Genomic DNA, 72,089 nt, shown 5'->3' on the forward strand with positions numbered 1-72,089 from the left:
GTTGGAACCTGTTGCTTCATTTGACTGTGATAATTCAAAGGACTTGCAATTTGACATGCCAATTACCAGAAAGGCATTCACATTCCACTGTTTTGATTCAATTGCTGAGGTTCCTTTTCCTCATCCGAAGGTTGACAGAGAGCTGATCGACTTCTATTTGAAGTATGGGCAACCGCAGTACTTGACTTGGAGTGCACAGAAGATCATTACAGTCAAGGTACTCAAACCTTCACCTGCTGGGAGATTTATCAATGTCAATTTCAAGATCACTCGTGGTTCAGCAAACACAGTGTCGACTATCTCTCTAGCAGACCTTCCTAATCTCAATCCCCATGATTGGATTTTGCTGTTCAACATTTTGCTCACTAATCCGAAGGAATATGAGCCAATTCTAGAACATCTGAAGAGAATGTTGGCCTCCTACATCCATGAAGTTGCTACTATGGATCAGGAGATAGCAAAGGTTATGAACAAGAAGCCTACAGTCAAGACTACACCGAAACCAGGGGATGTGAACAAGATGAAAATGGGCCAAATCGATTCAACAAATCTCACTGTGATGTTTACCAAAGGTGAAGCTCACAGGTTTTTGTTTTCTCTGGTTGACAACCACTTATTTTCAACAGACTGCTTGGAGCACATCATCAACATAATACATCGGTGCAAGCAGAATTCAGAGGCTGATAAGAAGAATTTTACAGACATGCTTCGGTGGTACATCACATTTCGCTATCATCTTTTGACCATCATACCAAAGGTGTTTAAGACTGTGAAGAAGACTTCTGTTGTTAAACAGAATTGAGGTTTCGGCTCCAAAGACGCAAAGGGGGAGATTGTTGAGTCCATTTGTGTTGCGTCTTGGGCCTTACGTTTTACATCCGGATTGGGCATGTCCATCCGTGATTATCTAGATTAGCTTGTAGGGTTATACTATAAATATGCATGCATGTATGCATAATACGTTGTTGATTATTGCGTTTATTATTGTAACTCTAAACACCTCTACAGTCGAAGTTCTTTATCGAGCTCTTCTGAGGTGTTGAAGTATTAATCATACGACATATTCAAAGCCATACTCGTGTTCTTTATTACAATCTTAATTATTAGCTTGCTTAGAATCTATCGATCCTGACAGAACATAGTTCTAACAGAAAGTTTGCATCACAAGAAGTACATACTTGTGATTGTTCATGATTACACCAGATTTACTTGGGTTTTTTTTGAGGTTGAAATCGGAAACAAAATCAATTTTATCAAGGGAATCGAAGTTCTAACAAAGCTACCCGTCCGAAGAGTTTGTAGTGATAATGGAATTGAGTTCACAAATGAAACTCTTGAAGCACTCCTGGTTGACCAAGGCATTGAACATAACTTTTTTGCTCCCTACACTCCACAACAAAATGGTGTCGTTGAACGGACAAACCGAACTCTTGTTGAAGGCGCTCGGTCAATGTTGAACTTTGCAAATCTACCTCTTTATCTCTGGGCTAAATCAGTCTCCACAACCTGCTTTACCCAAAACCAAATCATAATCAATCGACGACTCAACATGACACCGTATGAATAAATGACTGGTCAGAAGCCTAGTATCTCATTTCTACACATCTTTGGATGCAGATGTTTCATCAAGAACGATCGTGATTAAATCAACAAGTTTCAACCTAAGTCTGATGAAGCTATCTTTTTCGGATACTCTGCTAAATCGAAAACTTAACGGGTTCTTAATCGTCGTACCCATGTAATTGAAGAAAGTTTGTTATACCTTTTGATGACAACTTCATTTGGAATTCAGAACCAACTCATGTTACAAACCACATCATGGATTCCGACGCTCCACCTCCTGGTTCTCTGAATCCTCATGTCATTTATGAAGTTGACTTTGAAAGTTTGTTCGGACCCATAGAAACAACTCATGATTCGGAAACTCGATCTTTAAAATCTGTCTGGTCCGACACCCACTTTTCCTCCAGTTGATTCCAAAGTATTTGTAACGCCCGTGTTTCTAGGCTAGGCATTAATATTGACATAATGGTCTAGGTTAACCTTTGTAACTCTTTTAGAAGAAATGAAAATGAATTATGTGAATGTTATGTGAATTATGTGTTTTATGCTTAATTATTAGGGTTTAATTAATTAAGTATAAAAATGAGCGTCGAAAATAAATATTAGATAAAGCCGATATCTATTAAGAAACTTGTAGTGGGCGTGACAAGGATTACGGATATATAAAGAATGCCGAAATCCGAGTTATAACGAAGAAGTTATGCCCTGTCGAAGTTTCGCGACAAAACCGACACGGGGCCGAATGTCGTAAAAAGTGAGTTTTTGATAAACTACATTTTAGCCTTAGTGATCTAAACGAAACTCATAGTGTTCGTTAAACCGAGAGTAGGTATAAAAAGAACACCCAAATCTGACTTCGTATGAGGAAGTTATGATTTTTCGAAGTTTCAGCTTAGAAGTAGACAGCTAAAAACTCGAATTTTAGATCGAGGGATTTTTAGCCGACACGACCTAAACGAGAATCGAAGGTCTCGTCATTAGTAGCACAACGGTAAAAAGTCTGACGAAAACGGACGTCGGATGAAGAAGTTATGAATTTTTAACGGATTTCCTGTCCCGGTCTGTTAAAAATAATAATTTAAAAATTAAAATCAAAATTAGCCAACGAATTCTAAATGAAAGTTGTAGAGTGTAATTTTACCTACGCGTGCATATAAAGAACGTCAAAAACGGAGCTCGTATGCGAAAGTTATGGATTTTAGAAGTTTTGGCGCGAAAATCGAGAAATTTCGCATAGGTGGCTTCGGCCACGTCACCCTCGCTTAGAATGTGCCACGTGTCCGAAAAAGTGCTGAGTCATCCGAGCTTCTGAGCTGATCCGAAGTGGTCCAATGCCTGTCCGACGCATGTCCTCTTTCACGTGACCGAGCCCTCGCAGCGAGCCACGAACCCTTTACCTCGGACCACCAGGCCTCGGTCCAATCAGGAGCTGCCAGCAGCCACTTCGCACGCGCAGCCCATGTGCGAACACCTGCGCACCCTCGCCTGCGGACCCCACCTTCCCTAGCCGACTATTTTAGATAGTCCAGTGGAACGTTAGTAGACTTGTAATCGGTACGTATGTTTGAACTATATGTTCATAAAGTGTTCTTGAACTATATGTTCATTAGGTGTTTTTGAACTATGTATTCATCCGTTAGTTCATCTTTTTGACACTATTACGTGTCGGGGTACGGGAGCGTACGGGAGTACTTTATCAGTATTTTCCCTATAATTTTATTTGGAAGAGCTTTGGAGTCTTTGTTCTTTTATGAAGTGATCGGACGAGCTTCATGAGTTAGTGATATAGATCATGAGTTAAGTAGTGGGTGTATGATGAAAGGTGAGTTGGATAGATGAGATGATCAGTGATATGGATCATGAGTTGAGAGTGAGGGGTGAAATATGAGAAAAGCCCTTACCCAAACGTTGGCGTGAGTGGTGCAATATGAGAAAAGCCCTTACCCAAACGTTGACCCCCGTCATTCAGCAGAGTATGGAAGTCAACCATGGACTGTTCTAGACGGTCTGTGGAACACTAGCAGGCTCGCAACCTGTAGGTGTTAATGGACTTGAGTGTTCATTCGTTGTACTCTATTCCCCTTATGAGTGCCTTTAGGGCATGTATGGCTGGGGAAACCCCTTAGTATGTTCATCAGCTGTATGGAAAACCCATTGACATGTATTGCGGGGGGGGGGGGGGGGGGAGGGGGAACTCCCGTGGGAAATATCGTCGATGAATAAGAGCTATGGACTTAGCATATGGAAAACCCATTGACATGTATTGCGGGGGGGGGGGGGGGGGGGGGGAGGGAACTCCCGTGGGAAATACCATCGATGAATAAGAGCTATGGACTTAGCATATGGAAAACCCATTGACATGTATTGCGGGGGGGGGGGGGGGAACTCCCGTGGGAAATACTGTCGATAAATAAGAGCTATGGACTTAGCACATGGTGACGATGTGACTTCGTGCATATTTGACATAAATTGCTGAAGGAAAGCAATGTTGTCACCCCGATGTTTATCTTATTTGACATATATTGCAGAGGGAAACAATGTTGTCACTTTATAGGTTGTTTTATGTTAAGATGTCTTGTTTAACATAAATTGCCGAGGAAAGCAATGCTGTTACCCCTTGTGAAAATCCTTAGGCTAGGTCCCTTGTGATAGTTGTTTTAGGGACGTAAAGTGAGGATAATGGGAATGGGTAATTAGGGTTATTTTGGTTGATGAAATTAATAAATTTATTGTTGATTGAGAACTTAATAAGTTTATTATTTATTGTGGGTTGAAAACCCTATATGATCACCAGGCTTCCAAGCCTGACCCACTCAGTTTAATTGTATCACAGGTATCGATACGAAGTTGCTTTACACTGAGAGATTAAAAGAGAAGTAGATCACTAGTGTAAATGAATGTAAGTTTTGTTTATGCTTATGTTTTTATATTGACAATGACATCCCAATGGTTTAAGTGAATAAAATACATTTCTTGGGAAATGATTTGATAACATATTTATCATGTTTTTCTGGGAACAAATTCCGCAACACTTTTAATCAAATGATTACTCTGAAATTATTTTAAAAGCATAAATTAAATCGGTCATTTCTGGCCGTGAAATTGGGGATGTCACAGTTGGTATCAGAGTATTAGTTTAAGCGAACTAGGAATTTGTAGGATTTGTAGACTTAAACTTAGAATGCTAAGTGATGATTGTGAGATGAGTGTCTACTATATTTTAGGCATGAGCACAAGTTTATTTTAGGAAAGATGCCTAAAATGTTTTATGTGTTAAATATTTTATGTTATAGCTATAAGGATGCCTTATATGCTATTATTTATTCGGATCTATGGTCTGTTGCCGACCGGATCTGGAAACTTTATGTGTTTAGTATTGTAAGCGTATGACTACGATATTAGAACTAGCATATAAATGTTTCGAAGTGATAAGGAGATTTATACGTCTACCGTAAATAAAGCTTTCCTATCTTAAATTCTCGCCCGGTACACCGAACGTCTGCTTGGGTGTACAAAACGTTATGGTGAAGACTCGTAGAGAATTGAGTAGATGGAGGAAATGAAAAGCTTATGATAGTGAATGATACCTATCGGAAGATATCGTAAGAGTGGTATCTTGCCTTTAGAATATGTCTAATAAAATAATGAAACGTTTAGAGAGGTACGGTACGTCTGAAGTACACCTTCGATTGGCAGAATGATGGAACGGTTGATGTAATACTTGAAGTTGTCCCATCGTCTGGAATTTCCATCACCAACCAAATTGAAGTAGAATTGATGATTGAAGATACGCATGGAAGAAGTCCTAGTAGAGTCTAGGAAAATTCTATGATTAATTGGACACATTCGTATGTGTTAAATTGTTTTGTGATTTTAGGACTTGGGGACTGTGAGACAGTACTTGGGATGAGTATGAGTAGGTGTGAATAGTAGTAGAGATCTATACTACTGGAAGCACAGGACTTACACTTGGATCAGGGAAAGTCACAAGGTTACCAAGGAACTCGTAATTGATTCTGTCTTATTCTAGTCTGTCGTTACCATCGTTTCGGTAATGACTAAGAAGATGATTGTTATTCCGACCCTAGTGGTCATATCAAATTGAGTCCGACTACGATGAGTTTGTTATGTGGTTCAGAGAACCAAGTTCGATGTAGCAGTTGACTTAAGCCAAATTGAAGTAAAGGCTGATCAAAGCGATCAATAGAAGTATGGCGTTCGTTGTTAAAGAAGTTGGGTTAGGTTGTGTTCTGACCCAAAGGGATAAAGTGATAGCGTATTCATTGAGGCAACTGAAGGAGCATGAAAAGAACTACCCCACTCATGATCGGAGTTGGCAGTGGTAGTATTCGCCTTAAAGATAGGGAGGCACTATCTTTATGGTACTAAATGCAAACTTTTCACTGATTATAAGAGTCTTCAATATCTCTTTAATCAGAAGGAATTGAACATGAGGCAACAGCGCTGGCTAGAGTTACTCAAGGACTACGACTGTGAGATACTTTACCACCCTGGTAAAGCAAATGTTGTTGCTAATGCTCTCAGTCGGAAGGTGAATCTTGAAAAGAAAAGGCCAAGAGCGTTGAGAATTGAAGTTGTCTCGACAATTGTGGAGGTATAAAGAAAGCTCAGCAGGAAGCTTTAGAGAAAAATGACCGAAAGGAGGAACGTTTGGGATAAAACATTGGTGTTTGATACAAATGGTCAAAGACTGAAGGTATTCAAAGGTAGGATTTGGGTACCTAAGATGGGAGGAGTAAGAGATCTTCTGATCGAAGAAGCTCACAAGACCATGTACTCGATTCATCCCGGCAGTATAAAAATATATAGCGATCTAAAACCCCATTACTGATGGCCGACGATGAAGCTCAATGTTGCTAAGTATATGGTCGAGTGTGTAACTTGTGCTAGGGTTAAGGCACAACATCAGAAACCGTATGGGAGCTTAGAACCTTTACCTGTACCCATGGGTAAATGGGAAGGTATCACTATGGATTTTGTGACTAAACTGCCCAGAACAAGGAACGGTCATGACATGATTTGGGTGGTCGTTGATCGCTTCACTAAGAGTGCGCAATTCATAGCAGCCAACGAGAAAGGGTCTATGGATAAACTTGTGAATTCTTATGTGAAGGAAATTGTGAGGCTTCACGGTGTTTTATTAACGATTGCATCCGATCGTGACAGCCGTTTTACCTCAAGGTTTTGGAGGAGTCTATAAGCGGAATTGGGTACAAAGTTGTGTTTGAATACAGCTTACCATCCATAAACCGATGGTAAGAGCGAATGAACAATTCAAACATTGGAGGATATGCTGAGAGGATGTACCCTAGAATTCCAAGGTAACTGGGGTAAACACTTACCTCTAGTAGAATTTTCCTATAGTAATAGTTTCCACTCAAGCATCAAGATGGCACCTTATCACGCTTTGTATGGGGAAAAGTGTCGAATGTTGTCATGTTGGCTGGAAGCTGGGGAAAAGCAGTTTATGGAACTTTAAATAGTCCATCAGACTGCTGAAAAGTTGAAAGTGATTAGGGAAAGGAGGTTAGCTGCTCAAAAGAGCTATGCTAACAAGAAAAGACAACCGATATCATTCGAAGTTGGAGATTCGGTTTTACTTAAAGTCTCGCCGTGGAAGGGACTTATAAGATTTGGTAAGTGGGGAAAATTGAGTCCAAGGTTTATTGGACCATTTAAAGTTCTTCAGAGGATCGGGAATCAAGCTTACAAGCCAGAACTACCGGAAGAACTGGAGGGTATTCATAATACCTTTCATGTGTGTTATTTGAGAAAGTTCACGGGAGATGTGCCCGACATAATTCCCAATTCTGAATTAAGGTTGGATGAAAACAAGAGGTTGATTGAAGAACCTGAGGCAATCGTTGACCGTAAGACTAAGAAGTTGTGACACAAAGTGGTCGATTTAGTGCTTGTGCATTGGAAACATACGAATGGGCCAAATCTCACCTGGGAAACGGAGAGTGACATGATGAGTCGCTACCCGTATTTGTTTGCTGATGTGTGATTCCGTGGACGGAATCATTCTAAGGGGGAGAGAATTGTAACGCCCGTGTTTCTAGGCTAGGCATTAATATTGACATAATGGTCTAGGTTAACCTTTGTAACTCATTTAGAAGAAATGAAAAGGAATTATGTGAATTTTATGTGAATTATGTGTTTTATGCTTAATTATTAGGGTTTAATTAATTAAGGATAAAAATGAGCGTCGAAAATAAATATTAGATAAAGCCGATATCTATTAAGAAACTTGTAGTGGGGGTGACAAGGATTACAGATATATAAAGAATGCCGAAATCCGAGTTATAACGAAGAAGTTATGACCTGTCGAAGTTTCGCGACAAAAACGGCACACGTCCGAATGTCGTAAAAAGTGAGTTTTTGATAAACTACTTTTTAGCCTTAGTGATCTAAACGAAACTCGTAGTGTTCGTTAAACCGAGAGTAGGTATAAAAAGAACACCCAAATCTGACTTCGTATGAGGAAGTTATGATTTTTCGAAGTTTCAGCTTAGCAGTAGACAGCTAAAACCTCGAATTTTAGATCGAGGGATTTTTAGCCGACACGACCTAAACGAGAATCGAAGGTCTCGTCATTAGTAGCACAACGGTAAAAAGTCTGACGAAAACGGACGTCGGATGAAGAAGTTATGAATTTTTAACGGATTTCCTGTCCCGGTCTGTTAAAAATAATAATTTAAAAATTAAATTAAAAATTAGCCGACGAAGTCTAAACGAAAGTTGTAGAGCATAATTCTACCTACGCGTGCATATAAAGAACGTCAAAGCATAGTTGGCTTCGGCCACGTCACCCTCGCTTAGAATGTGCCACGTGTCCGAAAAAGTGCTGAGTCATCTGATCTTCTGAGCTGATCCGAAGTGGTCCAATGCCTGTCCGACGCGTGTCCTCTTTCACGTGACCGAGCCCTCGCAGCGAGCCACAAACCCTCTACCTCGGACCACCAGGCCTCGGTCCAATCAGGAGCTGCCAGCAGCCACTTCGCACGCGCAGCCCATGTGCGAGCACCTGCGCACCCTCGCCTGCGGACCCCACCTTCCCTAGCCGACTTCGGACCTTATAAATAGAAGGGGTATGCGAGCCTTCTCGGGTAGTTTTGGAGTTTTGCCACTTTTAACCCCTTTTTTCATATTTTCTTCATCTTAACATTCCCCAAAGCCCCGGTATCGATTATAACCCCCGGAATACGCCACGAAGTGCCTGAGAAGCCCGAAAAATTTATCTTTTCGGTTTCGAAGCCCGACCCTCGCAGAGCCTTGTTTCTCAATAAAACTCCCGGTTTTATTAGAAACGATCGTTTTAGGAAACGAATTGCTGCCCGATTATCGTTAAATCAAGTGAGTGTATAGTCACTTTCACCTTACACATATATATGAAGTATTTTCCTTAAAATACGTGCTATGCGTAATTATATTGATTGTTTAATTAAGGTGACTGTTGAATAGATGTTTTTTACAAGTTTTAAACTGTATATATATTTTTATCTACAAATATGTTGGGTAAAACATGGGTAGATGAATTAGATGATGTGTGATGAAATAAAAGTGATGAGAGGTATCGATGTTTAAGATGATCTAGTCATCTAGCAGAGTATAGACAACGGCCACAAACTATTTTAGATAGTCAAGTGGAACGTTAGTAGACTTGTAATCGGTACGTATGTTTGAACTATATGTTCATAGAGTGTTCTTGAACTATATGTTCATTAGGTGTTTTTGAACTATGTGTTCATCCGTTAGTTCATCTTTTTGACACTATTACGTGTCGGGGTACGGGAGCGTACGGGAGTACTTTATCAGTATTTTCCCTATACTTTTATTTGGAAGAGCTTTGGATTCTTTGTTCTTTTATGAAGTGATCGGACGAGCTTCATGAGTTAGTGATATAGATCATGAGTTAAATAGTGGGTGTGTGATGAAAGGTGAGTTGGATAGATGAGATGATCAGTGATATAGATCATGAGTTGAGAGTGAGGGGTGAAATATGAGAAAAGCCCTTACCCAAACGTTGGCGTGAGTGGTGCAATATGAGAAAAGCCCTTACCCAAACGTTGACCCCCGTCATTCAGCAGAGTATGGATGACAACCATGGACTGTTCTAGACGGTCTGTGGAACACTAGCAGGCTCGCAACCTGTAGGTGTTAATGGACTTGAGTGTTCATTCGCTGTACTCTATTCCCCTCATGAGTGCCTTTAGGGCATGTATGGCTGGGGAAACCCCTTAGTATGTTCATCAGTTGTATGGAAAACCCATTGACATGTATTGCGGGGGGGAACTCCCGTGGGAAATACCGTCGATGAATAAGAGCTATGGACTTAGCATATGGAAAACCCATTGACATGTATTGTAGGGGGGGAACTACCGTGGGAAATACCATCGATGAATAAGAGCTATGGACTTAGCATATGGAAAACCCATTGACATGTATTGCGCGGGGGGGGGGGGGGGAACTCCCGTGGGAAATACTGTCGATAAATAAGAGCTACGGACTTAGCACATGGCGACGATGTGACTTCGTGCCTATTTGACATAAATTGCTGAAGGAAAGCAATGTTGTCACCCCGATGTTTATCTTATTTGACATATATTGCAGAGGGAAGCAATGTTGTCACTTTATAGGTTGTTTTATGTTAAGATGTCTTGTTTAACATAAATTGCCGAGGAAAGCAATGCCGTTACCCCTTGTGAAAATCCTTAGGCTAGGTCCCTTGTGATAGTTGTTTTAGGGACGTAAAGTGAGGATAATGGGAATGGGTAATTAGGGTTATTTTGGTTGATGAAATTAATAAATTTATTGTTTATTGAGAACTTAATAAGTTTATTATTTATTGTGGGTTGAAAACCCTATATGCTCACCAGGCTTCCAAGCCTGACCCACTCAGTTTAATTGTATCACAGGTATCGATACGAAGTTGCTTTACACCGAGAGATTAAAAGAGAAGTAGATCACTAGTGTAAATGAATGTAAGTTTTGTTTATGCTTATGTTTTTGTATTGACAATGACATCCCAATGGTTTAAGTGAATAAAATACATTTCTTCGGAAATGATTTGATAACATATTTATCATATTTTTCTAGGAACAAATTCTGCAACACTTTTAATCAAATGATTACTCTGAAATTATTTTAAAATCATAAATTAAATCGGTCTTTTCTGGCCGTGAAATTGGGGATGTCACAGTATTCCCATCTCGGGTTGAGGGGGAGAATACCTATGCTTGCATGCATCAAGGGCAAGAAAGCAATCCAACCCTCAAATCAAATATTGAAGGTTTTTAAGATGCAGCAGATAAATTTTTCGAAGTTGATCCAATTACGAACAATGGCGATGATGCATATTTCTTTAGCTTTTTGAAAGACGACACAAATATATCTCGTTCAGAAGTTTAAGGGGAGCATCATCCTCAAATTCAAACTATTCAGGGGGAGCAAAACAACCCCATCTTTAAGGTCAGATCGTGTGATGCACAAGAACTTCCAAAATTACATATCTAAACAAAGGATCATCCTCCCAATTAAGTTATCAGAAATCTGAACGCTGGAGTTCACACTCGCTCTGATACCAACTATCAAAATGAGTGTCACTTCTTAAAATTTATTTTAATGGTTAAACCCAAATCCATCAAAGATGCTCTAGAACATTCCGACTGGATTACAGCCATGCAAGAAGAGCTAGTTGATTTTGACAAAAATTAACTATGGACTCTTGTCCCTTCTCCTGAGGATCACCAAATTGTTGGAATTCGCTGGGTTTTCCGAAACAAGCTCGATGATGTAGGAGTTATAATATGTAACATAGCAAGATTGGTCGCCAAAGGATTCATACAGATTGAAGGTCTATATTACGACGAGACCTTTTCACCTGTTTCCCGTCTTGAAGCCATTCATATTTTTCTCGCTTATGCTTCTCACAAGGCCTTGAAGGTTAATCAGATGGATGTCAAAAGTACCTTCCTCATTGGTGAAATCGGCAGTAAAGTCTATCTTTAATAACTCATGGTTTTGTTAACTTAGCATATCCGATCTACTGCTACAAACTCTAGAAAGTTGTGTATGGCCTGAAGCAAGGTCCTCACATCTGGTACGAGACTCTTAACTCATTTTAGGAAGTGTTTTGGTTTTCAAAGATGTTTTTTTTATCCTACCCTGTTCCGAGTATCCAATCGGAAACATCTCATGTTAGTCCAAATATATGTCGATGATATCATCTTTAAGTCAACTAATTCGACGATGGTTTCCGACTTTGCTAAGTTGATGGTTGGCCGATTCCAAATGAGCATGAATCACGAGTTAAGTTTCCTCCTTGGATTCCAAGTCAAACAAACCAATTGAGGAATCTTTATTAATCAAGAAAAGTAAATTTCTGAGCTTTTAAATAAATATTCAATGGACACTTGTGCCTCTGCAAAAGTTCCAAGGGGTTTCAGACGCTAGATCTTTTCCGACCCATCTATTGAAGCAGTTGACCAGAAGAAGTATAGGGGAATGATCGGATCGCTGCTATACCTCACTACTAGTCGCCCTGATATCATGTTCTCAACCTGCTTGTGTGCCCAGTTCCAGACTAATCCGCAAATGTCTCACTTATTGGCTGTGAAGCAAATTTTCTCATATACTAAAGGAACATAGAGCCTCAGAGTTTAGTACCCTGCAAACGAAAGCTTTTTGTTGCAAGCTTATTCATACTCTAATTATGGTGAATCTCAACTTGATCGGAAAAGCACATATGATCGATGTCAATTTCTGGGTGGTAGATTGGTAAGCTGGTCGTCCAAGAAGAAGAAGAACATAGCTCTTTCAACAGATGAAACAGAATATATTGCTGGTGCAAGCTGCATATCTTAAGTTCTATGGATGAAATCTCAGCTGTTAGACAATGGTTTCCGGTTTCAGTAGATTCCTATCTACTGTGATTCTTAAAGTGTCATCGCGATTTCTCACAATCCCCTTCATCAATCTATGACTAAGCACATTGATATTCGGTACCATTATATTAAAGATCATGTTCCAAATGGTAACACTGAGCTCATTCTTGTTCCAACTAATGATGAAATCGCTGATGTCTTTACCAAGGCATTGGACGAGACCAAATTCAATAGTTTCTTGAACATAATAGGAATGATGCTGCCTGATCCTCAGTTTTTCCAAGAAGTTTGTACTCTCTGATGGAAACATCGGAATATCAAATAATTCCGAGCTAAATATTTTTCTCTTCGGAAATATTTCTTCTTGGAAAATAAAGGATCACTATATGTCTTTTTGTCTAAGCTTTCATCGAGGTTTAGGCTCTTGAAAGTTATTATGGTCTACTCAAGAAAATTTAGTACGAAATTTCTTTTGTCAGAGATCTAGAGAAACTCTTTATTGAGATCCAAAATTTCACAATTTCAACATCTCCGTGATAAATTATGTTGCATCTATATGTCCAATAATCATTATTGAGTGATATTGCTAATAATATATAACCCTATAGGGCCACACCTTTATCAAGTTGGCACATTTTGTATACTTATTATTAATATGATTATTAACAAATAATATCAATTTCTTGTATTTAATTAGAGAATAATTATTGTTTTGTGAAAATAATAATTAAAAGAGAGTATAACTAGTTATTGTATCATATGATATGATTTAATAAATCATGTACAGAGTGTTGGACTAGTTGAATATTTTTTCTTTTACCTAAAGAAAAAGTTTATATTTTATAAACTTTGAGTTTATAGAATTTAAAAAATACTTCTCCTTTACTAGCTAGACAATTATTGTCTTCTTTGAAGGCATGGCCAAAATTATTATTATAAGAAGAGAGGTTGTTTGTCAACTTTCTTCTTATGTCCCCTATGCTTTTAAATGTCTACCAATACTTTATGTTATTATAATATAAATGTATGTCTTGCATGGGAGTATAAAAGGAAGGCTTTTGCATGAGTTTTTGACTAGTTTTTCACTCTTTCTCTACCATGGACAAAAATTCTTCTCTTCCTACACCTTTCTCTCTTTAGAAGCTAGTTTGGTGAATTAGAAGCTCCCTTGACTTGTCTCCTTTAGTGCTTATTTGAGTTAAATACTTAAAGGCTTAAGACACTGAAGAATAAAAGAAGGAAATAGCATTTCAAGTGACTTAATCTTGATGGTGGAGCCTTTAAACCCACTTGGTTTTGGGGTGTTGATGAAGATAGATTAAGTCACTTGGAATGCTATTTCCTTCTTGTATTCTTGAGTGTCTTTACCGGTTAAAAATCGATTTTTTGTTAAATATAGTATTATTGTAAAACTTATAAATACCCAAGTTTAAAATATTTAAAATTTCTTAAAAGGGATTTAGACATTATATAAACTCCATGTATTTATAATAAATTAGAGGTTTTTTATTAAAAAGACTAAAATCCGTTTATAACGTTATAACGGCAAATAATAAAACTAGTGATTATTTTTTGCGTCGAAACTTAATATAAGATATTATTGTTTTAAACATAACGCGACATGTTGATATGATGTTTTATGCATGACAAATGAGATTTAAAACATAAGTATCATCACCAAAGTTTTGGTTTATCAAAATATGACTTTTATCATAAGATGCATAAAATTGAGTTTATCAAATAAAATGAGTTTATTCTACAAATTTATGAAATCATAAGATTTTGATTGTTAAAAGCAGATTTAAAATTGTGATTTTAGAACTCATCCAAAAGTTAAAGTGTTAAATATAAAATGATGTTTTATTAAGACTATTACCGACTCTTAAAACCGCTCTATAACTAAACTTTAAAATATCATATTTTAGTTTATATATGATTGCGGCTAATGAAAAATAAAATGAAGTTTTATTTGACACCTATAGAACCTCTTAACAAGTGATATAAATTTTACAAAAGGGTAAATGAATTGTTGGATGCATGCAATATTCATGAGACCATGTTTTTATAAACTATAATTGTAAAACATATATAAAACTTTTTCTTAAAAATGCAAGTCAATTCTGTCATTTTAAAGAACACTCGGTATCATTCGTATGGTATTATTGGCATAGGGTCACATGGTCATTAGGATTGTCTTATGATGTTCAGGGTAGTTTTGTAGTTTCTAGTGTCTAAAGGGTCACCTTGTCACTGGTTAGTTGTAATACTACAAGTTGGTTCAAGTAGGATGAATTGATCAGAATCTTGTGTGATAAAGGTCACCTAAGCATGAGAGGTCTGATGCATAGATGGGATAAACATTCCAATATAAGCAATAGTTGCTTAGGATCTCATTATCTAGTAGTTACATATCTTATGCAATTGGTAATCGCTAACTATCGAGTTTGATTAAGTTAATGGGATAAATGTCACCTAACCATTTACTTGTTTCATTACTTCGATCCTAGACATTAGTAAATTAATGTTTTAAGAAACAATAAAAGTTATTAATTTTTAATGACTAAATATTGAAAATACTATATGAAACTTTGTTAAATTCTGTTAATATTCTTTAATACTCTTTTGCCCTGAAAAACCTCTCTCTTGTTGAGTTTCAAGAGATAGTAACATTTGATGGTTATAATTTATATAACTACTATAATGCCTTGAGGTTCTTCCTTAAGGACAAATAGAAATTATTTATTCTGAAAGATCCCATACATGAACAAACTTTGCAAACCAATCAGTCTGATCATGATACTTTGATGGAAATATTATTGTGATGATATTGATGTGTCTCACATCATACTGGAGTAATTAACCTTGACTTGCAGAAAGTCTTGGATAATTATGAAACATACCATATGTCTCATCATGTAAAGCAGATATTCATTATGAACAGTAGAATGAGTTTCAAATATGTTCAAGCATTGAATAATGGAAGTCTAAGAGATTGTGTACTCAAATAGACTTTAATTCGGTTAAGGGAAATACAACATAAACCCAAAAATCAAGAAAGGATCTAAATAATTAATGTTGTTTCTACTATGGAAGAAACTGGACATTGAAAGAGGAACTGTTTCTCTAATTTCATTGAGCTAAAGAAGTCTGATGTGGACAAGACTTCAGATATCTATATGATAGAACTGTTTATTTTTCCATCATTCACTTGAGTATGTTATACTTCAGGTGACACTAATAATTGATATTATGTGTTGATGATTGGAAGAAACAATGAACTAATTACAAACAAATGGTATTTCGTGTTGAAGATATAACAAGTGTTGTTATAGTCTATCTTTGAACAATAGATGTTTTATACCTATTCTTATAGGAACATGTAACAGTTTTATAGTTATGAATTAATCTAGGTTTACTTATCGTTTAATGGATGTTCACATTCATGATCTGAAATGATGTATTATGTGTTAAAGAATATTTTCTCATAATGTCATTTATGAAGCAATTCTATAATCTTTCATTAAATTGATAGTTCTAATGATAACACCTAAATAATAAAATGATATCTGATTGAAACTTATCTATGTCATAATCATCATGACTATATAAATAAGAAATACATATACCAACTTCAAAAGTATGGAATTTTTGAAGGAAAATGAGCTTGATTCATTTGATATATGTGAAACCTATTTACAAGGGAAGATGATTCGCAAGTGTCTTTATCTATTAGTAGTTAAAGAAAAAAGGCTTGACAAATAATTAAATCTTTTCAATCTGTTATTAGATTTGGTGATAAATGCTTAATCAAGTTCACTGATGACTTTTATTCATTATTGTTGAAACCTTTTGATTTGCTTAAATTGTTTCATAGTGAAGATTGAAATACAATTTAATAAGACCATCATTAACCTTTCGTTGTGATAAAGAAAATGAGTTTTGTAAACCAAGTCTTATTGGAACATCTTAGGAGTTGTGGAATCGATTCACAACTCATCCCGTCAAAAACACTCACTCGTCATTAGTATGGTTATTGCGGCATAGGATCACCTCAACACTTGGATCTATCTTTTGATGTTCGAGGTAGCCTTCGTATTTTCTAGTAGGATAGGGTCACCTGGTCACTGGTTGAATATCGATAGTACAAGCTTTTGAATAGGATAAATAAGGCCTTATAGTCTATTATATGATGTTTGAAAGAACTATTTACTTTATAAATTTTTTGTATTACGCTTGCCACAAATATATATTGAATATATGTATATATTTTCCAATGAAACAAGTAGATTAAATACTTTCATTAGACTAAGGGTGTAATGGTTTATCATTATCTAAAAGGTATGGAGTTATGGAGCTTATGTTAGACAATAAGCTTAACCACTCTAGCATCTACCAATTGTATTTGTATGGATTATCCTAAGTGATTGTTTAGGATGAAGTTTCTAATAAACCTACTAATTGTTATTCCAGAAAACAAGTGCTTAGAAAGTTCTTTTTCTAATTGGGAGCAATATGGAACTTTAAGAGCTAAAGAACCATAAGTTAAATGCATCATAGTTTGAAACTAGCAAGTTTTCAACAGTTGTTGAAACTACTCAATAGTTGATCAGAAACTAATAAAACACATAGAGATGTATTCATGTATGATTATCAAGTATGGGCTTGATTAATCTTCCTCGATAGATTACGAATATAAAGAGTAAGTGAGTCCTCAAAGGAGAAAACATACATGAATGAAAATCTTTTCAGATTTAAGCTGACATCTCAAAGTGAAGGGTCCAGTTAATGGTTTGGTCTAGGCTTTCATTGTAATAGGTCATTATGAGTATTTAATGTGTTTTGGGAGTTGTTTAGTGTGTTTACGGTCCAAGGGTGAGTTTACGGCCGTAAACCCAGTTTGCGGCCCAAGTCAAGTATATATAGAGGAGTTGTAGGTCTTTGTCTAGTTGTTGATGCCAGAGTGTTTACGGTTTACTGTATCGAGTTGTACCAGACGTTTTATTGCAATAAACGTGTGCAAGCTTGATTGATCTTTTTCTTCTATTCTTATTCTGATTGTTTGTTTGCTTGATCATTGGTAAAGATCCTTTTCAGGACCTTACTCGTGAGTGTCCAAAACCACGAGCCTGGTCACTTTGGTCGTGAGTGTCCAAAACCAGATCATAGGACGAACAACAACAGGACAATGGTTGCAGTGGGAAACAACCGTGCAGGTGCTGCGGTTAATGGTGAGACTGCTATGGTCGCTCAGTCCTTTGACTGGGAGGACCAGATTCAGGCTTTGAATATTTCAGGGCCAGAAAACGCTCACCTAGCTCAAATTGATGATGATCCCCTGAAGAATGATGCAGCTGATCCTGAAGCAGAAATGATGGAGCTGCAGTTTGCTCTGATGGTGTCTTCTACTTCCGAGCCCAGGAAGAGTGAGATAAATCTACCGTCTTGTTCTCAGGCATGTAATGAATATGTTAAACTTCTTCATGATGAAATTCAATTATTACGTAGAGAAGTAGACGACCTTAGATATGAGGGCTATCAACTCAGGAAAGGACAAAAACCCCTTAAGGCCCAGTTAGAAACAAAAATAAAAGATTTTAAAAGAATTCAAACAGAATACAGTGAAAAATGTGAACTTTATGATTATGTTAAGAGACAAAATGATGAGTTAATTACCGAGCTTGATACATTAAAAAGACAATTTGAAACTGTAAATTTTGATTTTAGAAAATTTGATGGATCAAGCGAGGTAGTTGCCAACATGATTGATCACTGCATGCAGTTGAAACGAAACCAACAAAAGGGTTTAGGATACGATAGTGTACCTCCTCCTTATAATCATACATATCAGTATCAGCCCCTATCCAAAGATGAGATTGCCAACGAACCATTCATGGTTTATGGCAAGCCATCTGGTTTCGTTTCAGGAGGATTTATTAATGTTGAAAGTACTGACGTTTCTACTTCCCCTGCAGATCAACCCTTAGTTCAGGCAAAGCGTGAAGTTGGAGAATCTGTTTCTGTTTCTGTTTCTAATTCTGATATTTCTGTTTTAAATGAAAAAGTTTTTGTTTCTAATATTAAAACTGAGAATGTTTCGTGTGATGCTTCCACATCTGCTACTGTTGAACTAAATTTCTTTGATATGTTTGATGAACTGTTTGGTAATTCTGATGCTTGTGATTCTCATGAAAACCCATCAATTCCACAAGTCACACCATCTGAGGCACCCTCACTTATCTCACAACCTATTTCTCATGCATGTTCTTCTGAGAAGAGTAAGAGTGTCTGTCAGGAAAATAAATCTGAGAAATGCAGTACAAGTTCAAATAATAAACAGATTTGTTTTAATTGTGGTGTTGGTGGTCATATAGCTAGGAATTGTCAAAATAGGATCTTTGTGAACTATATGTCACCAAGAGGAGAGAACGAATCTCGAGGAAGGTCTTTAATTAGAAAATTCTGAAGAACTCGTTCTCGAAATGATGATTGGAAAGATGATCGAAACAGAAAAAGGGCTGTTTTCAAAAGAATAAAAAGTTTTTAATACCAAAGCTCCAAATAGTTTGCCAAAACCGAACAAGGCTCCGCCGAGATTGGTTTCGTCAAAAAGCAATTCTGGATCTTCAACCACTTCTAGTAGAACATCCAGAGGCTCAGTGCAAACTAATAAGAAACCTATTTCAAAACCACCTGAGAATGTTATAAAACCTAAATATCATTGGATGCCCAAATCAATCTCCAATTCATCATCATCATCCTCTGAAGTGATTAGAGATGAGGTCCTAAATTGAAAACATTAAAAGATAAATAAGAGAAAGCGAAAAGGAAACCCATGACAGTGATGACATGGGTTCCCAAATCTAATTGATCCCGCTCATTTTGCAGGGACAGTTGTGGAGGAATATCGTCCGTCCTTGGTACGTCGACAGCGGCTGCTCCCAGCATATGGCAGGAGATATCTCCCAATTGAGCGACATTCAATCTTTTAATGGGGGGTATGTTTCCTTCGCGGGCGGAGATGGTGGCAAGATCACTCAGAGAGGAACCGTTACAAATGGAGTGCTAAGTTTTGAAAATGTCAACTTTGCTCCCGAGTTAAAGCATAGCTTGTTGAGTGTTTCCCAAATTTGCGACAAAGGCTATTCTACCCATTTTACCGATAAAGAATGCATGATTCTCAAGCCAGGCATTGTCATCCCGAAAGAGTGGATTCTCGTCAAATCGAAGCGGGATGGGAATGCTTACATTATTGACATGAACAGTAACATACCTGAACAAGTCACTTGCCTATTTTTAAAGGTCTCCGAACAAAACGCAATGTTGTGGCACCGACGACTCGGTCATGCTAACACGAAAAACCTAAATCGCCTTGCTAAGAATGAGATGGTCTGAGGCTTACCTATCAGAGACTTTATTACATTTGAGAAGTGTGTGTCCTGTGCCCAAGGAAAACATCATAGAAAACCATACCTGCCAAAGCAAGTCAACTCAATCAGTCAGGTGCTCCAATTATTGCATATGGACTTATTTGGTCCGGACAACGTCCTGAGCATCAACAGAAGTTCGTATTGTCTAGTTGTGATCGATGATTTCTCTCGTTTTACGTGGGTCTTCTTCTTGTCCAACAAAGCTGGGGTTGCTGATCTGATAAAGAAGTTCATTGTGATGATTGAGAAACAAACCAACAACCAGGTGAAGGCGCTTCATACTGACAATGGAACCGAGTTCAAGAATGCGGTTCTTGACCATTTTTGCGCAGAAAAGGGGATCGCGCGTCAATACAGCTCTGCTCATACGCCTCAACAAAACGGTGTTGCTGAAAGGAGAAATAGAACTTTAAAAGACACTGCAAGGACAATGCTTTATGATTCTAAATTACCTGTTTTCTTTTGGGCCAAGGCGATTAACACTGCTTGCTACGTGCAGAATCGTGTTCTAATCAACAAAGCTCAGATGAAGACACCGTACGAGATTCAATACGGTCACAAGCCTTCAGTCAGTCATTTCCGTGTATTTGGCTGCCCTTGCACCCTTCTTCACTTGGAATCCAACCCTAAATTCAATGCCAAAGCCGATGATTGTTACTTTGTAGGGTATGCTGCACGCACCGCGTATAGGGTTTACAACAAGAAGACTAAGCAGATTGTCGAATTCTATGACATGCGCTAGTTGGAGGAGAATGAAACAGACGCTCGAGTGGGTCCTGACTGGTTATTTGATTACACATCGCTTTTCAAATCCTTAAATGTGTCTTCAGATGGTTCAAATGGATCCTCTTCTGGTTCGAAGATTGTTTCTGAAGACGAAGACGAAGAAGTTGTTTACAGACCTCCAACGGTTGAGGGGGAGTCTTCTGCTCCATCTGAGGGGGAGTCCTCTGCTCCACCTGAGGGGGAGTCATCTGATCGACTTGATAGTCCAGTGTCTAAAGTTCAAAATGGAGCTCCTGATGCTGACGCTACACCTCTTACCCCTATTGAAAGAGAGTTCATGTCTAGAGATGCTTCCGATGTCACTCCAACTTTTATGGAACTACTCTTTCCTGAAGAAATAGCTAATGAGTTCGTAGCAGATTCAGCTAATATGGATCAATCAGCAAATGATGGAGGTTTCAACATTCACACTCTTCCTGTTTCACTCAATGATATCAGCCAAGACATACCTTCAAGAATTCAACGCGATCATCTGATCGAAAACGTCATTGGTCAGCTTGGTGATGGAGTTAAAACCAGAAGTCAGAGTGGAGATGTCAATGCATGTCTCTACTCTTGCTTTATATCTCAAATAGAGCCCAAGAACGTTGACATGGCTTTGAATGAGCCCAGATGGGTAGATGCGATGCATGAAGAGCTAAATCAGTTTGAAAAGCTCGGGGTTTGGAAATTGGTTTAGTTACCAAAGGGCAAAAGGTCTCTTGACACACGCTGGGTCTATCGAAACAAGCAGGATGATTCGAGGGTCTTGATTATACTGAGGTTTATGCACCAGTTGCTCGGTTGGAGGTTATTCGAATCTTTCTTGCATATGATTCCTACATGAACTTCACGGTCTACCAAATGGATGTCAAGACAGCCTTCTTGTATGGCAAGGTGAAGGAAGAAATCTACGTTGATCAACCCCCTGGGTTCGTTAACTCCAAGTTTCCTAATCATGTCTACAAGTTGGACAAGGCGTTGTATGGGTTACATCAAACTCCTCGAGCATGGTATGCGACTCTAACAAAGCACTTGCTCGAGCATGGATACTCTCGCGGCACTATTGATCAAACTTTATTCATTAAGCACGTTGGTAATGATCAGATTCTAGTACAGATCTACGTTGACGACATTATCTTCGAGTCTACCAGTCCACAATTATGCAAAGAGTTTGAAGGCGTGATGAAAAAGCGGTTTGAGATGAGTTCACTGGGTGAAATGACCATGTTTCTGGGGCTTCAGGTCAAACAAAATTCAACCAGAATCCTGCTACATCAAGCTAAGTATGTGGAAGATATTCTTGAGAAGTTCGGGTTTCAAGACGCAAAACCTGCATCGACTCCCCAGGCTGAAAGACCCCTGCTGAATCCAGATATTGATGACGAATCCGTAGATCAGACACACTATAGATCAATGATCGGATCGTTGATGTATCTTACTGCAAGCCGTCCCGACATCATGTTTGCAGTTTGTCAATGCGCTCGCTATCAGGCTAATCCTAAACTTTCTCATCTTATTGCTGTCAAAAGGATTTTTCGGTATAGCAAAGGCAGCCCAAAATTGGGTCTTTGGTATCCGAAGAATTCTGAATTTGATTTATATGCTTTTGCTGACAGTAATTATGGAGGCTGTGAGCTTGACAGGAAATCTACATCAGGAGGGTGCCAATTCCTTGGAGATAGGCTGGTGTCGTGGCAGTGCAAGAAACAGCATACCGTCTCCACCTCAACAGCAGAAGCGGAATATGTTGCTGCATCTGCTTGATGTTCTCAAGTTATCTAGATCCAACATCAGTTGTTGGACTACGGTTTGAATTATCTAGAAACCCCCATTCACTGTGATAATGAGGCCGCGATTCAAATTACTAAAAATCCTGTCCAACATTCCAAAACCAAGCACATTGATATCAAAATTCATTTTATCAGAGATTGTTATGAGCGCTCGCTCATCCGGCTGGAACAGGTTCCCACTGCCAATAATGTGGCGGATCTGTTCACCAAGCCTTTTAACAAAGCTCGATTCGATGTGCTTGTGGGATTTTTAGAAATGATTCGTTTTGAGGATTAAATTTTTGTTATTGATTAGGTTAGTTTAAATTTGCGCATTTTAGTGATTTCATTCTCACCCATGCACAAATTTAGGGGGAGAAATAAACAAAAATCCAAAAATATTTTATTTATGTTTTATTTTTTTTCAGACAATATGAAAAATCCAAAAATATTGTGTTTCTGTTTTATCTTTTTCAGAAAATATTCAAAAATCCAAAAACATTAAAAAATTCAAAAAAAAAATTAAAAATTTTGTCGCTAACAGTTGTGCTTGTAGATGTGGTACTGGGAAGTGATATTATCAAGTGATAACATGCAATCTGAGTCTGCGTAACGTACCCAACATTAAATTGTATATGCTCTGTGTTTGATGCGATGGTAGGCACAAAAGATTCTAAATGGACTTGACTAGGGAGATCTGAACTTAAGGAATTCATAGACTTGACAAATCTTGACCTAGTTAGATCCGTTTAGCCTGACAATACGACGCTCGGATAGGGTGAGCAGGGAGATATATATGGGAATCTACTGGTCACACTAAAAAAACTTGTATCTGGAACTGTGGATTAACTTTTCCTCGATGTGCGGATTCTGTCCTTAATTCCGGTATTGATGGGGTGACTGATGAATTCCGATAAATTAGGTCTGTAGAAAATTGTTTTTCTCTCTATCTGTCTGTTAGTCATATGTTGCCTCCTTTGCGTGATCGAGAGATTCGACCTGGACTGTAACATATGCAACTCTATTTCTCTGCACCCTCTATCTATGCAATTCTTTCTATCTGTTAGCCATATACTGTCTCCTTTGTGTGACTCACAATCCGACCTGGTACACAGTATATGCATCATTCTTTTTCTCAATCCCTCTAAAACTTCAGTTAGTCATATGTTTCACCCTCTACGTGATTGGAAGAGATCCGACCTGGGTGTATAGCATATGCATTCTAAATCTATCTTCTCTCTTAATAATTGTTTGCTCACCCGATGTAAGGAGTATTCTGGAAGTCCTTGATTACTGGAGCATATCAGGAAGCGGGAAACATGTTCTAGTACAATTAAAAATTGAACACTTACAGATTGTCTATACATCTCGCTGCTCAATTTAGGTGGACAACAATATCCCTGGTCGTCGTCAGCTGAATGGTCCTTAAGAATTATTATCTAGGAACTTAGGATCACTTTGTCTTGTAACTAATGATATGTCCTAATTCTGTCACAATTTTTCGTGTTTAAGTGGACCACAATACCGGCGATCGACCAGACAAATACATGAAGATAAAGGTACCGACAAGTGGATTAAGGCTGTCTAACAACTTTGATCCATGTGTCACAAAAATATACTTCGTGATTGTTGAGATAAATTTTAGTCTGCGTTCATCTTATCTAAATTTATTTTATTTATTTTATTTTATTTTATTTTTTTTATAATTGTCAAAATTTAATTTTTTAATTCTTTAATTCTTAAATTTTAGAGATTAATTTTATTTTATTTTAGTTTAATTTTTTTTAATTTTAATTTTAAAATCCTCAAAAGGTTTTATTTTTGAAAAATTAATTGGGATTTGGACTGTGCCTTACACTGTGTGGGAGACAGGTAAAACTCAAAGGAGGTATAAAAGGTGGAGTTTACTGCTGTAAACCCTTTCCACCTCACTCTTCATCCTTCCGGCCGCAAACCCTCTCCACTCTCTCTCATCCTCAAAAAAAATTCGTGTATTTTTGCAAAATCGTTTAGTCCACATCAAAGGTATGCTAAAACCGACTGAGGAAATGCTGTTTGTTCATCGATTCGACTGATACTGGGGGATTAATCGAGATTTTTCTGTTCGTCGGCGTTTACGGTTTAGGGAGGGCTTACGACCGTAAACGGTCTGAGCTTATGGTCTAGAAGCTTACGACCGTAAACTCCTTTTGGAGCTTACGACCGTAAACTCCTTTTGGAGCTTACGACCGTAAACTCCGTTTACGGTCAGGAGATTACTGCAATGGGTTTACGGTCGTAAACCCTATTTTGACCTGTATTGACCGTAAACCCAATTTGGACCGTAAACCCGATTTTGACCATGTTTGACCGTAAATTAAAAAAAACTTGATTAAAATATTTTTAAGGCCAAAATGAAATTGATTAATTAAGAGAACTTAAAGCTTTAACTGCTCAAATATTTTGTTTTCTTACTTGGTCTGGTTTAGTGCAGATCAATGGCGAGTTTGAAGTTTGCTGACATGCATAACTTGACTATTGTACTGGGTGATCCTCCTGCTGCTCATGGAGATTTCAGATCGATGATCTACAGACTGAGAGAATGCTGCCTAGCCTTTGCCATTACTGTGAACCCAATCATTTATCAGAAGATTGTCAGGGAGTTCTTGCATACTGCTAAGATGACAAGAGACAATGGAGTAGGTACCGTTGAAGCTGTGGTTAAAGGATGCAAGATTATGATCACTGAGCAGTACATCAGAGAAACATTGCTGATTAACGATCAACTTGATTTTCCTACTGAAATCGGGATTGAAGATGTGCAAAAGATTCTCAAGAAGATGGGGTATGAAGGCATCTATCCTCCTACAGTGAAAAAGCTTTTGCCACCCTACTGGAGATTCTTGGCTCATGTGTTTTTGAGCTGTATCTCGGGCAGAAGATCAGGTGCTGATGAAATCTCGCTCAGGAACACAGGGGCAATTGTTTCACTGGCTGCTGGTATCAAATTCAACTTCTCAAAGTTCATATTGGATGAGTACATAGTAAACATCAATGCTATAAACCGGGAGACCAGAGATTCTTTCTTGCTGTATCCTAGGTTTATTCAGCTGTTCATTGACAACCAATTTCCGGAGATGGTCAAAGAGGGAGACACACTAGATATGAAGTCGTTAGGCCCCCACACTGTTGGTCTTATTAAGCAGAATCGCAAGGGCAAGGTCGTCTTCCAAGGATTACATCCTCTAGTGAAATTCGGAAAATTTGCTGAGATAAATGAATCTTCCAAATCTCATGGAACGTCAGACAAAATGTCATCTGAACCCACTTCCTCTGAGCGAGTAATTTCAGAAGGTGATGATATTATAGTGTCAGATCGTGCTGAAGAAGAAGAAACTCCTACTACAAATGCACAAGTAGCTGAGGAACATGAGCTGACATCTGTTCATGTTCAAGGTGATTATAATGAGGGGACTTCAAAAGGCGGAACAAAATCTGATATGTATGAAGACCTCGATCTTACCGGTTTCGACAATGATGAGATCCCTCTCAAGTTTTGTAGTAATGAAGACTTCATGACCGGTGAAAACCTCAACACGCTACTTGACAATATCGATGAAGTTGCTCATCCAGCAACAAAGATAAGGGAAAATGAAGACGTTCTCGAAGCCACGCCTCCTCTTATCAATCCAATGGCGGAAATATCAATTCCTATGGTGACAGTGTCAGGGATTCCTCCCCTTGATGTTGTTCCACCTACATCTGAGCCATTGGAAAGTGATCGTAGAACTACACAGGCCTCTCAACCTCCAATAAAATGACGAAGACATGACCCTAGACAGGGAATTCCTATTTCGGGTGTATTTCAAAGCTTTACAACTCCACCAACAACTACTCCCGCCATTGTTTCATCTGAACCCGTCAGTGAAGGTCCTAGCACCTTCTATGAAGCTGGTGGCTCTTCCCTCCCCATAGGTTTCTCTCCTCCCAGGCCAGACCATGATGCTGCTTCTTTGAGGCTAGCCAGGCATTTGGCCGAAGAACAATTCACAACGCCTCCCTCACATGGCAAAGGAATTTCTATTGGGGGTGGCAACTCAGGAGAAGAGAATCCTTCAATACTTGGACTTCAGAAGGAGATCGATGCACTGAATCAGAAAAATATTGATTTAGATCAGAAAAATATTGAGCTGGATATCAAGGTTGCAGACCTTCAGACTGAAAATGCAAAGCTCAATATTCAAGTTGCCGAACTTATTGAAGCTAAAGCTCTGAAGACGAAGCAGATTACTGATCTTCAGACGCATTTCGGCTTATTGACCGCCAGCTACTACGATCAAAAGAAGAAGCTGGAAGAAGATTTTGGCGAAAAATTCAAGTCATCTGTCGATGAGCCAAAAATCTATCTTCCTGATCAAGATACTCCCATAGTTCCACAACCTACAAGAACAACCACTGTTCTTGATCGTTTTGACAAGGAACCGGCGCAGGCTCCGAATGTAGTGGCATTGAAACGTGCTAAATTGGCCAAGTCAGCTGGAAAGGGTCAATTTTTATTCAAAAGGAGCTCAGATCATAATGCTCCATGGGATCAATGAAAGATCACCTTTACAAATCTGGGAGAAAATCGTTTCAGAGACGTTTATGGTGATAGGTCAGGGATCATTTCGTGGGGATTCCATGACACTATGAATATGTGGATCGTGAGAAGAAAGAGTGGCAATACTGAAATGTACAAAGATGCTCACGATTTTCACTCTTTAACTAGGGTTGACCTTACGGAGTTGTCTAATGCTCCTTTCTCAAATCCATCAAATAATCCCTTGGCGACTCAGTTCAAGACATTTTTGGAAGATCAAGTGGCTAAGGGCTTTCCGTCAATGAAGACTGCAGAGTCTATCATCAAGATTTACCCTAGCGTCATTGATCCCAAAACAAATCAGCCACTTCGGTCAGTGATGTGGCCCGCTACTGCTCAAGTAAAGCAGATTCCCGTTCTTCAAAATCATCTAGATGGATCTCTCAAATCCATGCAATATTGGGTGTTTGATGAAACTACAGCTTCTGTTGTCATCAAGCTTAAAGAGGATTGTATCCGCTTGTATGACATGAGGGATCTGCTTCAATTTGGTAAGTGGGATATACATCAGCTCTCCATTCATCAGATCAAGGTGGCTGAAGACCTTTTTGAGCCCGCTGCAAAGGAGTACACTTTGATGGTTGCTGAGATTATCGAGAAGGAGATGTGGAATGGAGCTATGGGAAAATTAGATGTGCTGGTGATCGACAAAGACTGAGTCCAAGCTAGCACCAAACCAAGGGGGAGATTAAAGGGTCGAGTTAATGGTTTGGTCTAGGCTTTCATTGTAATAGGTCATTATGAGTATTGAATGTGTTTTGGCAGTTGTTTAGTGTGTTTACGGTCCAAGGGTGAGTTTACGGCCGTAAACCCAGTTTGCGGCCCAAGTCAAGTATATATAGAGGAGTTGTAGGTCTGTGTCTAGTTGTTGATGCCAGAGTGATTACGGTTTACTGTATCGAGTTGTACCAGACGTTTTATTGCAATAAACGTGTGCAAGCTTGATGATCTTTTTCTTCTATTCTTATTCTGATTGTTTGTTTGCTTGATCATTGGTAAAGATCCTTTTCAGGACCTTACACAAAGTAAGAATCTTCTCTCTTATAAGACAATTACATAGTGTGATTTTATTATAAATCAAGATGACTCTTTTGTTTTCTATAAAGCTAGTGGGAGTGAAATAACATTCCTAGTCTTTTATATGATTGACATACTAATTCTTGGAAAAAAGATCTATATAGATAGATCATGGCAACTTAAAAGATTAAGTAAAATTGCATTAATTGTAAAGGATCTTAAAGAGCTTAAGATAAAGGACTCTGAGAGAGTCATCTTGTCAAATACCACATGACATGATTTCTAGCACTCCTCAAAATTCTAGTACAATGTTTTGAACTAGATTAAATGATTGTATTCCATATGCTCCTGCAATTGGATTGATCATATATGTCATGATTATGCATAAAGGCTAGATAATTTGTATGCTTAGAGTATGTTGAATGATACCAGTATAATACAAGAATAATTCATGGTGTGACTTAAAGGAACATTCTAAAGTACTTGCGAGAACTAAAGAAATATTCCTAATCTGTGGAGTATTTGAAAGAAAGCTATGTTTAAAGCTGTTACACATGTGCTAAACTTTCAAATAGATTGAGAAACATGATCCAAACACATGATGGGGTCTAGTAGACTAGGGGTCTATTTCATGTTTGTGTATCCTTGTGGTATTGCATGAAAGGCCATGGACGGACCATGGCAGGAAAGACTACAGATGGGCTATAGCAACATAAGTTATTATAAGACTATGGTTGGACCATATCATTCACATGGTTGAAATAGACCGCTAGGCGGGGCCCGTTGGATGAAATTAGTTGTTGCATGGGTCATGTAAGACTATGGGTGGACCATAACATTCACTTGGGTTGATACATACATGTTGGCTAAACAGGTCGTATTATTTGGTTAGCTACCTCTGATGATTAGTCATGAGGGATTTTAGAGTCGAGTGGATATGTAGACTAGTTTAGTAATTATTGTTTGGTTAGATGTTTAGGTTTCGCACTTGCATCTATATGCGAGGGTTTTGGTAAGGGCGGTTGGTCGTGGATTTTGTTATTCAGTCTATCAATGGGACGACACGAGGCCGGGATTGTCTTAGACCAAATCTATAAGTTTTGGTCGACATGATTGATGTATGGAATGGCTTCGTCTTCCAAAATGTTAACCAAGATCTAGGAGTCTTCAACCTATGATTAAGGAATTAGTTTCTCTCGATGTTTGTAGTTATGTGAAGCATTTGTTCCCTTGTAGAGTTGTATGTTTCTCGCTATGGATTGAATCGGTACTTGTGTCAGTGGACGATCGTCTATTTTTAATTTCGTACCAGTGCTCCAAGGGATGAAATTTAATTAGAAGTTTTCGCGCAGGGAATGGATCATGCGCTTGCTTGTGGAAACCTTAATTGGTAACTGCAAACCTTAGTAAAGGGATATGTGTCGGCTAATGCAGAAATGAGTAGGATCGGAAGGATCCTTAAGAGGTTCGCAAGGTGTTTAAGGAGTAATGGCTAAGGACAGATTTCGAGGAAGAAATCTAATTTAAGTGAGGGAGATTTGTAACACTCATTTTACGATTTGATTAGTTGAAGAGTTAAAGGGTCAAAGATAAGGTTTTTGGGGAAAATATTATGCCATGACATGGCCATGGCAATTAAGTGAAGAGCATGCCCGAATTGGCACCCCGAAGTGTCAAGAGAGTGACCACGACGTGGTACCTATTGTAGTCCAAGGCCATGAAGTTTAAGGTTTCCTCCATATTTAAGGACCCTAACTCTTGTATTATGTAATTTCCTTCATCCACCATCTTCCCATTTCGAAACCCTAGACTCCATTCCATGGTTATGAGCTGGGTTGCTTGATCTTGAGCTAGTCTTCTTGATTTTGTGAAGCTTAAAGAGGAAGAAACTTCATCTTGGTGCAAGGGAACAAAGAGCTAGCATAGATCCACCTTGATCTTTGTTTTCCGAGATTCAAGTTATTGTTCTTTTTGGATGATTTGGTCCCTTTCATGGATGCTCTTGGAGTATGTGGAACTCCAGAGCTTGTTATCGCACTCTAACAGTCATTAGACTTCTATTAAGAAAGGAAAAGGTCCTAGCTTGGGTGTTCTTGATCACATGCACAAATATTTTAGCCTTTAAAGAGTTTATTGGACATTGGCTTATTGATATTGCATTGTAATGATGTCTTATTGGACATAGGCTTGTAGATCTTGTTGTGCCCGTTATGTATCTTTGGGTTGGGCCCGTTATATGATTTAGGGATGGGCCCATTATATGAGTTAGGGTTGGGCCTATTATATGAGTTAGGGCTACGCCTATTATACTCTCTGGGTTAAGCATGTTATGTATGTTTGGTGTGAGTCCGTTATGTATGTTTGGTGTGAGTCCGTTATGTATGTTGTATGATTGTGATTAGGAGAGCAGGTAGGTCGGCGCTAGAGTCGAGGACCTTGTGTGGATGCATTATATGTATGATGGAATACATGGTATAATGGGGAACTCACTAAGTTTAATGTTTATAGTTGTGGACGAAACGTTTTGCGCGTCGTTCATGAGAAGAGCTTGGTGGGACCCGTCACACTCCTGACCGAGGCGGAGGAACACGCTGGGTTGTGTGAGTAAGTTCATGATTCACATGTAAACTGAATATATAGCACAAGTACACAAATAAAAAAATAGCATTCGTGTTCCATCTCGATATTTAAATACAAGGTTTTTACAGATAATAATAGTACATGAATTGCCTTAACAGATGGGCAGATAATACAATAGATAGTAACTACGTGATGTGCACTTATACCTATCTAGTTTTGAATTTATAACCTAACGAACTTAAGTAGCTAGAATGCACCTAGGCAGTGTACCTAGTCGAATTATCGAATAGTTTAGGTAAGTCGGGTGTCGATCACAGGGAACGGTATTTAATTAATAAAATAACTACTAAAAGCTAAACTAAGAAAAACAACTAAAATGGGGGTTTTATCTGATTTTACAAGTTCAAAAACACTTAAATTAAAATAAGAAACTAATTACTAAAGTAAACAGCTAGAAAGACTATTTCAAATCAAGAATAATGGATACTTTCGTTTAGCTTCAAATCCCTCTTGTTTCCTATGGTTGATTTAAAGACAATGGATTAATTTCGCTAGTTACCAAATAATAGTTACTAGTCATCGTGGTCAGACTAACTAACATAAGTCAATTTAACAACTTTAACCCAAATGATCATGCAAGTTAATGATACTAAATTGATTTTAAAGGTAATTTGGACTCTAAATGATAGAATCTATAAACTACTATTTTATGGTCAAGTCTAGTAATCAAGCAAACATTATGATCAAATACTGCTCTCTAACACAATTAAGCAACTAACTTATCACCTACACTAGGATATGGTCAATCTCTAGCTCTAGCAATTTAATGGTCATAAACAACTAGGTAAATCAATTTTCATGCAATTAAATGCAGTTTAACTACACAAAAATTGAGAGAAGGCAATAAAGATAGAAACTCTAACAAGTTAGGTTTAGATTTATCAAACAATATTTAAAGCAAAAACCAACTTCATCAATTCATAAAACAAGAAATCAACACATAGTATTCAGGAGTTCATCTAATCTAAACGAAAGCAATGGTTTTAGCCCATAATCACAGCTGATGAAAGCATAAACAAAAGGTAAACTAAGCTAAACATCATTAAACTAAGAAAACCGAATGTGTAGATGCAAATCCTTGCTCCAATCGACTTCCTAGCTTTAAAATCGACCCCAAAGGGTTCTTAGAAGGGTATTTTTTCGTTAATAGTTGCAGCCTTCAGCCCTCTCTCTTCTGGAATCGACCTAATGTCCGAGATATATATAGCTACCAAAAATCTCAACACCACGACATGGTAAAGGCACCACGTCGTGGTCCTCAAGTTTATCCTGTATTCTCTAAGTCAGCGCCAAAAATCATGAAAATTCCATTCACCACGTTGTGGTGGTTGAAAATCAGACTTTTCTCAAAACACGAAAGTCATCCGAAATTGTCTCTAGTTTTCAGATCATTTTGAATCGCATCAATCGGAGTTACGAGTCATGAGATATGGTCAAAATACTTACGAGGGGTCAAGTTGTCCAGCAACATCCTTCTTGTGTCTTCTTCTTGGCTAAGCTTGTATTTTCCAGCTTCCAGCTTCCATGTTGCTTCCGAGCATGTCTTTTATGCTACATAACAAATAATAAACATAATAAGTACCTTTTTTTCTAAAATAAGCATAATTATAGCTAAAAGTATTAAGATATGATGTAAAAAATATATGTAGATATGCACATATCACTACGTCACCTGTAGTCCAATCCGTCTTGAATGACTGTTTAGTGATTTCCTGAGAATATATGTAATTTTGAGGGTCAAGACAAGGTTGGTGAGAGTTACAGGTTTTCTGCTAATAGCAGTAATACTTTTAAAAAGTCTAAAAAGATTTTTCTTTGTATGCATAACAATAGTTAAACTATGTTTGCAAAGAGTCTTTGAAAGCCAAGATGTATCTTTGTATAAGTAAATCCATACTTAAAACTATATTTGTAAGGAATCTTTGAAAGATAAAATGTATCTTTGTATAAGTAAATCCATATTTAAGATTTTGTTTGTAAGAAACCTTGAATATACTTGAAACCCAAACTATACTATTACATAAGTAATTCCATACTTCAAATAGTTTTGAAAGCAACCAACCCTTGGTTTGTAGTGAGAGAGAGAGAGAGAGAAATAAAGAGATTCCAGTTAATGTTTATAGTGATTCCTATAACCGAGCTATGTGACTGAATGTATCCTCCTACAACGCTTCATTGGACGTTGTAGTGAAGATTGATTGGTCAAGGTTGTAGCTAGTAACCGCGGGTCGGGATGTTAACCCGTATAGATCTATACATATGTATCTCGCTCTGAAGATTAACGGTTATAGTCGTGTGAATAACTCTCAACCGTAACTCGCTTTTATAAGTATGTTTCAAAGTAATGAACATATGTACATGTATAAACTTTATGTATTTGAGCATATAAATATACATGAATAGTAATATCTTGAATCCTTCAAATACTACAAAGTTTTATAACAGGCATGTTATAATATACAATGTCACATAAAAATCATATATTTTTGTATCATGTAGCATTTGTTGTGTGGACTAGTTATTTCACGATAAAATAACCATAATTCTTATAGGAAAGTTTATACTAGTTTATTTGTAAAAATATGTTACATTTTTAAATAACATTTTTATAAACTAGATTTATTGTATTTTCACATAAGGATAATATATTTGTATAAACAAAGTATATAGACACATATACCCCCCCCCCCCCCCCCCCCGAAATAATTAGAACTATTAAAAAGGGGTCGTAAGCACTCACCCTTGAAACATGGCTTCGATTTGTACAAAATTGGTTTATTTTGAGAAGCTTGTCGCGGTAACCACAAGTACACAATTCTTGAACTTTGAAATACTCTCGGGACTGTTTTGTAACAAATTTTCACTATAGAGGTTGATTTGTAACTTTACTAATGTAACAGCCCAAAAATCCAAATAAAATTTTTATTTTTAAAATAGGAATTACAATCATAATTTTTTTTCTCAAAATCCATTACATCATATCATATCAAAATATCAGAGTATTAATATCGATAGATGCGTAAATTGTTGGGAGTGAATGTTGTGCTATCAAGCTGGGCCCTTCCCCTTACTACCGGAATTACCTGAAAACACCCAAATAAACTGTAAACAAAAGCTTAGTAAGTTCCCAAAATAACACATAACATACAACCATACAATACCATGCCACATATATAAAATTTCCATGGGCTACCCCCATGGTCTTTATGTGGAATGCCATGGGCTACCCCAATGGTCTGACATCAAAGTACCATGGACTACCCCATGGGATTTACCTGGAATGCTATGGGCTACCCCCATGGTCTTCACACAGGTGCCACGGGCTACCCCCGGGGTCTTCAGACAATTAATTTCATAACAACTATCAAACCATATATGAGATAATAGGCCGACATTGGTGCCTTCGACCCATTGATATAGTGAGAAGACTCACCTCAGTCTGTTAAAAATAATAACTGCTCAGCTACTAATCTCCCAAAATCTTACACTGAATAATTATACAAAACACCCTAATTAAAACTATGATATAAACCCAACCAAGGCCCAAAATCCCTAAGTCTAGACTCTTCAAATAAGGCCCAAAAGCATTTTCCTTTCAATGGGCCCAACCATATTCAACGCATTTACAATAATGGGCCTAAGGCCCAAAAGGCCCAACTCGTGACTCTAGAAGCCCACAAAGGAGACTGGTCCACCTAACCTAACCAGACTAAGGCCCACAATACAACCATAAACTCCTAGGGTCCAAAAACGAAGCCCACCACCAAAGGACCAATTACCGTAACCTACTGCTGAGTACGCGGGGCGTACTCAGCTTGTATGCTAAGCGTACACGCTTAGTGGCCTGTATGTTATGCGTACGAGCTTGTACGCCCATCATACTCCTCAGCCTTGCCAACTTTGCATTTAGCTCTTATTTGGTAAAGACACTTGCTCTAATACCCAGATCTGGCCTCCTTGAAGTGGTTAATCACGTAAAGTTGCCAACTTTGCGTGCATGCATGGCTTAATGAAGCCCAAAATCCCAAAAGAGCTTAATAATTGACTTAATTCTTGTATGGAGGTCAGAAAAACCATAAAGTTTGCACCTTTAAGCTGAAAGAGGCCACTAAACATCTAGATCTACAAGGTTTGGCATCTCAAATGGTCTTGACTCATCAAGACCTTCGAAAAAGGGACCAAAAAGACCAAAACAAGCTCAAGAGGAGATCTACACAATAGATGAGCAAGGTATGAACTTTATACCTTCATAAGCTTCCTAAGATGATGAAGATGTTGGATCTAGAAGCTTACCACGCCCAAGGATTGCACCACAAACTCTTCTCCTTGCAAACACACCCAAAAATGGCTTCCTATTGACACTCCAAGCTCAAACTCACTTCCAGTGGCAATTAGGGTTTCTAGGGACACTGATAGGTAATGGAGGATGATAGAAGTGAGTTCCAAAAGTCATAATAGGGTCAAAATACGACACAAGACCAAAATTTGGGGTTTCTAATCTAGGCCACATACGCCCCGCGTACGAGGCTCCGATGCTCAATAATGTGTGCCCTCGTACACTAAGCGTACATGCGCGTACGCCCAACGTACGAGGGGAGAGTTCTTTGCCAAAAACATAATATTAAATAAAGGGAAAATACCTGGATTTTCGGATATTACAACTCTCCCCACTAGAATTAGACTTCGTCCTCGAAGTCTGCTCATGAGAATAAGTCTGGGTAGTGCTCTCTCATCTCGTCCTCCGGCTCCCAGGTACACTCAGAGCCTCTTCGATGTTGCCATTGCACCTTAACCAAGTTCACCACCTTATTACGCAAAGCTTTCGTCTTTCTATCAAGAATCACAAGGGGTTTCTCAACATAATTCATGCGCTCGTCCACCTGAATGTCATCTAACGAGATCACTGCAGACTCATTGGTGACACGTTTCCACAGTTGAGATACATGGAAAGTGTTGTGGATCTGACGGAGCTCATCCGGGAGATCCAGCAGATACGCAACCCTTCCAACTCGGGCAAAAATCATGAATGGACCAATAAATTGAGGACCCAGGTTGCCCCTCTTCCGAAATCGGATGACTCCTTTCCAAGGTGATAACCTCAGCAATATGAAATCTCCCACCTGAAACTCGAGATCCGAAATGCATCGGTCAGCATAGCTTTTCTGACGACTTTGCGCGACTCGCAGCCTATCGCGCACATGCTGAATCAACTCAGTGGTCTTACGCACCACCTTGGTGCTTCCCATGACTCGATGACCAACCTCCCCCCAAAAAACCGGAGTCCTACACCTCATTCCATACAACATCTCTAATGGGGGTCGGTCAATACTAGCATGATAACTATTGTTGTAGGAGAACTCTGCTAGTGGGAGGTAAGTATCCCAACTCCCTCCGAAGTCTAGTATGCACGTCCGAAGCATATCCTCGAGCGTCAGGATCGTCCGCTCACTTTTGCCCATCGGTATGGGGGTGGTAAGTTGTACTGAAGTGCAGCTGAGTGCCTAACTCCTTATGAAACTTCCTCCAAAACCTAGAGGTGAACCGAACATTGCACTCCGAGACCACATATAGTGGTACTCCATGCCTGACTACCACCTCCTAAACATAGATATCTACTATTTTCTCAGTGGATATACTCTCAGCAATCGGAATAAAGTGTGCACTCTTGGTCATCCTGTCCACAATAACCCAAATAGAATCAACACTTTGCGCCGTTCTCGTTAATTTTGTGATAAAATCCATGGTGATCTCATTCCATTTCCACATGGGGATGGGCAACGGTTGGACCTTGTCGTGGGCCTCTGATGCTCGGCTTTGACCTTCCTACAGGCCAGACACCGCTCAACAAACCAAGCAACTTCCTTCTTCATGCAGGGCCACCAATAGATCAATCTCAGGTCTCGGTACATCTTCGTGGCACCCGGATGGATAGAAAACTTGGACTTATGTGCCTCCTCCAAAACCTTCTACCTCACCCCACCAAATGTCGTAACGTAAACCCTACCACACTGGGTCAATAATCCCTTACTGTCTCTGACAAACAATAGAATATGCCTCTAATTTGCCCAGTCTTCCAATTCTCCTTTTTCACTCTCTTTATCTGATCCTCCTTGATCATATCCATCAATGGTGAGGAAACCGTCAGCTTCAAACAAATATCTCAGATCAGAGAACATGCCGCCTTATGGCTCAAAGCATCGGCCACCACATTGGCCTTCTTGGGGTGATACAAAATCTCGCAGTCATAATCTTTTACCACGTCTAACCACCTCGTCTGCCGCATATTCAAGTTCGACTGATCCATCAAATACTTCGAACTCTTATGATCGGTGTAAATAGTGCATCATACCATGTACAAGTAATGCCTCTAGATCTTGAGGGAAAACACCACCGCCCCCAATTCCAAAGCATGAGTGGGGTAATTCGCCTCATGAGGCTTCAGCTGCCTCGAGGCGTAAACAATCACAATCCCCCAATGCATAAGGACAACTCCCAGAACCGATATAAAAGCATCGGAATAAACCACAAAATCATCCAACCCCTCGGGTAACGCAAGCATCGGGGCCTCGCACAATTTTTGTCTCAAGGTCTCGAGGGTCAACTGCTGATCCGGACCCCACCGAAAGGTCTCATTCTTCCTGGTCATGCGAGTCAAAGGCACTACAATCTTGGAGAAGTCGTGGATAAACCTCCGATAATACCCCACAAGGCCTAAGAAACTCCAAATCTCATATATGTTCTTCGGAACTTCCCAACGCATCACAACCTCAATTTTGGCTGGGTCCACCAATATACCTCCCTGGTTGATGATGTGCCCCAAAAACTGCACCTCACGCAACCAAAACTCGCATTTGGAGAACTTGGCATAAAGCCTCTCCCTCCTCACGGTCTCCAACACCTCCCTCACATATTGCTCATGCTGCTCTTTGGTCTTAGAGTAGACCAGGATATCATCAATAAAAACAATCATGGACCGATCTAGCATCGGTCTGCATACCCGATTTATGAGATCCATGAACGCTGCTGGAGCATTGGTGAGCCCGAATGACATCACCATGAACTTGTAATGACCATAACGAGTTCTGAAGACTGTCTTCTGTATATCCTCATCCATGATGCTCATCTAATTATATCCTGACCGAAGATCGATCTTGGAAAACCAACATGCACCCTAAAGCTGATCAATTATGTCCTCAATCCTTGGAAATGGGTAAAGGTTCTTCACCGTCAGCTTGTTCAGTTCCTGATAATCGATACACATCTTGTGTGACCCATCCTTGTTTTTCACGAATAGGATCGATGCTCCCCACGGGGAACTACTCGGACGAATAAAACCCTTGTCTAGCAGCTCCTGCAGCTGCATAGATAACTCCTGCATCTCAGGCGGAGCTAGGCGATACGGTGCCTTGGCTATCAGAGTCGAACCAAGCATGAAATCAATCCAGAACTCAACTTGCCTCTCTGGAGGCACTCCCGCCAACTCCTTAGGAAAAACATCGGGAAAGTCCCGCACAATAGGTACCCCACTCAAATCTGTCGTGGGCTCCACCCTTGAATCCGAGACATTAGCCAGAAACCCAGAACAACCCTGCTGAATAAGCCTCCTAGCCCTCGCTGATGAACAGAGAGCTGACCCATACGAAGCTCTCTCACCAGTAATGACTAGTTATCCCCCACTTGGGGTTTGAACTCTCACCAACTGCCGCTCACAATCAATCACGGCTCCATTGGGCCCCAACCAGTCCATCCCGATGATCACCTTCAATCCCCTCAAGGGAATCGGTACCAAGTCGATAGGAAACCTCTCACCGAACATGTTCATAATACTTCTACGGAATACCCTCGCGGCGCTCACAGTACGATCATCAGCGACCTCCACCTCCAAAGGAAACTCTAAAGTCCCACGGAATGTCTCGAAACTTCTTGTTGAGTGCAAGAGATACAAAGGATCGGGTAGCCCCCGAATCAAAAAGAACATGAACCGACAATCCATTGACCAAAAAGGTCCCTATACAAAATCATAACAACATAAGCATAACAAGAAAGCAATAAAAGATAGAGATAAGTCAAATACCAGTATCGACATCCGGCACTGCTCGGTCCTCATCAGTGGTCAACTGGAACACTCTATTCTTCACCGCAGGAGTCTCCGCCATGCCCTGACGGCCATCGGTAATCCTCAAGGTGGCTGGCTCAGGCGCCACCACTGACCCACCAGACAACCTCGGACATTTGGCCTTTTTATGGCCGGTCTGGTTGTAGTGGAAACAAATCAAGCCCTTCTTGGGGCACTCCCTGCTCATCTGGCCCACTTGACCACAACCATAACATACCGAGCCTGCTACCCGACAGGCTCCACTGTGCAGATTGCTGAACTTGGCACAATGGCCCCGACCCTGCTGGCCTCTGCTGGGAGGATCGGAGGTCTTAGGCATCTTAGCCTTACCCACTGCTGTCTGAACCTGCTCCGACTTCCACTTTGTCCGGAGCTCCAACTTGATTTCCCGCTCACGGGCCTTCTCAATCATGTCATTCAGCGTCTTGCACCCTGAAAAGCTTAAAAACTCCCGGATATTATCCCTCAGCATAACATGATATCTCGTCTTTCTCATCTCCTCATCTGCAACGTACTACGGAACCAATAATGCCCTCTCCATGAACTTGGCGGTAATCTCCGCCACAGACTCCGTAGTCTGGTGAAGGTCCTGTAACTACCTCACCAGCTACTACACCTCAATGGCCGGTGCAAACTCCCGATCAAACCTCTGCAAAAAATCCTCACATTTCATCACTATCACACCAGCCATCCCAACCTCACGGGTAAACTCCTCCCATTAGTCTCGTGCCCGATCCCTCTACATATAGGATGCGAATCCCACCTTTGCCGCCTCGAGGAAAGAGCTCGTGCGCTGAGTATTCTCCAGGTCAGCAATCCAACGACGACTAACGATGGGGTCCTTAACCCCAATGAAATCAGACACTCGGCACGCCTTGAACTCCCAGAATGAGGGAGTTCGAGTCCCGATCTGACCCGTAGCGATCTCAGCTCGGAAAGACGTGAGCCGCTCCTCCATAATCTCCATGATCCCCTCCTTAACGGTACCAAAAATCACCGGGGTAGCGTCAAGGATGCCTCGAGTAACCTCGGTTGCGATAAGCTTGGGCAACCTCTCATCAATTGGCTCTGGACTAGAGCCTGAACCCGATCCTGAACCCAATCCCAAACCTGAACCTCCTCGCGTATCCATCACCATCCTCAACTAAAAATACAACATAGAAATCAATTGATAAGAAAGTTCGAATGGATTCCTCCCCATCGGACTGCTTAGAGCTTCCAGGTTTGTCCTTGTCTCGGGTACAGGTCATGTGCTTTCAGTAGTACGGGCCCAATACTACCTTCCACACCTACTTGTACCTTCCCCAAGGCCATACATGATACCTCTAATTCACCCAACCATAGATAAAATATGACCTACAAATCACAGCACATACACATATCCTAGACTCTACTAGGATTTCTCAATCCTCACAGAACCATAAACCTCAATCAACACCACAAGTTGCCTTATTAATGCAAGTTATACATAAATAGAATCACATATAATGTCAAATAAAGTTTCTACCCTAAAATCACAACCAAACAAGGAACAGGAAATGAGGAAGTATCCATCATTCTAGGGCTATGCAATCCTAAACATATACAACTTTGAAAGCATACACTTAGCAAATAACAGACTCAACATTGATTCCAAGAAATATATTCATAGCATGGAATTCTCCTAGGCTACAAGGCATCACACCAATCAAGCAATTCACATAACTCCTGAAGGTATCCTAAGCCCTATTCCTAGCATGCATTTCACATATTAACATACTAGTTGCAATTCATAAGCTTGGTTAAATTTTTGGAAACACTTACTTGAGCTCGGCCGCTCACGCATTGCACTCTCCCTTTTTACTTAAGAAAACTGTTTTCAGAAAAACTTGACTTTTGTTTCTTTGAAAAGGGTTACCATTTTCTTAGTTTGAGTTCTGACACACCCGAGAGTGTTCCCGAATCCCTCAAACCAAGGCTCTGATACCAACTTATAACAGCCCAAAAATCCAAATAAAATTTTTCATTTTAAAATAGGAATTACAATCATAATTTGTTTCTCAAAATCCATTACATCATATCATATCAAAATATCAGAATATCAATATCGATAAATGCAAAAATTCCTGGGAGTGAATGTTGGGCCATCAAGTTGGGCCCTTCCCCTTACTACCGGAAGTACTTGAAAACACCCAAATAAACTGTAAGAAAAAGCTTAGTGAGTTCCAAAAAATAACACATAACATACAACCACAGAATAACATGCCATATATATAAGATTGCCATGGGTTACCCCCATGGTCTGACATCCACGTGTCATGGACTACCACATGGTATTTACCAGGAATGCCATGAGCTACCCCCAATGCCTGATATCCAAGTGCCATAGGCTACCCCCATGGTCTTCACACAAGTGCCACGAGCTACCCCCGGGGTCTTCAGACAATTAATTTTATAACAACTATCAAACCATATATCAGATAATGGGCCGACATTTGAGCTTTCGACCCATTGATATAGTGAGAAGACTCACCTCAGTCTGCTGAAAATAATAACTGTTCAGCTACCAATCTCACAATGAATAATTATACAAAACACCCTAATTAAAATTATGATACAAACCCAACCAAGGCCCAGAATACCTAAGTCTAGACTCTTCAAATAATGCCCAAAAGCATTTTCCTTTCAATGAGCCCAACCATATTTGGCCCATTTACAATAATGGGCCTAAGGCCTAAAAGGCCCAACTCGTGACTCTAGAAGCCGACAAAGGAGACTAGTCCACCTAACCTAACTAGGCTAAGGCTCACAATACATCCCTAAACTCCTAGGGTCCAAAAACGAAGCCCACCACCGAAGGCCCAATTACCGCAACCCACTGCTAAGTACGCGGGGCGTACTCAGCTTGTACGCTAAGTGTACACGCTTAATGGCATGTACGTTGCGCGTACGGGCATGTACGCCCAACATACTCCTCAGGCTTGCCAACTTTGCATTTAGCTCTTATTTGGTAAAGACACTTGCTCCAATACCCAGATCTGACCTCCTTGAAGTTGTTAATCACGTAAACTTGCCAACTTTACGTGCATGCATGGCTTATTGAAGCCTAAAAGCCCAAAAGAGCTTAATAGTTGACTTAATGCATGCATGGAGGTCACAAACACCATAAAGTTTGCACGTTTAAGCTGAAAGAGGCCAATAAACATCTAGATCTACAAGGTTTGGCATCTCAAATGGTCTTGACTCATCAAGACCTTCCAAAAAGGGAACAAAAAGACTAAAACAATATCAAGAGGAGGTCTACACAATAGATGAGCAAGGTATCAAATTTACACCTCCAGAAGCTTCCTAAGATGATGAAGATGCTAGATCTAGAAGCTTTACCACGCCCAAGGATTGCACCACAAACTCTTCTCCTTGCAAACACACCCAAAAATGGCTTCCTTTTGACACTCCAAGCTCAAACTCACTTCCAATTGCAATTAGGGTTTCTAGGGACGTTGAGAGGTAATGAAGGCTGATATAAGTGAGGTCCAAAAGTCATAAGAGGGTTTAAATAGGACACACGGCCAAAAATTTAGGGTTTCTAATCCAGGTCACGTACGCCTCACGTACCTCCTCGTACGCCCCGCATGTGCGTACAATGAGTGTACGAGGGGAGGGTTCTTTTCCAAAAACTTAATATTAAATAAAGGGAAAATACCTAGATTTTTGGATGTTACAAGTAAACTATTGGGGCAGTTTGGTAATTTCATTAAATAAATGGAACTGTTTTGGTTAAAAAAAATACCAAAAGAGGGGTTGCTTTGAATAAATAGGTTCAATGTTTTAGGGTTTGGGACTTATTTTGAATAAATCGTTTACTAATGGTGCTAGTTTTTTCATTTAATCGAAGTCAAAAGGGGTTAGGCCTTCTATGTCCCCGTCTTTGGTTTGATCGGGCAATTGAAAAGGAAATATGATTGAATGAAGGCAGATGGAACCCAAGAACGAAGGGAAAGTGGGAAACAGCTCTATTGAATCGGAGAAAGCGGTTAAATCAGAGCAACAAACACGGTGGTTCGTGGTTCGACGATGGCCAACCAGGCAAGCAGAAATCGATGGGAGAGGCTCTACGTCTTCGTCTAATCATGATAAAGAAATAAGAATGAAATAAAAAAGAAATTGGTGGAGGGTGGGTTCAAGGGTGGCGAGAGGCGACGATTGCTGGTCGGAAATCGTGAGGGCAACGGTGGCAGTGGATCGTAAGGAGAAGTAAAACGAGAGGTTGTTTCCTGTCATTGTTCATCGGGTAAACACACCATCTTTGGTGCTTCTGTGGTTCGAAGAAGGAAAAGAACAAGAGCAATAGGTTGCTCAACCAGTTATCATGGGTGCAACGAGGGCAGCTCATCGATCGGGTAGGAGAAAGGAAGCAGCAAAACAACAAGTTTGAGGGGGGAAATGAGTTTTCGATTATTGAGTGATTGATTCTTGAGACATTTCGGTTATGAAAACCAAATATATGATCGACTTCTCTATTATCTACAATTATAATATGAAGTTGTCGTTTGGTAACATTATTATACCAAGCTTTGTTAGATAAAGAGAACATATTAATTTTTACATTAGTTTTTCATACGAAACTGTTAAAAATAAGTAACAATTGTCTTCTTCTTGAATTTTGAAATTTATTGTTTTATATGTTATAAAGCATATAGGAGTTCAGATGCCAATTTTGATGATCACGCAACATAATTTGTACATGTACATCATTTGTCATTTACCCTATTTTAAATGTTCGTTATGTAGCATAGCACAATTTTTATTGCTTTAATGATTAATTAACACTTGTTGTCTTTGGGAATCATACTTGCTGATTTTATCAAATTCTTTATTAGTTTTGATGTACCCTAGTTGTCTATGTGTCAACCTTGCCTACTATGTCATCTTCTATGAACATTTATTCCAACAACATTATACCTAGTTGTAAAGTCAACATAATGAAATGGTCCCATTTTATGTTTCGTTCTCTTACTATATGTATATGGTGCAGCTAGCAGGAAATATGTCTCAGTTCCCATTGAAAGGAGTTCCAACAAGGCTAAACAAACATATGCATCGCTTGTTACAAATGTCTACTAACGAAGCATCTGCACCTGCATTGTCTTCGACTTCAGTCCCACAATTTGGTACTGAATCAGCGCCGTCGAACAACACTACATCCTCACCGAAATTCACGCGAACAACTTGTACTCCCATATCATTTGGTACTGTATCAGCTCCAAGATGCAACCCTTCATCCACAACAGCCCCATCGACTACCTCTACATCCACACCGACATTCACACTGACAACTTCTACTCCCCTATTATTTGGTACTATATCAACCCCATGATCCACCCCTTCATCCACAATAGCCCCATCGTCTACCTCAGTATCCACACCGACATTCACATCAACAACATCTACCCCGCTAATGTTTGGTACTCTATCAACCCTTAATGGGTTAAGTGTTATGTAAGAACACTTAACCCATTAAGGACTTAATGCATTAAGTCCATCACTCTACCAGGACAATCATACAGTGTGATCGGGCATAAGTCATAACTTCAATCCAATGGTCCAAACGCGGGTCCCGGCAAAATCCCAAACTAAGTCTCCAAAAATTAGGGTTTTCTAAACCCTAATTAGGGTTTCCAACCCAAGCACATGACAAAAGGTCCAAAGTTAAGTTTTTAGGTTAATTAGGGTTTCACTAGGTCGAGCACCACCCACTGCCACCTCGGGCGGTGGTGGTCGACGGTGGCTCACGGTGGCAGCCACCACCTCACGACGGTGGTGGTGGTCTTCTTCACTTTTGACTTAGAAAAGTTGATACAACATTCACCATTAAAACACACACACACACAACCACCTTCCACGGTGGCTGATGGCGGCAGAGGGCGGCAACAAGGTGACAGCCACCATGGTTGGCTGCCATGGTGGTCTTTCCATGTTTTCCGGCCAACAGAAAAATACATACTCACGCCTCTAACTCGTAGCAGCAACACACGAGCACTAACACGAGATATAACACAGAAAACACACCTAAACATGAGCACCTATGTGGCAGGTCTTTCCTCAAGGTGGTGAACATTGACCGGAGAAACTACAAGGAAGGTTGTACGGGCGGCGGCGACGGCTAGCGGCTGCGGAACAAGATTAGAAGTGAGGGGCGGCCGGAATAGCACCGACAACTGCCATCCGCGGCTGCGAATGGCGACAGAAAAGAAGAAGAAGAAGAAAGGTGGCGGAATGGTGGCAGCGGACACACCCAACATTCACGCCGTGGACTTGCTCTCGTTGGAAAGGTAGAAGCTGCAACACTCGGCGATGGCAGCAACAATAGGGACGGCGCCGTCGGAGATGGTAGAGATGAGGTTGGCGGCTGGAGAAAACAAGTAGGGTTAGGGTTGCATTTCGAAAATGAGAGGGAAAGGGTACCGGGTCTAATCCAGTGTCTCTTATTTAAACATGCATCCTTTTTTCCAAGCTTGGCCCTCCTCCACTAAAAAATTTTCAACTTAACCCCATATTTACCAAACCTCCCCTGCCCTCTGAAATTCTTTTCAAATTAAATCCATAATTTACTAAACAACCCCCAACCTTCAAAATTCTTTACAAAACCAATCCGGAAATTACACTTTCAACCTCCAAAATCCAAATTATATCATTTAACTCCCGAACCCAATGCCTTGCTAAATTATTAAGGATTTAGGGTTACAATAAAATAATATGATTTACATCTCGGGGTTAAGTGTTCATTATTTATTTACTTATTTAATTTAATTTCAAACGGAATGTTACAATTCTCACGCACTTAAATTAGATTTCGTCCTCGAAATCATTCCTTACTATTCCCGACACGCCAAACAACTTGAGCAACACGACCACAACCTCAAGCATACCCCAGCCTTTACAAGGCAACCAAAACTAACCCTCGGAGGGTTCTAAAACCTGAAGATGAACGAATTCCTTGCAACATGATCACATTTACTCAATCTGAAAGTTGAAGTCTTGAGATGATCTGACTCCCTGACAGACCGCTCATATTGAATCATTATTGTTGAATCTAGTCCACTTATCTCCCAACTGGCTACTCAACTTATGATAACGTGAGGTTCCCACTAGAAAACAGTGTCACAGACCAAATGTCCCTGCATAACACTTATACTTGACAGAAGGCTCAAATAATCCTTCGAGTAGGAGACGCATCCCTGCAACGGTTAGACTCAGACGAGAGCTACGCAACAGGATCAAACCATATACTCTAAGATCATCCAAACCCAACTGCAAGTGACCACATCGCCTCAGAATAACAAGCTACTCCACACTCGAGTTCCAAGACAATAGCACCGCCCTGACTTATCTTCATGCTCATACTAATAGAACCTATCTAAGACACAATCATGGAAGTTGACCTACCATCCAAAACTGAATCCATTCATTACCCTTAAACCCTTCGATCGATGTCCTCGACATATAGATACCCCAATTGCACAAAACACGTGTGATACCCGACTCAAGATCTTACCCAAAACCAATTCGATACTCCACTCATAACCCGAGATCCACAGATCTGCACATGATTTTCACCTAAGACCTTCTGATAACGACATCCCTCGCTAAACCGAGATGTAAAGGTTCCTAAACCAACGCTAAGACTACCAGTCTCGCACCTGGTCCAACAACCTGGTTCCCAAGAGTCCAAATAACAAGGCTACCCAGTCTATAAACCTCCCTACATCACACACTGACCACTACCTGATCCTGCGACTCAAGATCCAAATTGTAAGTCCCCAATCTGCTTGTATATCAATCATATCCGTTTGATGGTGCGGAATCCCAATCAAACGGATGATGCCAGATCAAATGAAGAAGAAGGAGAAGAAGAATAACTTGAATCTATGATGTATTCAATGAATAGAATGATGCTCCATACATATAGTTCACACACTAGCTCTTTTCTCTATATTCTCTCACACCTTAGAATACACACACTTAAGCTCCTCTCTATAATACACCCACATGCACTCCTCACCATATATATATGATACATGGGCCGTGAACAGGTTCACGTCCGTAAACCTGTTCACCGCCGTAAACACAGCCGAAAACTCATAAAACATTACAGAAAAATACAATTGCCTAGAAAAGCAAAGTATAAACCATAATTTTGACCCAACAATCTCCCCCTTGGTTTATAGCTTTCTTTTCTAATTTACCCAACAAGCTACCCCTTAAAAAGTAGCTGGCTTTTCTTGTCAATCTTCATTTAGAGTTTGGCTTCAGCTTTAGTCTTCGATATCTTCACAACTTCAAGATGAACATATGAATCTTCAAGAAATGACTTCATCTTGAGCAGTTGGGCTTTTCTTCAGGATTTGACTCTGAACGCACATTGGGTGAGGAGGCTTCTTAACAAGATTCTTGAAGGATGGCGCTGTCACACCCCAAAACCGAGAACGGCGGAATACGTTCTGGGGTGGAGGACGCCATGTACAGTATCATAACAAAGCATAATAGTAAAGACAAGCAACAACATCCATTGCATTAAGATAATAATTGTATTACAAACGTGTTCAGTACAAATGTTAGACACCAAAAATACAATCAAAATAAAGTGGAGTCTTATGTGTGCTCCGTCTTCTCAAAAGCTGCATCCGTACCTGTCTACTGATGACCTGAGAATACAAGTTATTTTGAAAACGTTTATCAGCATACAGATGGTGAGTTCATAAGTATTTAGTGTCATTTCATGTATAAAAATATTCACAATTATACATTGTAAAAGAAAGTTTCGGTGTTCGAAAATAGTATGAGCCCTACAAAACCCTATGTTTTCCAGAAAAAAAGTAGTCTTCACCAAGACCCGATGGTTTGTTTGTTCCTTTGATAATGTACAAGTTTTCTCAGTAGTTATTAGTTTGAAAATATAGTTTTAGACTTTATTCATGTATAGTAATGAGAAAAATGTTTTACCCCAACAGTATCACTGTCGGCCATATGTAATGAAATGCAGGCTCCAGGTAGTATTAAATGTACAATACTCCTCAGGGAGTCTGTTGCCTTTAATTCTTAAAGTATTAATAAAAGGTTTGAATGTGAACTCGTACGTAACCATGCTGATTGACGGTCGAATCCCTTTGACCCTCCGAGTCATATGTAGTGATGTGACATTTTGTCACCCCTGGGCCTAGACGGCTCGGACTGTAGCTAGCAGTCGGGATGTGGGAGTGTCTGTCCCGTATAGATCTATACACATAATGCCCGCTCTCCCTCCAGGAGACTCTGGTTACGCGGTGATAGCACAAAGATGTGTCGTATCGAGAAATAGTATGCCACATTCTATTTTAGTAAGTTCTCTTGTATAGTATGTATTGTTCTCTTTGTATAGCATATAGTGTTCTCTTTGTATAGTATGTAATGTTCTCCTTGTATAGTATATAGTGTTCTCTTGTATAGTACATAGCATATATTGACTCACAACTGAACTGACTCTAGTAGTTGTCATGGCAATAGCAGCACTGAGTAGTAATCCTTAACTATACCTATTATAGTTAAATAGTAATGTTGGTTGTATGTCCTTGATATTCAAAGGCATTGAACTGATATGAAAACTTTTATATCTGACACAAATATATAAGATATATAACTAAGAATTCAACGAGAGTCGGACTAATAACAAAATACCCTAAGCCCACAATCAAACAAGAACAGGAAATAAGGTGAGCTATTAGTCCTAAGTCCTTCAAGTCTTACTTATATAAATATATTGGTGTAGATATGGTTTGAGAATAAAAATTAGTTTAAACGAATTTTGGAAAATAGTTTTATAGTGATTTAACATGAAAATGAATTTGGTAAGCATTTGAAAACAGTTTAATTGGCATTATAGTTGAAAATATAGAAAATCCCTTTTTGGTGGTAAAAACAGTTAATAGTGTAGAAAATCCTTTTGGTTGCAAGTTATAATTCACATGCGATTGTTACTATAACTTATTTGGTTCAACTTGTATTCCCCTCCATAAAACGGTTAAAAACATTTAAAAAGGTTCATTTAGGGGTATGCACTCACCTGTAGTGAGTGAAGTGGATGGAAACGCCGGGTAGGATGCTAGGTGTCAAGTGAAGACTTGAACACACACACGGATCCTATGTAACATGTAGTGATGTATAAAGTATCTAATTAGTTGTGTAATCACTAATTAAGTGAGTAAAGGCACTTTAATGTATGAAAACACTTTGTTTCAAGTGTTAGGAGTGCTAAAGGTTGCATCTAGGGAGTGTATGGCCTCACTATGGAGTTTACACTTCACTTGGCCACACTTAAGTGTGTTTACGGTTGGGAGACCATTTCCCCCATGAGTTTACGGCCGTAAACTCATGGAAATGGTGAGTTTGTGTGTCTAAAGGTCTCATGCATCACAAGGAAGGTTCCTAGGATCAATTCAAGGGCTTGGGAAGTGATTAGGGTTCAATTGGGTACTCCCTTGGAGTTTACGGTCCTTGGACCACTCCTTGGGAGTTTACGGTCGTAAACTCTAGGGTTTACGGTCGTAAACCCTTGACCACTTCAACCATTTCATGTTTTAGGGTCCTAAGCTCATCTACACTAGTTTCTAGTTCATCAAACAAGCTAAGGAAGGGTTTAGGGGCATCAAAACACCATTTGAGGTGTTTACGGTTTTGGGTTTACGGTTCTTGAATGTTCAAGAACCGTAAACTCAAGTTTATGGCCAAAAAGTCATGATCTTGGGTTCCTTAGTCCATGCATGCAAGTATCTAGGCTATATCTAAGCATTAGGGAAGGTTTGGAAGCGTTTTGGGGCTTCAAAACCCTCACTTAGGAGTTTACGGTTTTGGGAGGCTCCCCAAACCGTAAACACATGCATGTTGGGGTATTTGGATGTTCCAACTCGAAATAGCATGAATACCAAGCTAGAAAATCAAGTTAGGAAGATTACCTTTGATTTTTTAGGCTTGAAAGTGGTGTTCTTGAGCCAAACCCGATTTTAGAGAGAGAAGGTAGAGAGAGAAAGCTCCAAGGTGGGGAAAAGACTCTAAAGGTGGACACTCCTCCTTTATATATGGCTGCCTAGTGGGAACCCACCATACACTGTCGTTTAAACGGAGCTAAATGTTTTTACCGGGTAAACTAACCGTAACCCGACTTAGTTGTTTTTATCCCGTTAATAAATATATTATAATAATAATTCAAAAATGAATTATTTAGATAAATATAAGTTAACGGAAAATTTTAATAAAACTAACTTTTATTAACGGAAACGGGTTATAGTGACGGAGTAAATTTCGGGTTGTCACATCATCCCCCCGTTAGAGGGAATTTCATCCCGAAATTCAGAATTCAAGCAGTTACGTTATTACAACACAACTAAGCAAAGAGATGAGTATAGTTAAGTTTCATTTGATCCTCGCGCTCCCAAGTGAACTCTGGTCCTCGTTTGGCGTTCCAACGAACCTTCACAATCGGGATGCGGCTTTGCTTCGTTCGTTTGACCTCTCGGTCCATGATCTCCACAGGTTCTTCCACGAAGTTGAGGCTCTCATTGATCTCGATTTCATCGAGTGGAATTATGAGAGTCTCTTCGGATAGGCACTTTTTCAAGTTCGAGACGTGGAAGGTAGGATGCACATTACTAAGTTCGCGGGGTAGATTGAGTTTGTAAGCTACGGGGCCGATTCTAGCGAGAATCTCAAAAGGCCCTATGTATCTTGGATTCAGCTTTCCGCGCTTTCCGAAGCGTATCAAGCCTTTCCAGGGTGAGACTTTCAAAAGGACTCGGTCTCCCACCTGGAATTCCAAGGGTTTCCTCCGTTTGTCTACGTTGCTTTTCTGTCGGTCTCTTGAGGCTTTAAGTCGTGCTCGGATTTGTATGATCTTTTCGGTGGTTTCGCGGATGATTTCTAGACCGGTGAGAGAGCTGTCAGGAACTCGTCCCTTAGCTAATTGAGTGTCGCCTACCTCGGCCCAGCACAGAGGGGATCTGCACTTCCGGCCGTATAGGGCTTCGAATGGGGCAGCTTTGATGCTTGTGTGATAACTGTTGTTGTAGGAAAACTCGACTAGGGGTAAGTGGGTATCCCACGCCTTACCAAAGTCGATTACACAGGCTCGCAGCATATCCTCCAAGGTTTGAATAGTTCTCTCACTTTGTCCATCGGTTTGAGGATGGTATGCTGTGCTCATATCCAGCTTAGTTCCAAGAGCCTTCTGTAGGGACTGCCAGAACCTCGAGGAGAACCTGCTATCCCGATCGGAAATAATGGACACAGGTACACCGTGCAGTCAGACTACGTCTTGGATGTAAATTCGCGTAAGTCTCTCCATTTTGAAATTTTCCTTGATAGGAAGGAAGTGGGCGGATTTGGTTAGCCGGTCGACAATTACCCAAATGGTGTCGTACCCACTCGGAGATTTGGGCAATTTGGTAATGAAATCCATAGTAATTCTCTCCCACTTCCATTCAGGTATCTCTGGCTGTTGGAGAAGACCCGAGGGTTTCTGGTATTCGACCTTGACCTTAGCGCAAGTAAGGCATTTATTCACGAAGGTAGCGATTTCCGCTTTCATGTTAGGCCACCAGTACGATTTCTTGAGGTCTAGGTACATCTTATCTGAACCTGGGTGAATGGAATATCGAGTGTTGTGCGCTTCTTTCATGACAAAGTCTCTGAAGCCACCGTGTCGCGGTGTCCAGATCCGGTCCATGAGGTAGTAAGCTCCGTCATCCTTGACTACCAGGTTCTTATCCATTCCTCCCAGGGACTCTCCCGCCACATTTTCCGGTTTCAAAGCTTCAAGCTGTGCTCCCTTAATTTGTGCGGGTAGATGCGAATGGATAGTCATGGTTAGGGACTTGACTCTTTGCCCAGAATATTCCTTCCGACTTAGGGCGTCTGCTACTACATTGGCTTTACCCGTGTGGTAACGAATTTCACATTCGTAGTCATTGAGTAGCTCGACCCACCGTCGTTGTCTCATGTTGAGCTCCTTCTGGTTGAAGATGTGCTGGAGGCTTTTGTGGTCGGTATAGATGGTGCTCTTTGTACCATACAGATAGTGTCTCCATATCTTTAGGGCGAACACGACCGCTCCTAGCTCGAGGTCGTGCGTGGTGTAGTTGACTTCGTGTGTCTTCAGCTGTCTTGAGGCGTAGGCGATGACCTTACCTCGTTGCATCAGAACACAGCCGAGCCCCTGATTAGATGCATCACAATATACTACGAAGTCTTCTGTTCCTTCGGGGAGGGACAGTATCGGCGTGGTGCACAAGGCTCGCTTCAGGGTTCAGAATGCCTTCTCTTGTTTTTCTTCCCAGTCAAAGGCCACGCCTTTCTGGGTCAATGCCGTAAGACGCTTCGCAATCCGAGAGAAATTCTGAATGAATCTTCGGTAGTAGCCAGCGAGGCCTAGAAATTGGCGAATTTCTGTAGGCGTCTTCGGTGCTGACCAGTTCTCAATAGCTTTAATCTTGGATGGGTCCACGTGGATTCCTTCTTTGCTAACCACATGTCCTAAGAATTCGACTCTTCGGATCCAAAATTCGCACTTTGAGAACTTTGCCTAAAGCTTCTCCGATCGTAGAGTTTCCAGGACCTGTCGCAGATGATCGCTATGCTCTTCCTCACTTCTAGAGTAGATAAGTATATCATCAATGAAGACGATGACGAACTGATCCAAGTAAGGACGGCATACTCTATTCATCAAGTCCATGAAGATTGCGGGCGCATTGGTCAGTCCGAACGGCATCACTACGAACTCGTAGTGCCCGTAACGAGTCCGGAAGGCTGTCTTCGGAACATCCTCCTCGAGCACTCGCAACTGGTGATACCCGGACCTTAGATCAATTTTGGAAAAGTAACTCGCCCCTTGCAGTTGATCAAATAAATCGTCTATACGAGGAAGGGGATAACGGTTCTTGATTGTCAGCTTGTTGAGTTCTCTGTAGTCGATGCACATGCGGAACGATCCGTCTTTCTTCTTTACGAACAAGACTGGTGCTCCCCAGGGTGAGAAGCTTGGTCTTATAAAGCCCTTGCTGAGCAGTTCGTTAAGTTGGCCGGATAGTTCTTGCATCTCAGCAGGCGCTAGACGATAGGGCGATTTAGCTACGGGGGTAGCTCCGAGAATTAAATCGATTCTGAACTCGACTTGACGTTTGGGAGGTAGGCCTGGCAGTTCCACTGGAAAGATGTCAGGGAAGTCGCACACGACGGGGAAATCTTTGAGTTCTTTCGTTGTCCGGCTCGTGTCGACAACGTGTGCAAGGAATGCGCGATATTCCTTGCGCAAGTATTTCTGGGCTTGAATGCTCAAGATGATGCAAAGGCTCGTACTGGGTTTGTCTCCGTAGATCATCAATGTTTCATTGTTGGGCAAGTTCAAACGGATGGCTTTGTCGAAACACAGGATGTCGGTACGGTGGAGACTCAACCAGTCCATGCCTATGATGACATCAAAGCTCTTGATCGCTACTGGTATGAGATCGATAGGAAACGAATGATCATCTAGCGTGAGGGTACAACCTATGTAGATTTCGTTAGAACTTTCCGTCTTGCCGTTAGCCATTTCTACGACGAAGGTTTCTTTCAGTGATTGCGGTGATTGTTTGAGTAAGTGTTTAAAGTTTTGATTTACGAAACTTCTTTCTGCCCCACTATCGAATAGAATACAAGCATAATAGTTATCGAGAAGGAACATACCCGTGACTACGGTGGGGTCTGCTACAGCCTCATTATGGCCAATAGCAAGTAGTCTACCTGCTCCTCCTGCGTTGCCAGCCTTTGGACAATTTCTTTTGAAATGTCCAACTTCGCCACAACCATAGCAGGCCTGGCTCGCTCCCGAACTGGGAATTTGGGAAATAGGTTTGGGAGGTGCTCTGCAGAACCGGATGGTGTGGCCCTTCCGGTCGCAATTGGTGCAGTGCATTTCTCGGCATGGGCCGTTATGATGGAAGGCGCACTTATCGCACTTGGGTAGATTCCCCGCATATGTTTTGGTGGGCACAGGGGCAGTAGGAGTAGTGGCAGCATGGACAGCCACTATTTGCTGGTTACTGGAAGAGGATTTGACTGATTTCCCCTTCTTTCGATCTCCCCGTTTTCTCTTGTTGTCGGAGGCGTGAGTTGGAGCAGTAGTGATGGTTGTGGTTGTTGATGGAGCACGGGGAACTTCATGATCGATAAGCATTTGGGCCAACTCCTTGGCACTTTCGAAGGTCGTTGGTCTTGATGATAGGACGTTCCCACGATACGGAGGCACTAGGCCCCCGATGTATCACTCAATCTTCTTGGCTTCCGAGGGGATCATGTTAGGGCATAGGGCTACCAGCTCGCAGTACCGGGTTGTGTAAGCTACTATATCGGAACCCTGCATTTTGAGACTCCAGAGTTCCTCCTCCAATTTCTGAATTTCTCCCTTTGGGCAGTACTCTGTCATCATTAGGTCTTTCAGTGTATCCCAACCCATGGCGTTAGCTGCTACCAGGGAGAGGGCTTTGACATGGCCATTCCACCATGTTAGGGCCCTTTGGGTAAGGGTACAAGTAGCAAACTTTATCTTGCTCCCTTCGGGGCAGGAGCACATTTCGAATACTGCTTCGGTTCTTTCGAACCATTGGGTTAGGGCAAGGATCCCCCCGGTCCCGTTGAAGTAGGTAGGCTTGCAACTGATGAAATCTTTGTAGGTGCATTCCCGAGCACGGGGGTGGGTTTCACCCTGGCTAGAGTTAGTGCCCAGTCCACCTCCACTGGCACCACCGGAATTGACTTGCGCCAGAGCGGCGGTCACGGCTGCAGTCACGGCTGTTTGGAACAACACCGGGTCGAACTGCGGAGGAACCGGCGGTGTAGGTGGTGGTGGTGGAGCTTGAGTTGCGGGAGTTCTCCTGGTTGGACGCTTGCGAGGCGGCATCCTGTACTGAAAGGTTACGAAAACGATGACAATAGTGAGAATCGATTTGTAAACATGATAAGAGTGTTTCTTGGACTAACTCTCTATAGTCTAACAAACAAAGGGAAATGTACTGCTAGGTTAGGGACACCCAAAAGTACAACTTCCCCATCGATTAGATACTACCAATAGTACTGGTATTACTGATGTATAATGAGTTCGAGAAAGAAAATGACCTAGCAGTAGGTCTTACATCAAACCATCAGGGAAAATGTTGGCAGTTTAGTAGTCTAGCTCGAGTACTTCCAAAGTTAGGAATGTTTACAGGCATGTACTCTATTGACTATAGAAAGAAGGCTATTCCTTAATCAAAAGAGAGGGATGAGTTGGCATCTTTTACTGGCGACGGGGATCCTTTGGGGCAAACCCTAAGATCAGCCAGTTGGCGCACAACTCCCTGAAGATGTCGCTCGTGCGTCCTCTGACGTGCTCGGAGTTCCATGACTTCCGCTCGGGATGCGGTTATGCCATTTACGAGAGAATGGGGAAAGAAAATTGATAGGCGCGCTAATCTATGATACTTATAAGATGATCGTTATTAGTCGACCCAATATTTGCATAGTGCATACCAATTACATGTAATCGAAGCAGAATAGACCTTCGAATAAGTGACCCTAACTCCAAGCCCACAATCAAACAAGAACAGGAAATGAAGCAAAGGTCACAGATTCTAAGTCTATAACGCCTTAGTCACATGTAACCGTGGTGTATCCACTTAGCAACTATTTCCCAACTAGTAACGACCCTTTTAGTTCTCACATATGTTGTAACTAGAATGCAGAATACTCCTATAGTATTCTTGTTCTGATGTTCTTGTAGCAGTATTGGTAAGTTTTAGACTTGTTGCAACACCACAACCATTCTTAGGCACATGCTAGCCACTCCTAGGAAAATGTAGTTGATCAGGCTACATCCGCCTAGTTTTGGCCATATGTCTCTAAGCCTAACTGTGCTGTTCAACAATCTTAATACTTTTGTTTTGTTCTAGTATGATACTGACCCTTTGTATGAATGAATGTATATATATACTTAGTTAAATATTTTATTATTTAAAAGTATATATTCTTGTTCAGAGTGTTTTAGTCCCGATGTGTTTATAGTTTGTATATCTTTTATGGGTTGATATACTTGATTCACTATAAACAGTGCTCTGATACCAATCTGTCACACCCCAAAACCGAGAACGGCGGAATACGTTCTGGGGTGGAGGACGCCATGTACAGTATCATAACAAAGCATAATAGTAAAGACAAGCAACAACATCCATTGCATTAAGATAATAATTGTATTACAAACGTGTTCAGTACAAATGTTAGACACCAAAAGTACAATCAAAATAAAGTGGAGTCTTATGTGTGCTCCGTCTTCTCAAAAGCTGCATCCGTACCTGTCTACTGATGACCTGAGAATACAAGTTATTTTGAAAACGTTTATCAGCATAAAGCTGGTGAGTTCATAAGTATTTAGTGTCATTTCATGTATAAAAATATTCACAATTATACATTGTAAAAGAAAGTTTCGGTGTTCGAAAATAGTATGAGCCCTACAAAACCCTATGTTTTCCAGAAAAAAAGTAGTCTTCACCAAGACCCGATGGTTTGTTTGTTCCTTTGATAATGTATAAGTTTTCTCAGTAGTTATTAGTTTAAAAATATAGTTTTAGACTTTATTCATGTATAGTAATGAGAAAAATGTTTTACCCCAACAGTATCACTGTCGGCCATATGTAATGAAATGCAGGCTCCAGGTAGTATTAAATGTACAATACTCCTCAGGGAGTCTGTTGCCTTTAATTCTTAAAGTATTAATAAAAGGTTTGAATGTGAACTCGTACGTAACCATGCTGATTGACGATCGAATCCCTTTGACCCTCCGAGTCATATGTAGTGATGTGACATTTTGTCACCCCTGGGCCTAGACGGCTCGGACTGTAGCTAGCAGTCGGGATGTGGGAGTGTCTGTCCCATATAGATCTATACACATAATGCCCGCTCTCCCTCCAGGAGACTCTGGTTACGCGGTGATAGCACAAAGATGTGTCGTATCGAGAAATAGTATGCCACATTCTATTTTAGTAAGTTCTCTTGTATAGTATGTATTGTTCTCTTTGTATAGCATATAGTGTTCTCTTTGTATAGTATGTAATGTTCTCCTTGTATAGTATATAGTGTTCTCTTGTATAGTACATAGCATATATTGACTCACAACTGAACTGACTCTAGTAGTTGTCATGGCAATAGCAGCACTGAGTAGTAATCCTTAACTATACCTATTATAGTTAAATAGTAATGTTGGTTGTATGTCCTTGATATTCAAAGGCATTGAACTGATATGAAAACTTTTATATCTGACACAAATATATAAGATATATAACTAAGAATTCAATGAGAGTCGGACTAATAACAAAATACCCTAAGCCCACAATCAAACAAGAACAGGAAATAAGGTGAGCTATTAGTCCTAAGTCCTTCAAGTCTTACTTATATAAATATATTGGTGTAGATATGGTTTGAGAATAAAAATTAGTTTAAACGAATTTTGGAAAATAGTTTTATAGTGATTTAACACGAAAATGAATTTGGTAAGCATTTGAAAACAGTTTAATTGGCATTATAGTTGAAAATATAGAAAATCCCTTTTTGGTGGTAAAAACAGTTAATAGTGTAGAAAATCCTTTTGGTTGCAAGTTATAATTTACATGCGATTGTTACTATAACTTATTTGGTTCAACTTGTATTCCCCCCCCCCATAAAACGGTTAAAAACATTTAAAAAGGTTCATTTAGGGGTATGAACTCACCTGTAGTGAGTGAAGTGGATGGAAACGCCGGGTAGGATGCTAGGTGTCAAGTGAAGACTTGAATACACACACGGATCCTATGTAACATGTAGTGATGTATAAAGTATCTAATTAGTTGTGTAATCACTAATTAAGTGAGTAAAGGCACTTTAACGTATGAAAACACTTTGTTTCAAGTGTTAGGAGTGCTAAAGGTTGCATCTAGGGAGTGTATGGCCTCACTATGGAGTTTACACTTCACTTGGCCACACTTAAGTGTGTTTACGGTTGGGAGACCATTTCCCCCATGAGTTTACGGCCGTAAACTCATGGAAATGGTGAGTTTGTGTGTCTAAAGGTCTCATGCATCACAAGGAAGGTTCCTAGGATCAATTCAAGGGCTTGGGAAGTGATTAGGGTTCAATTGGGTACTCCCTTGGAGTTTACGGTCCTTGGACCACTCCTTGGGAGTTTACGGTCGTAAACTCTAGGGTTTACGGTCGTAAACCCTTGACCACTTCAACCATTTCATGGTGAGTTTGTGTGTCTAAATGGTCGTAAAAACACCATTTGAGGTGTTTACGGTTTTGGGTTTACGGTTCTTGAATGTTCAAGAACCGTAAACTCAAGTTTATGGCCAAAAAGTCATGATCTTGGGTTCCTTAGTCCATGCATGCAAGTATCTAGGCTATATCTAAGCATTAGGGAAGGTTTGGAAGCGTTTTGGGGCTTCAAAACCCTCACTTAGGAGTTTACGGTTTTGGGAGGCTCCCCAAACCGTAAACACATGCATGTTGGGGTATTTGGATGATCCAACTCGAAATAGCATGAATACCAAGCTAGAAAATCAAGTTAGGAAGATTACCTTTGATTTTTTAGGCTTGAAAGTGGTGTTCTTGAGCCAAACCCGATTTTAGAGAGAGAAGGTAGAGAGAGAAAGCTCCAAGGTGGGGAAAAGACTCTAAAGGTGGACACTCCTCCTTTATATATGGCTGCCTAGTGGGAACCCACCATACACTGTCGTTTACACGGAGCTAAATGTTTTTACCGGGTAAACTAACCGTAACCCGACTTAGTTGTTTTTATCCCGTTAATAAATATATTATAATAATAATTCAAAAATGAATTATTTAGATAAATATAAGTTAACGGAAAATTTTAATAAAACTAACTTTTATTAACGGAAACGGGTTTTAGTGACGGAGTAAATTTCGGGTTGTCACAGGCGCTTTCAACTTGAGAGACTTCATAGAGAATAATAGAGAAAACTAATCTTCTGGATCACTTCAGCAGGTTCAAGAATAGCAGCAAATTGATTGAGGAGGCTTCAATGCAATCTGTCACATAATCTTCAAGTCAGCTTCACCTTTCTTCTGGGGTTGAAAGATTGAATGTTGGAAGAATAATCTTCATTTCTTGCTCCTTCGAATGAGAATTCTTCGATGATCACGGATGAAGCCTTAGCTTGGAAATTTTCGATTCAGTCTCCATGAGTCTCATCTACATCTGAATTCACTTTTCAAGACAAAACAAAACTAAAAGAAAACTTAGCACACAATATTTTTGGATTTTTTATATTTTCTGAAAATTAAAACAGAAACAAAAATATTTTTGGATTTTTTTGATTTTTCTGAACAAAAAAATAAAAAAATAAAAACAGAAATAACACTATTTTTGGATTTTTAATTTTCTGATTTTTGTTTGATTTTTTAAATTTTTTTTAATTCTCCCCCTAAATTTGTGCATAGAGGAAAACTATGAACAAATTAACAAAAACAAAAATATTTAGGATCAAAGTTGTCAAGCAATCAAATATCGTTTATCAGCACACACCTGTATGTCTAGATCTGGTCAATCACTGGTATTGTGGTCCACTTAAACACAAAGGATGTTGACAATTTGGACAGATTATAAGTGACAAGTCATTGTGATATATATTCCTAAATGGACCATTTAGCTGACGACGACCAAGGATATTATTGTCCACTTAAATTAAGCAACAAGATCTACAGACAACCTCTAAATGGTTCAATTTTAGTTGCACTAGAACGTGTTCCCCACTTCCCGATATACCCCGGTAATCAAGAACTTCCAAAGAACTCCTTACTTTAGGTGAGTATTCAATCATTAAGAAAGAATTCAGATATAGAAATAGGTGCATATGTTGTGTCCCAGGTCGGATCTCTTTCAATCACGCAGAGGGGACAACATATGGCTAACTAGGATAGAGGGATTGAGAGGTAGAATGTTGCATATGCTGTGTTGCAGGTCAGATCATTTCAATCACGCAGAGGAGACAGCATATGGCTCACAGATAGGAATAATTGCACAGATAAAGAAGATGCATAGAAATGGAGTTGCATATGTTGCATTCCAGGTCGGATCTCTTCCAATCACGCAGAGGAAGCAACATATGACTGACAGATAGAAAGCAAGAAAATAATTTCCTATAGACCTACTTCATCAAAACCACCCAGTCGCCCTATCAGAACCAGAATTAAGGACATAATTCCGTACATCAAGGAAGAGTTAAGCCACAGTTCTAGATGCGTATTAATTTAGTGTATCTCGTGGGTTCCCGTGTTTATCTCACTGCTCAATCTACCCGAGCGTCGTATGGTCAGTCCAAATGAAACTATCTAAGTCTATATTGTCTAGTCCTTTCATGGTCAATCAATATCTAGTCCCTTTCAACCCTTTGTGCCTACCAACACATTGAATACAGAGTCTAGACAATTCGACTTAAGTGCATTACACGCATCATAAATTGCCCTTTAGCACTATACTTCATATCACTTCCCAATAATATCTACTAAACAAAGACATATAAGGAAATAAAAAATTGTCTTCAAAATGAATCTAAATTTAAGATAAGCTCAGGAGTATAGAGAAGAAAACTCAAACCGTAAGTCACCGATTGAATTTGCATCCAGAAGGTCTGAGAACAACACGTATAATCTCAGAACATATCCGAAAATTCTTCACATCATTAAGCACTAATCCCGTGAGTGATCCCTTCCTTTTTTCCTTTCCCAAAAATGACACATACTCTCAAACAATGTTCTGAGTGTTGTACAGTTGAGAGATGCCTCCTATCATATGCCTGGAACAGCCACTACCAACAAACCGAAGTCTGATGATATGCCTCCATAGCTGCTCCGACACAGAGCGGGATTAGTTGGTCTTTGGAACCCAGTCCATTTTAAAACTGGGTCGACCTTTGTCATTCTTGCACGGTACTTTCTCCCATGACATATCATGTTCATCACAAATAGAAGATGAAGAAATATTAGAGTCCTTGGGTGATTTGGGAGATTGAACCTTTGGTACCCATACGTAGTCGGGTTTAACCCATTTCTTTTTCGAGCCGATGGGTGCCTCGACACTTGATTTTGAACTTGAAGTCGGCTGCCGAGATGACTTCGACCTAACCGGTTTTGGCTTCACAGGAGCATTTCTTGAACTTGACTTCTAGGCCGACATTCCTTTCTTGCCCTTGGGATTTTGATTCTTGGCCTTGTGGGTTTGATTCTTGACCTTCTGAGCATTCCAGTCGCCAATGTCTGAACGTGACCTTGAGGTATTTCTATTGGAAAATCTCCCTCTTTGCGCGTTCTGCCACCCTTGTGCATAGTAGGGAACGTATGCGTGATTTGGACAACTTCGGGCAATGTGTCCAGGTGTTCCACAGTGAAAGCAAGTCTGCTTCTTCACGTAGGATTTGTTTCTTCCTGCCCCTGGTGGCGTGTCCTTGCCTCGTCTCTGATTGTTCCCACAAGCACACTTGCAGCAAGTCGACTGTTTCACTTGATTTGGTGGCCTGTACTTTCTCAACAGCATGTTGATCAGAAGCAACTGGGTTCGAAGCAACAGATTCAGAGTTCAAGGAGACATTGGTTTGTTCAATAGTTTTCTCCTTGTTCTCATCTTCCGTTACTTTACCTGCACAAGAAGTAGAAGCATTAGAATCGTTCAGCTCAACACTTTCTGGCACATCCACGACAGAATTATCAAAGATATCATCAAATATATCGAAAAAATTGAAGTCTTCAGACTTTGACACAATTTTATTATCAGACACACTCTCTTCAGCTGCTTGCTTTGATTGACTTAAAGATTTATCTGCATGGGAAGTAGAAACATTAGTATTTTCAACATTAATACTACCTCCTGACACAAATCCATATTTAAGATGTGGCTCTCTGTCCTTTTCCTCTTTTGTCAATGGCTTAAACTGATAATTATGATTATAAGGAGGAGGCACTTTGTCATATCCTAAACCCTTTTCCTGATTCTCTTTGAATTTCAAATTAGTTTCTATCATGGATGCAACTACTTCACTTGACACATCAAATTTTCTAAAAGTAAAATCTACATTTTCAAATTTGTTTTTTAATGTGTCAAGCTCAGCAGTCACCTCAACAAGTTGTTCAGTCACATATCTATAACTTGCACTCTTATTGTTATATTCTTCCTGAAGTTTTCTAAAGTCTTTGGTTTTTGCTTCTAATTCAGCCTTCAGGGGTTTCTGTCCTTTCCTAAGTTGATATCCTTCGTATTTTAGGTCCTCGTTCTCTCTGCGTAATAATTCGATATGCTCAAGTAAATTTTTAACTTTATCAATGCATGTTTGAGAACAAGAAATTTCATTGACTTTGGTGTTTGAAGAACTCATTGTTTATCAAAAATGCCCTTTGACTAAAAACTCAAAAGTCAACCTTAAAAGTCAAATTTAAAAAGTCAAACTTAAAAGTCAAACCGAAAAGCTATATTTGAAAATTTAAAAGTTAAACGAAAAAGTCAAAGTTTAAAGTCAAAGGTCAAACTTGAAGTCAATGGTCAAACTTTAAAATTCAAAGTCAAGATTTTAAGGTCAAAAGTCAATAATAAAAATCAAAAATTAAAAACTAAAATTTTTGTAGAAAATGGAATTTAAAAATAAAAGAAATTTGAATTTTGGGCTAAAAGTGTCAAATTTGCGAAATTGGTTGCAAATGGGAGTGGTTTTGAATTAAAATTGGAAGGATTAAATCAACAGGTAGCTTGGCCCAAGTGGTCAGACGCGTTGTTGAGTAGAGAGGAGACCCGGGTTCGATCCCCGGCACCCCCAACTTCGATTCTCCTTTTTATTGGACGCACTCTGGGAGGACGAGGCTACGAATGCGAGACCGAGGCTGGTGCGATGCGAGGACGAGGACGAAGCGAAGCGAGGACGAGGTGCGAACTTCGGACACTATGCGAGGCTGACCACGAATCCGAGGCGAGGACCGCAAACGTCGACCGTACACGTGCGATGCTGCTGCTGGCCGTGAACTCCGAGCCATACACGTGCGATGCTGACCGTAAACCTCGGACCGTAAACTCCGGCCGTGAACTCCGAGGTCGTAAACTCCGGCCGTAAACACTGCTTCAGATCGCGAAAAATACGACGTTTTTCACCATTTTTGCTCCAAAACTCAATCCAGAACTCGTTTTTATGAAAAACGCGAAGAACAAACCCCCCCCCCCTAATTTTCAGAGATATATCCAAAAACGCAAAATTCCTTCAAAAATAAGATCAAATAAGCTCCAGATCTGAAAAAATTTATTGATACAACTCAAGCTCTGATACCAATTGTAAGTCCCCAAACTGCTTGTGTATCAATCAGATCCGTTTGATGGTGCGGAATCCCAATCAAACGGATGATGCCAGATCAAATGAAGAAGAAGGAGAAGAAGAATAACTTGAATCTATGATGTATTCAATGAATAGAATGATACTCCATACACATAGTTCACACACTAGCTCTTCTCTCTATATTCTCTCACACCTTAGAATACACACACTTAAGCTCCTCTCTATAATACACCCACATGCACTCCTCACCATATATATATGATGCATGGGCCGTGAATAGGTTCACGGCCGTACACCTGTTCACGGCCGTAAACACAGCCGTATACTCATAAAACATTACAGAAAAATACAATTGCCTAGAAAAGCAAAGTATAAACCATAACTTTGACCCAACACAAATCCTTGACCCAACGGTCTCCACCAGGTCTCACCTATATTGCCAAAATCACATGGGCCTCACCCACAGGTCCCACCCATTTATATCACGGAGTTGCCTTGTTCACGGGTCTCACCCGCCTAGAGCTATACAGGCCCGACTCCGCTACGGACCCCAATGGTCCTCAACCCATACAGAGAAAGACTCCTAGGCAGACCTGGCCGACGTGTCAAAGGCACAACTGATTTCCCCTGCACACTTATGACCATTGCCATCGCAGTCTTACAACACTTCAAATCGACCATCGTTACCATCCATGACCTTACCATACCTTAACCATCACAACCCCACGCACCAGAGTTGAAACCCACATCCAACTAGGTGTTCAGATCCATTCACAATCTTGTTATGCATAACAACGAAGATGCCGACCAGTTGTTGGGAGTTCCCTGAACTCCCACTTAGACCACCTCAATCTAAACGGCCACTTGGGTCATCTCTATTCCTGACCAAGATGCGAAACTTGTCCTAGTTCCACACCCGATACAACTCCCGGAAATTCTGATCGATTCTCCCCCACTTGGATTCGACGAAGCTTTCTCATCCCATAAGTCTGATGGATTCCCAAACCATCGAACCTCATATTGCGTAAATTGTCTATGCCATGTGCTTACCTAAACTAGCTTTCCATTACTAGCCAATCTCAACGATTGCCCAACTCCTGGAATCTGGAAGAATACTCTTGAGACCTTAACCAGTCTGATGATCCAAATCACCTCCCATGATACCACGCCTATTCCTTGAGTTCCTACACCTGTGACTAAGAACCATAACCCCTGCCATGCACTGGCGAACCTCCACTCTAATTTCAATCCTCAAGGAATCACTGAACTCTAACCGACTTTAGTCCATGCGAAGATACAATTCCCTTGACACGTTCAATGATCAAACAATTCACGCAATTTACACCACTATCTTCCTGCTACCATTCCTTTCCTAGCAACAGTAGTGCCTTGAACTCCAAAGTTCTCCCCTAGGCAACTGCCAATCATACCCAAACAAATGATAGAACCACTAAACCTTGACTTCACTGGAGAACTATCCCACTAACCCAAGATCCTCTAAGCAATACTCCCTAACTGATCCCGACAAGGACCCGAAACAACAACGGAACACGCGGAACCCACTCCACGAGATACGACCATCTGAGGATTCATCGAAGACTCCCGACATGCAGAATGGCATATCCCAATCCTTGATAATAAAATTGCAACACTAGCAGAGAACCGATCCGAGATATAATTATGCCAAACCAGCAAAAATCCAATGCAGAACAAATTCCCGATATTGTAACCTCCATAAAATTCATGCCAATTTTAAACTTTTTCAAGCATCCAAAAACTATTAGTGATTACAAAATGTTTTCAAAATAGTTTCATATCAGAGAATCCCAGAAATCAAAGTCAGAAATCAAAATAGTTTCAAGCCTTCGCATTCCCGCGATCATCTGAGGTACCTGGAACAAAATCCAAAACTGTAAGCCCGAAGCTTAGTGAGTTTACCCCAAAATACCAACACCATACAAATCAGAACAAAATCATAGCAAAACAAACATCATGCATATAGAGTCTACAGTATGACCGGACTGCCTTCACCGGGCCTTCGGTCTATCTGGCCCACTCTCAGAGTCTATAGTATGACTGGACTGCCCGCACCGGGCCTTCAGTCTATCTGGCCCACTCTCAGAACCTTCAGCATGTCTGGTCTGCCTTCCCGGGCCTTCAGCCTGTCTGGACCGTTCTCCGGGCCTTCGGCCTGACTAGTACGCCCTGATGGGTCTGCAGTCTATCCGGGCCGCCCTGGGTATGTTGGCCTAGAGCACAAAGCAGGACCGCCTCAACCCACCCCCAATCACACAATAAACACATAAATATCATATGCTAGCTATCAGGTACAGATAATCATACAGATCTAACAGATCGCTAATCATAGCATCATCCTATATACCAGGATACCGATCTAACAGATCACTAAACATAACATCATCCTATGACCAGGATATAGATCTAACTGATCACTAACATAGTATCATCCTATAACTAGGATACAGATCTAACATATCTCTAACATAGTATCATCCTATAACCAGGATACAATCCAAAAAGGGTTGGCCTTGGTGCCTTAGACCCTGTTGATATAGTGAGAAGAACTCGCCTCACAAGTAGTGCTAAACCGCTAAATCGAATCCCAAACACAGCTCCAAACTCAACCACCTACAATCATCATAGGACCAATTCTATCAAGACCCAAATTACCAAAGTACCCTCAGAAGTCAAACTTGGTAAACCCTTTGTCAAATTCAAAATCAACGGTCAAGGTCAACAGTCCATGTTGACCCAACTCATCGAGTGTAGCTTACAGACTCATCGAGTTCCTTCAAAACTCAGAAAACCGCGAAAACCCGAGTCAACTCGCCGAGTTATCAAACAAATCGTCGAGTCCATGCAGTGTCCAGAAGATTCGGAAAAACACTAAGCAACTCGTCGAGTTGGATACGCAACTCGTCGAGTTGGATACGCAACTCGTCGAGTTCCTTCAACCCTTTTCTCATTCAGGCGCTTTTAAGCGAAACCAAGGCTCCAAACTGTAGATCTAGCCTCCTAGGGTGTAGTTACCACGTAAAGTTGCCAACTTTACGTGCATGCAAGGCCTCAAGAGGCTAAAACACCCAAAACTAGTCTTAGGAAAAGGTTTAGGGAATGGAGAGGGGCCAAAGCTTGATTAAGTCGAGAACGTTATGTCCATGAGGGCCTAGAGGAGTCCAGATCTGAACTCCTCACTTCAAAACATGCTCAATACCAGAAATGCCTCAAGAATAAGCTAGAAATGACCCTAAACTCTTAAATGGAGAGATCTAACAAGAACATGATCAAAGTAATGACTTTTTACCTTCTAATGAATGCCAAAACGAAGTAGATGTTGGATCTACAAGCTCCTTCTCGTTCCAAGCTTCTCAATCTTCAAGTATCTTCAAGAAATGCACCACTCTTTAACCTCACACACACTCAAAATAGAAGGTTAGCTCGATTAGGGTTTGTTTCTGGATGTGAAGGTGGTAAGGGAGGTTGGAGGGAGGACTTAAGGTCCTTTAAATAGGGTACCCTAAAAATTAGGGTTTTCAAGCACAGCCTCAACTCGTCGAGTTGGGTCCTTCAAGTCGTCGAGTAGGTCTTGAAATATACACGGGCCCTAAAAAATCTACACGACGAGTTGGAGCCTTCCAAATCGTCGAGTAGCCCTGAAAATGCATATATATAGGGTTAAGATTCATTCCTGAAAATTGAGATGTTACAACTCTCCCCCACTTAAATTCGATTTTGTCCTCGAAATCATCCCTTACCATCCTTGGCATGCTCGACATCCTGAGGGGCACCTCCACAACTTGAACTCACAACAACCTTCCCAAGACGGCCAAACCTAGCAGATAATTCCACCTCGGAGAATCCTAATCCATAATTCCACGTAGCGACCAATCCCACTTCACCTGAAATCTGAATCCATGAATCTCGAAACTGGTCTGACTCCCTAACAGACCGCTCATACTGAACCATTGCTAATTTCATTCCACTTATCCCTTAAACTGACCATCCAGCTTCTGCTAATCTAAGGTTCCCACCAGAAAACGGAATCACAGATCATATGTTGTTGCGACAATTCAATGCCTCCTTTAACTCCCGAGCCAACATGCACATCACCGTTAGCTCATAAGCATGAACGCTCGTGCCTAGCCCGATCAGCCTCGGGCTGGAATACCAACATGTCAATCAATTCAACCATCGAGTTGAAATTCTCAGGGTTTGTTGGCCTACCGCCTCAACCCTACCGCTCTTCTTGAGCCTACGTGCCTACGACTTTCAGTCGGCCCGCACTGGGTGTCTTGGCCTACTGCATAGAACAGGAGCGCCTCAACCCAACCAACATAATGTGTCATAAACTAGACAATCAGGATCAATTATGCACAAATATCGACAAACAGCCATCACACCGCTCCTTGCCGCCTACTAATTCCTCATAGTATATAATCCTGCAGGCGATTACCACGAGGCAACATGCTAAATACCAGGAGAAAGATCTAACTCGGTACAAAATTCATGATCCGAGATCCAAGGTGCTACCATTGCATTTCACCCAAAATCCTCTGATTCATCGCAACCTCTCACTAAACCTGGATGCAAAAAATTTCTCCCAGCCACCGAGACTACCAGTCCCACACCTGATCCAACCACCAGGTTCCCAGAACCTGGAATACAAGGACATTCTAACCTAACCAAACCTCTGATTGCAACATCATGATGACATTACACCTTCCACCCGGAACTCGCGATTCGCACCACCGACCAAAAGATTATCCACTTATTTCACAGACTTCCAGAATACAGACCTTGCATGGATGCACTCACGATCCCCAATGCGAGTTTCCACCAAGATCCCACTCGGAAATGGCACCTCAAAATATCTTCTTGTAGATTCTTCCCGGAAACTGATGTGTATCCAGTTATAAATCTACCCCCAGCCCCTGACTGGAGACACTACTAGAAACATGCATAAATGATCCTTAAAGTATATCGACCGCACACCACACCCAGATCCCGACCTTATGATGTACTAATACCTTAATAATCCTTGACTCTCTGTTATGCCATTATAAACCACTAATGTGATGAGCAAGATGATCAACCAAAAATTTCCGCATTACATCCACCCTTATCGGCTCAGGTGTACCCCCACCTGAACAACCACTCGGGACATCATAAAGAGCTCTATAACTTGCGGCCTCATAAGCAATTTCCAACATCGAACCCCCAACAACAGCTTGCGAACAACCAGAAACATAATGCATACACGTACCCCATAGAGGCCATCTGATACCTGACTGATACTCCCCACAACCCTTACTGCTCCCTTAATCAAACCAACAGAATTGTGGGTCTTCCAATTCTCCATTAATGCGTCAATACTGAGAGTATCCTAAACAGGTGAAACGAATAATCCTGTCCATTGGGCCCTCAACATGAGTTTGGAATGCCATCCCCGGCCCTCAGCTCATGACTGGAATGCTCCCGATGACCTATCAACACTGTCGTTGTCACATCAGTCACCCAATACTCTGGGCCTAAAGATTCTCACCTCCTTCCATTGCCTTGAAGGGACCTAAGCAATGCTCCTCACCAGTGGCGGATCTTAGTGGGGCATTTGGGGTCCCGGGCCACTGCTCAATTTCTGGCACGCAGTGTAAATTTTTTTTTTTGGTTTTCTATTAGGTGCACCCGCTTGAAGTATGAGGGACACCCCTACTCAAACAGTCTACGTCCGCCACTGCTCCTCACATCACCGAGCAAGTACAACAATGTTGAAACACTGCCACACACGGTTCACTTATAGAGCAAGTTGCTACCCAAAAAAAACCTTACGAAGCCATGGTCGTACACGACCCGAGAATAGGGTGATGGTCAAACTCTTGATCCAATCCGCAGACTATAACCCCTACCTAATTATGCAAATAAGTCGAACCAAACCCCAATGCTACCTTGAACACCCACATACACTCATGAAGAATCACCACCATGCATGTACTTAAGGAATCCCTAACCTCATATTTGATTGCCACAAACCCCCATACTTGGTTGGGACTGAATAGATCCTACCAATACAAAAATAATTCGAGAAGAATTCCAAGGTTATCCCGAAGGTTGCCAAACCCAAGTTTGAAACGAATCAGGGTTCCACTCCACCATCGAGGGTAAACATACCCCAAATACTGAGGAAATATAAACACGCTGCACAGGGGGATTGGTGACGCATTCCTAGCTTCTCAAATGTCGCCTCCTGAACCCTTCAGAGTATTCCCGCTGAAAGACAAACTCATCAACCGATGGTCTAGCATCACTGCCTCCTAAACCAGAGGACCACAAGTCTTCCTGGAGCTGAATCATTCCCGTCCTTGGAAAGGTTCACCGACCAACACCTGCCCAACAAATCTGTAAACAGTAATTCGAACAGCAACTGACAAACCTTCAATGGCTAACGCTCAGCCTGAAAATTCTCGATTCTTCCCTACTCAGGACACTAACCACCAGTCACTGGTGGGGAAACCAAAACATAACCCAAGCAACCCTTCCAGGTACATCCATACTTAACCATGGAATAAAATCATTTGCAGAATGGACCTCCGAAAACGGATCAAACGAATCCTACGAGGAATATGAATTACAGCTAAAGACCTCAGATCTTCCCATAATAACTACTTACAAAGCATTGGCAGTTACCGATTTATGATCCAAACATACACTCCTAGCTTGCAATTACAAACGAAAATTCGGCACCTGGTCTTCCCAAATCCCAAGAATAGGGCCCTTGCTCACATTTCAAGGTACCCATGCCACATCAATCCACCTGCGCACCCCCGACGCTAATATATTGTTGCTACCACCATGACCAACTCCTTAAGTCCTTTATGTTGGCGACAAAAACCATAACCTCCACCTTGAACTTGGCGAATCTTTCCCTAACTTCTCATCCTCGAATGAATCTCTGAATCCTAACCATCTATAATACCTTGGTAATGAAATTCCCTAACACTTTCAATGACCTAACGACCCATGAGGGAAGACATATGAAAATTCATAACACGAGGATTAGTCAAAACATAGAACTAACCCAAGAATACTACTTACCCGTACCCAAAAAGATTCCAAAGCAACAAGTACTACCTTCCACACCTACCCATACTTGTCTCAAGGATCATCACAACGCCCTAACAATAAAATTAGACATAGGCGACGCTCAATCCTCACTCCTAGAGGAAGGCGAAACATCTCACAACTGGCCGACTGACCCTGAACAAATCGTCCATCCTACCACCAACCGCCACACAACCATCTATTGGTGCAAGATAGTTATTTCATGAACACCATCACATACCACATGACTTAAACAAACCTAGGCTAAAAGATTCAATTACACAACCGTTGGACTCAGACAAGAGTTGCGCAGCAGGACCAAATCCTCTAACCTAGGACCATTTAACCCATGAAGTATGTAACTTAACGCATTCATTCAATAACTAATTAACACACAAAAGAGTCACACAACAATCAATGAGGTACTCTACACAAGCTAAGGCATCAAAGATCAGGCAATTCTATCATGCAATTCCTGAAGATCCCTAGCCTATCACTAGCATGCTGTTCTAACATGTCACAATATCAAATAACCGTATGGTATTTTGGGGTCTACTTACTCTCTCCGGCTGATCGTACACCCTGCATCCTCCTTTAGTATTTTGAAAACCATTTGGAAATAATTTTGAAAATCTTTTCCTTAGTTTGAGACTGGATTCACACGAGTGTTCCTCCAATTCACTCAAACTAAGGCTCTAATACCAACTTGTAACCTCCATAAAATTCATGCCAATTTTAAACTTTTTCAAGCATCCAAAACCTATTAGTTATTACAAAATGTTTTCAAAATAGTTTCATATCAGAGAATCCCAGAAATCAAAGTAATAAAATGTAAGGAGGTGCACGATCAAGCCTTCGCCTTCCCGCGATCATCTGAGGTACCTGGAACAAAATACAAAACTGTAAGCCCGAAGCTTAGTGAGTTTCCCCCAAAATACAAACACCATACAAATAAGAACAATATCATAGCAAACAAAAAGCATGCATATAGAGTCTACAGTATGACTGGATCGCCCTCACCAGGCCTTCGGTCTATCTGGCCCACTCTCAGAGTCTACAGTATGACTGCACCCCCCGCACCGGGCCTTCAGTCTATCTGGACCACTCTCAGAACCTTCAGCATGTCTGGTCCGCCCTCACGGGCCTTCAGCCTGTCTGGACCGTTCTCCGGGCCTTCGGCCTGACTAGTATGCCCTGATGGGTCTGCAGTCTATTCAGGCCGCCCTGGGTATGTTGGCCTTGAGCACAAAGCATGACCGCCTCAACCCACCCCCAATCACACAATAAACACATAAATATCATACGCTAGCTAGCAGGTATAGATAATCATACATATCTAACAGATCACTAATCATAGCATCATCCTATATACCAGGATACCGATCTAACAGATCACTAAACATAACATCATCCTATGACCAGGATACAGATCTAACAGATCACTAACATAGTGTCATCCTATTACTAGGATACAGATCTAAAAAATCACTAACATAGTATCATCCTATAACCATGATACAATCCAAAAAGGGTTGGCCTTGGTGCCTTAGACCCTGTTGATATAGTGAAAAGAACTCACCTCACAAGTAGTGCTAAACCGATAAATCGAATCCCAAAAACAGCTCCAAACTCAACCACCTACAATCATCATAGGACCAATTCTATCAAGACCCAAATTACCAAAGTACCCTCAGAAGTCAAACTTGGTCAATGCTTGGTCAAAGTCAAAGTCAACGGTCAAGGTCAACAGTCCATATTGACGCAACTCGGCGAG

Source organism: Lactuca virosa, chromosome 6 (assembly GCF_052849685.1).
Source record: "Lactuca virosa cultivar CGN04683 chromosome 6, Lactuca_virosa_CGN04683_v6, whole genome shotgun sequence".
Classification (NCBI taxonomy): Eukaryota; Viridiplantae; Streptophyta; class Magnoliopsida; order Asterales; family Asteraceae; genus Lactuca; species Lactuca virosa.